Genomic DNA, 72,089 nt, shown 5'->3' with positions numbered 1-72,089 from the left:
TGCTAAGATTTTGATCCTGAGGGTGAACCAGAGTCTTTGATGCTGCTTCCGGTTCAACCAACGGTGCTGCTGCTTCCGGTTCAACCAACGGTGCCCCTGCAGGTTCGGGACTAGCTTTAAACGAGGGAGGCTCAACTCGACTGGCCACTTCGACCACCGGTTGAGGATTAAGAGTGGTTTTCTCGGTCGGTTAAGACCTCATCAACAATTGGGGACCTTCACTCTCATCATCCTAGACAATAAGGGTTAATCATTAGACATGGAGTTTCAGATAAAAGAACACTATAAATTTTATACCTCTTCTTCCAGGATGATCGTTGCAGTTTTCTTTAGGATAGGAAAGGAGTTCTTCTCGGCCAAGGGAGTTGCTTCCTCCGGGGTGGCAGCCACCGAGTCAGCTTTGGCATAAGCAGCTACCGAGGCTAAAGTTGTAAGTCGCTCCACAACTGGATTAATGGCCGGCTCAATCGACGAGTCTACCTATACTGCGTTCGAAGCCTCGACGATAGGTGGAGGAAGAGAAACGCTAGGAGCAGTTGCCCCCGTGGTTTGACTAGAGATAACGTGAATCTCCTGTTCCCCTTTCTTAACCAATTTCTTGACGCGTTTTTTGGGTTGATGAGCGTCTCCTACCATTTCAGCTTCTAGTGAGGGCGTTTGCCCGATGAAGCTAGAGCGGCAGCCGCCACCTTTTTTATAGAAGGGGCAAGTTTCCTTTTATCCGCAACCATTGCAATCACCTCAGCCCTCTTTATGGTTCGGCCACCTAAAAACACAGGTTAAATAAAAAAGAAGTTGGAAGTAAACAAGCAAGAAAAGTAACAAAGAAAGTTGTATACCTTGGGCCGTTTCTTTGAATTTTGGGGCAAGAGTCTTTTTGGGGCGGTCACCAAAAAGCTTATCGGAGACTTCCTCAACCTAACGCTGAAGAAGTCTTTAGTATAAGTAGCCCACCAATTGGCGAAAATGCTAGCACACCGGGATTCTTGAGCTTTCGACCGAAGACGAAATTTAGCGCACCGCTCCTTGAAACCCTTCTCGGCTACACCACACTCCCTCTCTGAGGAGCCGGAGAGGTGTTCTCAGTTCAAGAGGGATAGAAAGGCAAGGAATGGCATATAGCATCCCTGAAGATAGCCTAGTTGACGAGCCAAGAAGTTGGGATGATAGACTTCCCAACTTCCTCGATGAGCCTCGCAACCATAGGGTAGGTCGCAAGTGATGATAAAATGACCCCTAGGAATTTCGAAGATCAGCTTCCTCGACGTCTTCCCATGCCGATGTCGGAATGATGATGGAGGAGAGCTACGTTTGATGAAGGCAAATCTGGAATTCGTCATCCAACAAGTTTTTTAGGCCAAAGAAATATTTAAAGATCTCTTCGGCCGAGTGGGTAGAAATGGGTCATGAGGCCAGCTCAAGGCCCATAGCTTCAGAAGAAGGGAAAGTTGCAAGGTCTGGTCGCAGTGTCAAGAAATAGACCTGCAACCAGAGCGGGCTGTTTTGGTGGGGGTCGATTTTACCCACTCTAGTCTCGGCCAAGCACCTGGTGAGATTGGCAAGGATAGCCGGACTAAAGGCCAGGACATGACCGCTGGCAAAGGCTTTAGCGACAAACTTATTCTTGGCCAAGCATTTATTCGACTTGGAACAAAATATATATTTGTTGTACCAGTAAAATAAGAAGGCCCCGTGTTCACCCTTTTTAAGATCTTCCTCTTTTGAGCCGGCAAAGTGAGTCATTAAGGTATTGTAGTTGAAGAAGTTCTTGTGTAATTTCTATGATTCTTCCCTCGACAATTTTTGGTTTTTCTTTGTTAGGGCTTCGACGACACAATCCTCGAAAATGGTCTTCAGGTCCAGGTCAAATTGATACCTAGAGAGAGAATTATCGACTAGGAGGCCGGTTGGAGACGTGCCAAGTATGACTGTGATGTCCATCACTGTTGGGCTAAAGGGGCCGAGGGGAAGGACCATCGTACTAGTGGCCGAGCACCAAAAGCTCAGATCAACCATCACGAGCTCTCGAACCAAGCTTATCTCGATGGTCAAGAGTTTAATGGCCTCAAAAATGGTGAGACCTTTCCATTCGTCGCCGAAATGTGGCTCCAGCCGAGTGACCCAAGTAACCCAGGGCGCAATGGTTGAGGGCCAAACGCTTTGGGGTCTGGCCGATTCCCATTTTGACCAATCATACCCTTAGAATAAAGGTTTCAGGCAATGGTACTTAAGCATTTCAGTGATCACTTCTAGACCATCGTCTTTGAACAATGGGTTAAGGGTCTGGTGGGAACTAGTTGGCTCATCCTCAAATCGGACGGTTTTGATAGTGTTTCGATCAGTGATGCTTTGACATTTTGTGCATTCCTCAACCAACTTGGCGATAAAGGTATTGGCGGCCATTGTAAAAGATGAAGGTTTTCTGGGTTTTAAAAGAAGATGAAGGTTTGCCATGAAGGTTGGTTTTTTTGGGTTTGAGAGTAGTTGGCAATGAGATTTGAGAATTTTGAGAGTGTAAAAGTTTGAGTGAAAGGGAGCAGAGTATTTATAGGTGTTTTAGGTGGAAGATCAACAACTTTTGGGGGGTAAAATCGACCGGAGGATTTTGTAATCATGATGGATATTTAAAAAATCCAAGCGAAGAGACCGAAGAACTCGCGAATTAAGGATGCATGTGACGGTGAATTTAATGGCGAAGAGACGTTTCAATGGTCGCACGTTTCAAGGATCATTATTAATGGCAGACGAGTAGGCTGAGGAGTCGCCACGTGCCAGAGCATCTGACAAAATAAGATCGTGCAATTGTGCTTCATAAAGGCACCTGAGTGGATGGAATATTCGGGACTTTTCGTTGTCTTCCAAAGGTATGTTAAGGGTTTGATTTCACTTCTCCAAGGTCAAAACTCGACCAAAGAATTTTAGGCCGAAGACCTCAAAGCAAGGGGGCAATGTTTGGGCCCAAAATAACATTATCAGGCCGAGCTTAGGTTTGTGTTTAGCCCAATGCTCTTTCAAAAATACCATGGGTCATCCAGCTGTCATAAGCCGCCCAATTAGGTCGGTCAAGTCCTATTGCAAGAATGATTGATTTGGATAAGAGCGAAGAAGTCGAGTCTTGGTACAACAAAGGGGTTTCAAAATTGAAGACGCTGAGAAGTCGGGAGTAAATCTAATTCAGTATAGAAGCTTGGTTCAAAAACCTATTGGTTTTAATCCGGATACATCTCTGGTTCGGCCAGGAGTAGATTCGCTACTATATATATATATATATATATAGGGGAGTGCATCATTCAAGCTCCTTCAATTCAACACACAAACTGCCCTGCGCAAATTCTCGCTCTACGCAAAACCTCTTAACAACCTTGAGATTTTTATTTTCTTTTTCTGCAACACATCTTCAGTTTGGATAAACAACAATGTGAAGGCAACCGGTGACATCTTCAATTTGGATAAACAGCACTGTTGTCGTAGAATCAGCCGACCGCAGAGCACCTTCAGTTTGGATAAACAGCATTATGTCAAAGCCAACTGGCTATCTATCCAAGTCTCGGTTGAGAAGGATTTTCGAATTCTTATTGGCAGAGGTCATCTCATTAGCCTTCTCGGCGAAGTGTGGTGTTACAGGTTACTCCATTTAGCACGTTGAAAGCCGAATTTGATATTGAATTTCGTAGAACTAGCAGCCTTGTCTTCAAGCTCTAGAACCTAAAGGTCAAGACGTGTTCCTTCCTCGACCGCAGTCGTAAGATCAAGAAGTTAGTAGCGCGCCCAATGCGACATCAACACATTTTACTCCTCGGCCGAGCTCGACTGACGAGTTGGCACGCCCCGCGCACACAACCGAATGCCGTAGTTAACTTATTAATTACTTGGTTTGCACGCCACGTAGGCTTGGTAGTTTTTAGGGTCAACACAATCAGAAACACATATATTACAAACTAAAGAACAAACCTTTTTTTTTCAAAACTACTAATCACACTCTTCTAACTTTTGATGAAACCAATCAACGCAAAATGAAAAATGAAAACAAATCCAAGAGCAAAACACATTGTCATTAAGTTTTAAAAGCAAGGCCACACAAATTCTGTAAAATACTCAAAAACTAACTTCATATCAACCAACAAAAGACCTATACTTTGAAAAAAAAATTAAATTAAATCTTTCTTTAACAACTTAGTAATACAAAACAAATGTCTAATCCTAAAATAAGTAAAGCTCGAAATATCACTAATCCCACTCTTCTAAACTGCAATCAAACCGACAAACTCAAAATGAAAAACGAAAACAATTTCAAAGATCAAAACACATTGTCATTGTAGCTTTAAAAGCAAGGTGAAACAAAAGGTGTAAAATAATCAAAAGCTAGCTTAACAAACCAAAAGCTAAGTTAACAAACCCAAATAGAACAGCCCAATCACTTGAAACCTCGAAAAATCCAACACCCCGCCAATCATCATTGCATATGGAAGAGACGCATTTTTATTTTTATTTTTATTTTTAGAACCGCTAATCTCATTCTTCTAAATTGTGATCTAATCAATAAACTCAAAATGAAAAACGAAAAGCCACTAATCCCACTCTTCTAAACTGCGATCAAACCGACAAACTCAAAATGAAAAACGAAAACAAATTCAAAGAGAAAAACACATTGTCATTATAGTTTTAAAAGCAAGGTGAAACAAATGGTGTAAAATAATCAAAAGCTAACTTAACAGACCAAAAGCTAAGTTAACAAACCCAAATAGAACAACTAAATCACTTGATAAACCCTGACCACTCAAAAGATCTAATACCTGAAAAAGAAGCTTACCGCTGCGATTGCAAATCCTCAGCACAGAGGCCTTCAAACGCTGCAAACAAAAGCACAAAAAAGAAAAGTCACAGCCTACCAAAAGAGAAAGAAAAAAAGAAAAACCAAAATTAAACATCCTTGTGCACAATCGAAGATTGCAAACAAAATAGCTAAAAAACCAAAGGTAAAACTTGAACACAAAACCTATTATACAAAGCACAGTTTAACAATGGCGTAAACCTATATTTCAAAGCAACAAAAACCGAAGGTTGAAACGGAAAACAACAACAAAGAAGCACAACGAAAGAGGAGGAAAAACTCACAAACCCAGATTTGGTAGCAAGAAAACCCGAAGTTTGAAGGGGAAGTTAGCAGCCACAGAGAAGCATAACTAAAGAAGAGAACAAACCGAACAAAAGAAAGAAGTATAACAGAGGAAAGGTGAAAAAATGAAGATTGTTCGATCGTCGACACGTAGGCAGCATGCGTAAAAGAGCAAACCAAGAAAATCAGAGAGCACCTTTCAAGGGTGAGCAATACGTCGCACCACAAAAATGGAAGGGGCAAAACCGGCAACTCACTGCACAATCCAAAAAAAGCAAAAATTGCGCAGCAAGTGAGGGTCAAACCCGGCAGCCCATTGTTAATGAACAGTAGTTTTTCACTAAATTCTGGCAGAAAATAATGTCAAACCTTTGGCATTCTTATCAGTTTATCTTCGCTACATTTCTTAACGTTTAAATGAAATTTGACCGTTTTTATTAAAATAAATAAAAATTCACAACCCACATAAATGAATAAACCTCACATTTATAAAATACAGAGCCTAGAGTTTTATGGAGGTATAATTCTTGTAGAATAAGGAGAAAACATTCCTAATCTATTTACAATGGAATGTTTCACCGCTGACGCCTACCACATGTACCAAGGCGTGGCAACGCGTGACGACACATAAGCCTAGTTTTAAGCACTTTCAATTCCTCTTGATAACCCAACTTCACGTATATGTTCACATCGCACCGCTATGGTCACATTGAATTCATTGTAAGTTTCAGCATGTACTACTTGCTTTTGCATCTAAGGCTCGTATATACCGCGCTTAGTGCCAACTTCATGTGTGTGTAATACTCGAGCGTAGATTATTACAACCAAAAGGTTCATGTAACTACTTTTTGCATGGACTCATGTGTCTGCATTTTTTTATGAGCATGTTGTTTTACATTTATTGAGATACTTGTGCTTTATAGCATATCTCCTTTCATACTATTTACCTTGACTTTTCAAAATTTTACATAATATGATTTTGGAAAGTATATTGGTTTTACAGCAAAGGATTACTATGCTACAAAAAGCAAAGATTTCATTCAATACTAAATTTTTTGCCACTCACACTTTCTGTTTTGGGCCCTTCCAAGACTTAGTAGCTGGATTTTGTAGTGAGCGAGGGTTCATTGGTGGATTCTAACATCCACTTATGATAATGTAGGAAAATTATTTCATGTTAGTTGGTATAATATCGATCTATTATACCATCCTACCGAGGATGAGAATATTATCTTTTCCTTTACACTTTTATCTATGCTATGACTTTGCATGCGTTGTAATAAGGTTTCTTACTGCACTACGCACTCTCACTCGTAGACTCTTAGTTTAATTTAGTTCTAGACTGTGTTTTAATTTACACAAACTTCTTACACATCATTTGTATGTTATGGCTTCGTCACTTTCCATGTGTCAATCATCATGTCTTTATTTCAGTATCCATTTGGGTATTTGGGTTGGGGTATGTCAAACCTGACGAACGAGAAGTTTAAGGGGGTCGGGTTCACCAAAGTTTCAACCTGACCTACCTATAACTTCCATTTCCGTCCATATGAGACGGAGAAAGAAGTGTTGTTCAACTACTCTCCTCAAGCCCAATCAAAACCCCATGGTAATTTTACCATTGTATCTATGTACATGGAGAATCAGTGCTATTGTTTTTTTTTTTTACCATATGTTGTTGTCTAGACCTCGCCCCACACTATGTCAGACTCGTCCTCATCAAAATAGCGTGCCTTGAGCTCGCCTCATTGGCAAACTTGCCTAGGGTGGCTAAGGCAAGGCATTTTGCCACCCACCCCCAAATCTAGGGGGAATATAGGTTAATTACACATACATCCCTTGAGGTTTGTGATATGTTGAAAATCTGAAGGGGGTTTTGTTAAAATACAAAAAACCTCAGGTGGTGTAATTAACCCGTAAATATAAAAGGGAAAGTTTTATTTACTTAAGAATTTTGGTTTATGTTATTTTGTTAAGATGTAGGTTTCTTTGTTCTCAAGAAATTAGGTATATTTATTCAATTATGTTTGTATCTTATTCTCTATACACACCGATATAAGATAGACAAGAATAAAGCATTTGTTGCAGTCCTATTGGATTAGGAATATGATTGTGTAAATCCTAGTGTATCTAGGAGTATCTTGTGTATTCCCTTTAGTAGTTTAATTCTTATTAGCGATGTGATCCTATTAAGGTAAGGATTCTACCTATCTTACTACTATAAATAAAGGCATAAGGGGGTGATACAACACACACCTTAGAATTACATATCTCTTTGTTGTCCCAGGCCCCTCTCCTTCTCTGTCATTTATACAGTTCAGTCAGATAAGCCTACAACACATTATCAGCACACTCTTACCAGAAGCCAAGGAACTGAAGGATCATAGAAGGAGGCTTTCTTCTACAAAATCAAAGGTTTTCAATTGTTTTCTGCCAATCAGGTTCTTCTAAAATAAATTAAGATATTTGAAAAACCTTGAAGCATAAAAACATTCCTCATGATGCCTGAACCTTTATATTTATATTTTCCTTTCAATTCTATATATTGTACATATGTTCATATATTTTGTCAATATATATACTTGTTCATGCAATACATAATTATGTTATATGGCACCATTGCCGGACCATCGTGCTGGCCTACAGCTCAGCCACGTGGGGAACGATGTCGTTTTTGACACCGTAGACCAAACACAGCAGCTCTTTGGGCTTGCTACCATTAACCCGCAACCAGGCTTCAACTTGGGTTGAATTGCAAACAGGCATAAAACCCCGGCCCATGCCAGCATGCCAGAAGCCAGCCTATGCGTTTTGGCTTGTCACTGAGGTCCAAAAACCAAAACCCAACTTCAGTTGGGGTTTTCCTCACACTACCCGCAAGCCAACCTTGGGCTAGGCTTGCCCCATGCATTGGTATAGGCCCATAACGCCAGCAGCTTTGCTGCTGGGCTTCCCAATTACTCGGCATATGGCCTGCAACCATGTTTGGGCTGCTCCGCAGCCATTTGAAGCTCATATGCCCCTTTAAGGCTTTGCCCTACTCACAACACCCAAGCCCAATGCTATTAGGTTATGATTTTTCGAATCCAATGCTAATTTTTGACATTTTAAATAATTTTAACCCGAATGTTATTATTATTTTTTGCTTCTATAATCGACCATGCATGGTCCAATCTATTAAATTAATTAAAGTGACCAGCAGTGCATTAATCTGACAATTAATCCAAAATTATTAGCCTGAAGTACATTTTTTGGCATTAACGATTCAATAAATTATTTCGTTTCTTTGAATCATTACTATCTTTTGTAGTCCTGACGCACTCACACTTAGGTTCCTGAAGTAATCCACAAATTCACTACACTTTATTGTATATTGTATTCTGTGTTCTTGCAGGTACCTCTATATGAACTAAACGTTTGTAACTACATCAAACCTGTAGTTTCGAATTTAGTGCCTTTGAAACCTGAAGTTTTCATTCAAAACTTACCACATGAAATCTATAGCTTTCATGCTTAAATTAAACCAATACATGTCTATAGAACCTGAATGTTCTACAATGTATGTATATGGATTTCCATATGACTAACCACATTTTGTTGTACCCTCTATTTAGGGACATGTTGAACTTGAACAAGCTCTATTTCACTGCTCTAGAAGTCTCTGGAAGAAACTACCTGAATTGAGTTCAAGATGTGAAGTTCAATCTTACTACAAAGAGTCTTAGAGCTACCATTGATGAACCAATCGATGATGAACTCGTAGACGAAGCTCAAAAAGCTACTACTATGATCTTCATCAGAAGACACATTCATGATGCACTACAGACCGAGTACCTCGTAGAGGAGGATCCACGTACCCTCTGGCTCGCTCTGGCAGATCGTTTTGATTCTTAGAAAGACATTTACTTGCCTGAAGCAAGACACGACTGACAACATTTACTCTTCTAAGACTTTAAGTCTGTGAATGAATACAACTCTGAACTTTGTCGAATCCGATCACTATTTAAGTTCTGTAAAAGATGACTTAACCGAACAGAATCTCCTGGAGAAAACCTATTCGACCTTCAATGACACCAATATTGTCCTGCATCAACAATATAGGGCACAAAAGTTCACCAAATTTTCGGATTTGATATCTGTTCTACTTCTTGCTGAAAAGCAGAACCAACTTTTGATGAAGAATCATCAAGCTTGACCTACTAGCTCAAACGCCGCGCTTTATGCGTTCAATTATAGCAGCCACAACTGACATGTTGTGGTAATGGGCGGCAAGGCCCATCATAGGTTCAAGGTCCACTGAACAGAGGCCCGCCCAAGGGAGGAAATTTTCCCCAAAAACACCAACCCCTTGCCCCTAAGGCCCCAAACTTCAAGAACAAGGGAAAAGCTACCGTTCAATCGGATTCCACTAAAATAGACATGTGATATCGCTATAGATCAAAGGATCATTGGTCATGCGTATGCCGAGCTAACCCCGAGGCTATTGCCAAGTATCATTCCCATCATGAGACTAACTTTGTGCATGTGGAACATCCCGAAGACACTACTACAACTCTGGAGGTTTCTGATTTTAAGAAGGCATCCGCTCCTATGGAATAATAAAGTTTTATTTTTCTAAGACATGTAAGGGTATTTTTACACCCCTAGTGGCTGAACCCACTAGGAGTGGCCGAACCCATTAAGAGTGGCCGAACCCATTAAGAGTGGTCGAACCCCTGCTAAATTTTAGGTTTATGGTTTAATTTTTGGACAATTTTTCAAAGTATTTGGAATTATTTGTTTGGTTTTGGTTTGTTTTGAATTATGGATAATTATTTTATGGATATTATTTATCGAATTGATTAATTGAATGAATGGAATTATATTTATGCATGTGACCTATTCAATTAATTTATTTCTAGGTATGACTAGTGGATAAGTTAGTTGTCTGGCTGATAGTACAACCATGCACACCATATTGCGTGAGAAACATTATTTTACTAACTTCGTACCTAAGAATGCACCTTTGACAACCCTCTCAGGCTCATCGAACCTAATAGACGGATACGGAAGGGCCCGTATTATGTTGTTCAATGGTACTGAATTAACCATTAAAGAGGCACTCTATTCTCCACGTTCCGGAAGAACGTCGCTGACCTTTAGAGATAGTTGAGATAATCAATATCATGTTGAAACCACTGAAGAGAATGGTTTTGAATTTCTTTGTATCACTTCTTACAAATATGGTCAGAAGCGTATTCACGAGAAGCTGGAACGTCTCTTGAGTGGGTTGTACATAACAACCATTCGAGCCTTCGAGACACACCATGTGGCCGGCCCTATGGCTAGGTTCCAGGACACTCTCCTGCTTTGGCATGATCGAATGGAACACCGCGGACGAGACATGATGCGCCGAATCCTTAAAGTATCATATGGGCATCTCTTGAAATCTTATCATGACCATCCGCTTTGCAAAGCATACTCCCTGGGGAAGTTGAACATTCAACCCTCAATTATAAAGATTATTCACGACCCCCTTAAGTTTCTTTAGAGGATTCAATGGGATATTTGTGGACATATTCAACCAACATGCAGACCATTTAGATACTTTATGGTGTTGGTTGATGCATCAACGCGATTATCACATGTCTGCTTATTGTCCACACGCAATGCTGCGTTTGCGAAACTCTTGGCACAAATTATTAAGCTTAGGGTTCACCACCCTAATTATCCGATCAAATCGATTCGACTAGATAATACTGGAGAGTTTACGTCATAAACTTTTGATGATTATTGCATGTCTGTTGGGATTGATGTTGAACATCATGTACCCTATGTTCACACCGAAAACGGCCTGGCAGAAGCTTTCATAGAGCATCTTTAAACGATAGCTTGGACTTTGGTTATGCGAACCAATTTGCCGGTATCTGCCTGGGGTCATGCAATCTTGCACACAACTATGTTGGTCCACCTAAGGCCCAGCACTACCCAACCTCATTCATCGTTACAGTTGGTTCTCGCTTTTACATGTGTTTGGGTGTGTAGTTTATGTGCCAATAGCGCAGCCACTACGTACCAAAATGGGTCCTCAGAGAAAAATAGGAATCTATGTCGGTTATGATTCGCCATCAATTATTCATTACTTAGAGCCCTGGACAAGAGATCTCTTTACCGTACGTTTTGCGGATTGTCACTTTGATGAGACAGTCTTCCTGTCGTTAGGGATTTCATGTAGAACACCGCTAATTATCGTGGATTACTCCCACTATGTCTCATTTAGATCCCCGCAACCCTCAGTCTGAAATTGAAGTGCGACATATTTTAGATCTTCAGAGCATTGCTCAAAACATGCTAGATGCTTTTATTGATCTAGCAAAGGTGACGAGATGATATATACCCACTGCAAACACACCTACAAGGATCGACGTACTTAACGTACGTTGTTACACTACCTTGGAAGGCCAGACCGTCCGCGAGGGTGGGGTGGCTGCACCTCCTACACGGCAAAGTACACTAGTGGCTAGCCAATTATCTACTCCTACCCTGAAGCATGGCAAGCCTCCTGGTCCAAAGGATTCACAACTCCGGAAGAGGAAAATGGCATAAAGTAGTCACCCTAGTCAGAATATGACCATTGCTTACTCATATGTTCCAACGCATGAGGTTATTCTAGATTATGGTGATGTCTTAGACAAGACAACCTGGCCTCTTGAGAATCGTGAGATTTCAGTCCATTACACAATATTGGATGAGGTTTGGAATCGGAACGAGATGATTGTCGATAATGAATTCGTGTATACAATTGCTTCTAACATCATACTTAGCGATTTGAACCACGTTTTGTTGATGAATGTCTTAGTCAAACTGGAAACAAGAAATCCAGGTCGAACTCGATTCGTTTACGAACCGCAAGGTGTTTAGGCCCATAGCTCCTACTCCACCACAATGTGAAGCCCGTGGGCTATAAGTGGGTTTTCATGAAGAAACGTAATGAAAATAATGAAATAGTGCGATACAAGCATGCTTCGTCGCTCAAGGTTTCTCTCAACGCCCTGGGATAGATTACGAGAAGACGTATTCCCCCGTAATAGATGCCATAACGTTCCGTTACCTTATAAATTTGGTAGTTTTCGAAAAACTGAATAGGCAGCTTATGGATGTGGTAATCGTGTATCTTTATGGGGATCTAGATACACAAATTTACATGAAAGTTCCAGAAGGACTTCCATCAACTGGTTCAAATAATTATAGACCACTGAACACCCTCTCAATTAGATCGAGGAGATCACTCTGCAGATTGAAACAATCTGGGCGGATGTGGTATAACCGTCTGAGTGAATATTTGACAAGTCAGGGTTATGTGAACAACAAACTATGTCCATGTGTGTTCCTTAAGAAGTCACATTCCGGATTTACGATCGTTGCAATTTATGTCGACGACATGAACCTCAACGGAACTCCTGCAGAGCTTGAGGAAATTACCGTTCACTTGAAATTGGAATTTGAGATAAAAGATCTTAGGAAAACTCGATATTGTCTCAGACTGAAGATCAAGCATTGTTCAGATAGAATCCTAGTACATCAACGAACTACACCCAGAAGGTGCTGCTACGTTTCAATGAGGATAAAGCGAAGCCTTCGAGTACTTCTATGGTCGTTCGGACTCTAGATGCTAAACGAGATCCCTTCTGTCCTAAGGAGGATGATGAAGAGATTTTGGAGCCTGAAGTTCTATACCTAAGTGCAATTGGTGCTTTATTGTACTTGGCTCAATGCACTAGGCCCGACATCTCATTTGCTGTTAATCTTTTGGCTAGATACAACAACGAGCCTACACGTGGACACTAAAATGGTGTTAAAGACACACGCAGACACTGGAATGATGTTAAAGACATTTTTCGCTACCTCAAGGGTACGACGGATTTGGGCTTGTTCTACACTCATGAATCCTAGAGAGGAGGCACCGCCCCCTGGGTCCTAGGGTTGATTCTCACCTCATTGGTTACGCAGATGTTGGTTATCTGTCTGACCCATATAAGTCACGTTCTCAAACGGGTTATGTCTTTACCGTTGGAGACACCGTTATATCTTGGAGGTCTACCAAGTAAACGCTAATTGCAACTTCTTCAAACCATGTTGAGATTCTCGTCCTACATGAAGCATCGCATGAGTACTTTTGGTTGAGAAGTCATGGAACATATTTGAAGCTTTAAAGACAATGCAACATGTATCAAGCAGTTAAAGAAGGGATACATCAAGGGAGACAACACCAAGCACATAGCGCATAAGTTCTTTTATTCTCACCATCAACAACAACATCAAAACATTTCCTACGATTAAGAGCATTTTTCCCACTATGTTTTTGCTATCTAACGAGGTTTTGATGAGGCACCCATCCTAGGATGATCATACTCCGTTGAGTTCACTACTTTTGTCCTGTTTGACATTTGTTTTAGACATTTTGCATACTTCTCACTTTTCTCATTAGTCTATGGGTTTTTGCCTACCTTAGGTTTTACCATAGTGAGGTTTGTGAGTTTTACTACCCATGCATACTTACTTTCTTATATTTGAGACTCGCATTCACCTATTATGCCTACGACTTCATCAATTGTTCTACCTTATCTGCTGAAGATCTGATGCGATGTTTTGTTTGAGTATTTACACACTCAAGGGGGAGTGTTGCAGTCCTATTGGATTAAGAATGTGATTGTATAAATCCTAGTGTTTCTAGGAGTATCTTGTATATTCCCTTTAGTAGTTTAATTCCCTTAGTAGTTTAATTCCTATTAGATGTAACTGTATTAGGATAAGGATTCTATCTATCCTACTACTATAAATAAAGGCATAAAAGGGTGGTACAACACACACCTCAGAATTACATCTCTCTTCTCTCTATGTTGACACGGGCCCCTTTCCCTCTCTATCCTTTTATAGTTCAATCAAGTAGGCCTACAACATTCAAGTTGTGTGAAATTTTGAATTACTTTGTTTAACCATACGATCTCTTTGAAAACAGGATACCATTGTGACACAGTCGGTAAAACTACACACACACACACACACACAGGGTCTTTGTTCTTCCTCTTTTTTGTCAAATGATAAGAAATTTTATTAAATAGGAATGCAACACACTGTATGAATGAAAATGCAACTCAACGTGCTAAAGAAAAAGGTTTAAGTTCTCGGTCCGAGACTTGATGTAATAAGGAAGAAATGCAACTCAACGTCGAACTTGCATTGATGAAATTTGTGTATACATGTTGAACTTCTGATACGCACCCGTAAACACTGAACAACAAGCAAATGTTTGATCCAAATAGCAGGTCGTTTGATATGCATTCCGCTGTTGTCAATGGCCCACCGAAACAATATACAGATTAAAAAAAGAATGAGCTCATCAAAGTCACACTATTACTCCAAAGAAAGAAAAAAATAGTTGGAATAAAATCATGAAATAAGTGGTCTTCTATATTAGGTTTTGGTTTCCCTGATGCGACGTTGTACTCGGAGGCAAGCTGAAGGGATCTCCGAACGGGTTTGAAGAGCCCGCGGGCTGCATTGGTTGGGAATATTGAGAATAATACGGGTGAGGTACCACCATCATGTTTTGCTGTTGTTGGTATTGTTGTTGTTGCTGCTGCATGATTTGTTGGTGCTGGTGCTGTTGCTGCGCCATGAGCGCCATTTGCACATTTGTCGGGGGTGCTACGCTGTTGGACATTGCAAATGGGTCATGTACGGGCTGTTGTGTTTGTTGTTCAAATGGATTTTGCAAGCTCGTCGCACCATAACCATACCCTGCATTCTGGAGTTGTAACTGTCTCCTGGCACCTTCATCTTCATACAAGCTATCAAGTAATAGCTTGTCAAAGCCACCAGCCTGAACCAAAACCCAAACCATGCTCATCAATACACAGAAATAATAATATGAATACTAATCTGTACATGTTAGTGAATCGCAATGGCATGTAGCTCCAGTGGTTATTGTGCATTTACCACCACACTGAAATAAGAGTTAGAACCTCCCTTCCCATTCTGGCCTCCTTTTTACCACAGAAAAAGTGATTGAGGCCCGAAAACTCATTCGAGCTGGAATTCAGCGACGCAAACAACTGCAATTTAAAATTTTGATGCATATACTTAACTACACAACCCTAGATCAAGCTAGATTTCAGATTCTTCAGTTCCGTGATTCAGAGGAAAGTGCGAAAGTGATTATACATGCATTCCGAATCATGCAGTCGCCAAACTTAACACTGAAAGAAATCAAATCCCAAACTGTATAGGAGTAACCAGAGCTAGTAGTATACATACCATTGCACTGGAAACGAAAGGGCAGAAAAATAAAATCTTTTTTGGAAAGCAAAGAAGACTAACCAACTTTCTGTCGACAGGCGTTTGGCTCGTATGGTTGCTTGGTGTGGTCACCAGTGCTAGCTCCCAACCGGAAGTCCCAGCAAAATCATTGAAACACGCTCCAGGTTTTTGTTCACTGCCTGCAAATGTATACATGGTTTGACTTATAAAACAGAATTCATAATGTATCAGCGAACAATCTTCAAATTCGACAATGCATACATGTGTAAAGATATCATACAACAAAACTTACCCTGTGGAACTATGGCAAGAGCTAAGGCATTGCTTTCTTCGATTTCTGCAGCTTTTGGATTAATTTCCCTTAAACCCTAGACAATGAAAAGGAAAAGTACAACATAAATGGCAGATATCCACAAATTGACATCAGAGAAAACAGGTACATGCCCATGTATACAATATCGTACCAGCAGATCAGTGTCATCAGTTGATATCAAAGGAGGAGGTTCGACTTCCTCTTCCTTGGGTTGGGGTTCTTCCTCTGTTTTCGGCAGTGGCTCCTCAACTTTTTCGTCTTGTTTTTCAGGCTCTGGAGGAGGAGGTTCTTCAGGTCTCTGAGGCTGCTCGTCTGTCGCCTGGTATTCCTATTGTCGGACAAAATTATCAGAAATTTGAATAAAAAACCGATAGTTCAAATGTTTAAATAATCATGAACCTTGTATATACAGCTTGTAAACAGAAATTAGCATGCAACGAACATGTGAACACACTTATCTAGTACTCAAATGTTCGTACTCATATGGATGCTATCTCACCAGTCTCCTGTTAACGGAACCTGACTGAGGCGCCTCCTTTATATACTCCTCCATTGTTGCAAGAAATGACGGTGGGGGCTGTTTAGTGTAGAGAAGAAAAGGTGTGAGAGACTATGCAATGGAATCAACTTAATTATTCTAGTAGAAAGCGAAGTGGAACCTGTCTCAATGTTGGAAACTGAAAAGTTCTAGCAAGATCCAAACCCTTGCAGTATTCATAAAAATCAGCAAGCCCTTCAGCCTGCAGCTCGGTAAAGAAAAAACAGCTTCTGAGGGGATCCTTATTAATTTAACTCCAGAGAGAGAAAAACAAAGTACCATTGTATACCTGTTGGCCAGCTCTTTTGTAAATATTGAGGGCTTTAACTGCATCGTATCTTGACATATCGAAGAACTGCATGAACATGTACTCCAGTTCTTATAATTGAAAATTGTAAAAATGGAAAGTATCATATAAACCCGATTCATTTCAGAGAAACGTAAGGGTCCAGTAGAGCCTTACCATGTCAACGAGATTTATAATTCCGTCATTGATGGCACAGTATATTTTAAAGCTCTCTTTCAATATCTACGTGGAAAAGAAACAATGTTGAAACTCAGAAGCAACTTGTAGAAATGCATATATTATATTTTCTCAAGGAACGTAGGTTATCTATCATGCATACCAGAGCCAAGGCATATTGTATGAGGTAATTGTTATAAGCTGTCCCCTCGGGCTGCAAAATGAGAGCAAATCAGAAGTTCCGACCTAAAGATAAATGGCTCTTTCAGACTGTTTCGTCAAGGCCACCCTTATTAATGTCATCATGGACCAACTAAAGCATTTGTCTATAAAGAACGAAGCCAGATCAGTACCTGGCAACCCATAAGGCGGAAAAGAAGTTGCTGCAGTGCAGGTAGCTGCTCCAACAGCTCATCAGCACCCAGTGTTCGTGTTCTACTATGGACCTGGTGGAGTTAATGGTATCTTTGTTATACTAAAGTTGATCATGAAGAACAATGTGAGGCAACAAAATTTTAAATCATGAAAATGGCAAACACAAACCACACCTTGGTTGATCCTGGCGACGTTTTTGTCAAACGCTCTGCCTCAATGTCATATTTCAAAACTCGAAAACACTCCAGCCGTTCTTCTAAAAAGAGTGCATATGTCCTCACCCAGGCGGAACAATCCCAAGCTGCAAGATACAAGTTGGTGTAAGAAGGGACTGTTACAACATCGGCCACATGTTACATAAAAGACAATCATGGAAGGCGGAATCATTTTACCAAGGGGACTTGAGTCATCTTTAAAATTGGAAATTTGGAGAATGTGCCCTCTCTGCGAATAGTTCAAAAGCTCCTCTCTGAAGGTAGGATCACCTTCTCTCAATGTTCTATGAATAACTATCAACGTCTTTATGGCTACCTGTAGATTGTAAGTTCACTTATTAAGTGATCTGTTAGATTTTTACAAATATTTTGCTACTGCTACTGATCATACTTTTCCTATATGCATGTCGTACCAATTATGAACGACAATAAAAACAACGATAACAAGAACAAGAACAAGAAGAGAAGGAATAAAGAAGGACATTACAATCCAACTCCGTGTCTTGGACAATCTCTTGGCCAGCGCATGAATGCAGTATGCTACATCTGCACGTGGACGTGTCACTGATGTCGCGGAGAAAATCTCTAGGCAGCAGAACAATAAAAACAAAAGTACACCAAAAAATTATCCAGGAATTAGAATAAGACTGAATTGAGATAGCTCATTAATGTAGTAATGCAAGAACAGAATCATAAATAGCAAGTGCAAGGCCATGAGCACAATTGCAAATCTGATGACCATCATTTTTACAGGGTGGTGTCATCGACACACTTCTTTTTACCATTCACATGCAATCCGAAAGCCGGAAAAAGCACCACCCTTTTTATAATGCAGATTCAGATCCTCATCATACAATCAAATAATAAATCCACAAATGTAGGAAATCAAATGCAAGAGACAAATCAACTCACTTCGAACGTGACGTTCCTTTGGAGGGTACTCTACGTGACTGGTGGCCTTCACAGTGGCAATATCCAAATCCTTCAAACAACAACAAAAAGTTCAGACATCCCCACATTTCACCAAATATTGCATTTCATCAAAAAAAAAACCAAAATGCAAGGCATCACAAAGCTCATCAAAACAAAACCCAGAAATCAAAATCGGTTCTTTTTCGCACCTTGAATTCGCTGTTGACCTTGATGAGGCCAACCTTGGTAGAGTCCTTCAGAGCTCCATAGGCCTTCCTAAAGCTCTGAAAAGTACCCATAAAAAATAAAACTCGTTATATTTATTTATTGGGTTTTTTCAAAAACACCAACACTTCTAATGTGCTGGGGTTAGAGAGATCCAATCATTGATACGATGTCAGAGGAGGAAGAGGAAGAGGAAGAGGAGGAGGAGGAGGAGGAGATGGTGGTGATGAAGGTGGTGGTTGTGAAAGATGATCTTCTTCTTCTTCTTCTTCCGAAACCGAGTGGTTCCAACAACAAAAACAACCAACGACTCTCTCCTCCCCTCCAAAATGTGCGCAACTGGAAGGACTATTATTATATCGGTATTTTTGTAGTTCTGTTCTCTATTTGTTATTCCTGTTTTTTTTCATGTTTGTCGTTGGAATGGATATATTGTTACCGTAGCGTTTATATTATTTTTCTTCACATTTTGTGTTGTATCATTAATCCAAATTTTGTGACTGTTATATAAGTTGTCTTCTCGTTGAGCAAGACTATCATATTTGAGATTTTAATAATATAATTTAAATACCTTTTATTTTTCAAGTTATATAAAGAGGTGGGATATCCACGTACTTCATTTTACTTCTTACACACTTTTTTAATTTTCGACCGTCAGATCGGATGAATTAAAGAAGATAAATGGACAAAAATTATCAAGAGATGTGTGAGAAGTAAAATAAGGTGTGTGGATACCACATCCCTGTATAAATGTAATTTTCTTAAGAGAAGCCATGGAAGCATAGGGATGTTAGAAAGTGGCGGTTGGATTGATTTCGAGAACAGAAAATGGCGGGTATCTTTCTTGCTTCGGAAAATACTGAAATACCCATGATGGTTTATGGCTTGGTGGGGAGAGGATGGTGTTTTTGGTCATTTGGATTAATTTAGTACACAACATGCAGATTTTCCTCCGTTTGGAATCAGGTTCTGATTGATTACCGAATGCCAAGTACAGGCTGGTTTTGAGTGTGGAATGGGAGGACAGGCTGGAAGCATAAGGTGAACCACCACCTACACCACACCACTTTAAAATCTGAGCAGAACATGAAACAAGTTGATCGCTACATGGTGTTTCAATTTAATTTTACAATGTCATATGTTTATAGGGTCGAAAAAAATATGATTTTGTATTCACAATTAAGTAGGCCTCCCTAATCTAAGTTATCCATCAAACGGTTAAGTAAATTGCATTCACAATTTATGAAATCACAACTGGAATTAATCAATTCATATCAAAAACATAATCATGGTTTCAAAGCCTCCCCTAGCTAAAACGGGTTTAGCCTCTCATGTTCACAACAAAACAAAGAAAACTTAAATTAAACATTGAAAACAAAAGATAGATTACACCTAAAAACGTTCCAACACTTCAACTTGAATGCACAAACGTCCAAGGCTTCTTCTTCTCTTCTTCTTCCTTGCTTTGCTGTGGAACAAGAGTTTAGGGGTGATTTTGGATGGATTTCTGGGTTAAGAATGGATTTAGGTTGGTAGGGGGGTGCAGCAAAGGTTTAGGAATGGTGTATGAGTTTTGGTTGAAGGTATGGAAGTATGGGAATGATGGAAGAATGGAGGAAAGTTGTGGCAAAGGTTGGTTTCTGTGTGTATGAATGGCAGATTGTGTGAATGGGTGAATATGAATGAATAATCATCTATATGGGTGCGGCAAGGGCTTATGGAAGGCCAATTAAACTTAGCTATTTTGTCCAAGAGCCATAAAGGTCAGAATCCCCTCAAAATAAGTAAGTAAAATCAGAAATTAAAGGTAATATGAATGTGACTTGCGGCAAGAAAAGAATAGGAAAGGGAATGTGAGTTAAGGCTGAAATTAAGCAAGGATTTAGGATAGAATAGGAAGCTAAGGTGCGGCATTGACTATGGTTAAAAAGGAATGTAATCTTGTGACACAAAATAGGGAATAGGCATTCCCCTTGCACGACAAGGAAAGGCAGTTTTATGGAAGGCACGACAAGGACAATTAGGATGCAAGGAAGGTTTAGTTTGTGTCCTAAAATGCATAAGAGTACTTCAATGTTGCTGGAACTTCGGGCTTTTAGGATTAGGAAAGGTCAAACCAAAATAGGAAACCTTGGCTTAACTTTCCTACTTCAAGTAGGAAACCTTCTTTGACTAGGAATCCTCCTTTGATTAGGAATCCTTCTTTGATTAGGAATCCTAACATCTTTAAGTCTTCAATTTCATCCATTCCCTTTGCTCCAAGCATATGCTATCCATTCCAAGTCCAATTTTGCTCCAAAAGGCTCCAAAATGCACATTCTTGCTACCTTAGCCATATGAACCTATAAACACACGAAAATAACTTAAAATACTAAAATAACTATGAACTAACAACATAAATGTAAGAAAACAAGCTAACTAAGTTGCCTAAATATGCTCCTATCAAATTCCCTCACACTTAGCTTTTGCTAGTCCTCGAGCAAAACAAAACAAACAAAACAAACTCTAGACCTTCCAACATGTACCTCATGGATTTCCAATGAACATGACACATTAAAGAACATCACTCCCACGGTTTTTAGCTTCCTTTACACTTGAGCAAACATTACCACTTACTAGTTCACATTTAATCAATTAAAACAACGTTTTGGAAGTAGTAACATGCCTTAGAGAATTCCCTCAACTCCTTACTAGAATGCTCTCTATTTTCAGACAGATTTTCTGACTACACACCCTATACTAGGTATATGTGAGAAGATTGATGTAAACATGTATACTAACACTCACATATGTTATAACAAAGAAAGCGTTTTCTGGAATCATGACAATGACATGGATATGATCTCATGAATGGAATGCTACTACTTAGAATGAGAACCAGTGATTCCATATGCTCATACCAATTTCAAACTCCACATATTGAACACATAACATCAAGATCGAAGTTGAGGGTTGTAATGAGGTTAAGGTATTGGCTAACAAAGAAGGGTAAAGGATAGACAAAGGTTCTTAAAACAATAGGAAGCAAAGTAATGAAATTGACATTTAAACTCACTTTTGATGGCAGAAATTAACTTTTAAACACAAGGGAAGATTCATGCAACATTTAAGGTCAAATTCAAACTTTTGGACCCTTTCTTCAACAAGCAATACTTGTGAGGTCATTCTCACTTATTTTTCAACTCTTTTTCTTTCTTCTTACCACTTTTCTCTTTTCTTTTTCTTTTTCCATGAATTTTTTCTTTATTTTCTTTCTTTGCCGTGCCCTATTACCTTCCCCCACACTTGTTTTCTGCAATATGTTAATCAAAAGGAATTCATTCTAAGTCATGCTTCACTATCCTTTAAGAACAAGGGTATGGAAAGTCCTAATCTAGGCTAGGTGAGGATAATGGGGCTAACAAAGAAAATAGGCTTGAAAAGGCTCAAAAGGGGTAATCCTACAATACATATGCAAAAGGGTTAGGCTTTTTGGATTTGGTTTAACTAACAACTTCATCTTATTGTATGTTATGCAATCAATATCATGCTTTGAATGAAATGGGCATGAGTTCTAGTATTTGGAACTATAATGATGAAATGCATTCTAAGTAGCAACCAAGCAAAGAATGATGAGATCATGCAACGACTTTAGAAAACAAGAAATCACAGATTTATACTCTCCAAAGAACGTTTTAGGCTCGAGTCTCTCAGGGATGTAGCTTTAGTTTGAGTTCCTTCCTTCAAGCATGTTACAAAAACTGATTTTCTCTTTGTGATTACATGTAAATTCGTAAACTATAACTATAACCAAGCATAAACCAAAGAGTAAATCAACTTCCATCCATGTTTGTAACTTTCTTTAATAGTCATGCAATTAAAAACCAAATCCTCATCATTGTGTTGGAAGATACCCTAAGACACAAACAAACACACAAAAACAACTTAAAACCAACTCTTTTTGGGTTTTCAAAACTGTTTTGCAAATTTTTTGTAAAATTTTCGTATTTTCTGATCCAAACACATAAAAACACTTCAAAACACACTAAAACCCTTAAAAATAATGAGAAACAACATTAGAAGTGATAGGTGATTAAATCCCATGAAAATCATGCAAAAATAGCTTGTTTACACCCCATCCCCTAACAATCGAACATTGTCCTCAATGTTTCAAACAAAGACTCACATTCAAACAAACAATATAAACTAACTAGCATGACGAAATAAAAGCAATAAAGAGAGACAGAGTTAGGAACGCAAATCTGATTGTTTGGAATGAATTTTTGGATTGCCTAAGTCCTCTCTAGTTGAATGCGTGGGTTGCTTCCCAAGAAGCGCTTGCTTTAACGTCTTGTAGCCGGACGAACTCTCTTCTTAGCATCAATTGGAACCCACGGCATGGAGGTTTACCTCCTCCATAATCTGCCCTTCAACACTTTCATAATATGGCTTCAAACGATGCCCATTCACCTTGAATTCTTGGCCATTCCTCAAGCTTTGGATTTGAACTGCACCATATGGAAAAACATTAGTAATAACAAATGGGCCAATCCACTTAGAACGTAGCTTACCGGGAAACAAACGAAGGCGAGAATTAAAAAGTAAAACTTTTTGCCCTATGCAGAATGTTTTGCTACGAATCATCTTGTCATGGAAAGCCTTGGCCTTCTCCTGGTAAATGCAAGCATTCTGATAAGTTGCAAGCCGAATCTCTTCAAGTTCATTCAATTGAAGCTTCCTATGAATTCCAGCCGCATCAATGTTCATGTTGAATGTTTTGATAGCCCAATGTGCCTTGTGTTCTAACTCCACGAGAAGATGGCAAGGTTTGCCATAGACAAGCCGAAATGGTGACATCCCAATGGGTGTTTTGTAGGCCGTACGATAAGCCCACAATGCATCCTCCAAAAGCAAGCTCCAATCTTTTCTTGTAGGCCCAACGGTCTTTTCCAAAATTTGCTTAATTTCTCTATTGGACACCTCGGCTTGGGCATTGGTTTGAGGATAATAAGGTGTTGAAACCTTATGTGTGACTTGATATTTCTTGAGCAATGCCTCAATGGTGCGATTACAAAAATGAGACCCTCCATCACTAATGAGCACTTTTGGCATCCCAAATCTAGCAAAGATGTTAGTTTTGATAAAATCTACAACCACTCTAGAATCATTAGTACGGGTGGCTTTTGCTTCCACCCATTTTGAAACATAATGAACTGCAAGCAAAATATAAGTGAAACCATATGAAGAAGGAAAAAGACCCATGAAACAATGCCCTTAACATAAAAAATTTCAACATTAAATATGGGTGTTTGCGGCATTTGATCCCTTGCACCTATATTGCCCATTCTTTGACAACGATCACACGTTAAACAAAAAGTTCTAGCATCTTTAAAGATTGTAGGTCAATAAAAACCACATTCTAACACCTTAAAGGTTGTGCGTTGTGTGCCAAAATGTCCTCTACATGCATAAGTGTGACAAAAAGTTAAAATTGAATTAAACTCACAATCATGCACACATCTATGAAGAATTTGATCCGCACAATATTTCCACAAATATGGGTCATCCCACACATAAAACCATGCCTCTTTCTTGATTTTATCACGTTGGTGCTTGGAACACGTTTTGACACCAAAAAGTTCACCAAATCGACATACCAAGGTTCACTTACCTTAATGGACAACAATTGCTCATCAGGGAATGTCTGTTGGATGGGTAAAGACTCATCATGCACACCAAACGACTCAAATGGTCAGCCACCACGTTTTCACTCCCTTTCTTGTCTCGAATTTCAATGTCAAACTTTTGGAGGAGAAGCATCCAACGAATTAGACTTAGTTTGGCCTCCTTTTTGGTGAACAAGTACTTCAAAGCTGCATGGTCAGAATATACAACAACTTTAGTGCCAAGTAAATATGAACAAAACTTATCTAAAGCAAACACAACGGCAAGAAGTTCTTTTTCAGTGGTAGAGTAGTTCAATTGAGCATCATTCAAGATCCGGGATGCATAATAGATGACATGTGGTTGATCGTTCTTCCTTTGGCCCAAAACAGCCCCTATTACATAATCTGATGCATCACACATTAGCTCAAAAGGCATGCTCCAATCTGGTGGGACTATGATTGGTGTCGTGGTAAGCATCTCCTTGAGGTGCTTGAATGCCTTCTCACACTCCTCGTTGAATTCAAAAGTCACTTCCTTTTGTAGGAGACGGCAAAGGGGTTGTGCAATCTTGGAAAAATCCTTGATAAATCGCCTATAGAATCCTGCATGTCCAAGAAAAAAACGAACCTCTCTCACCGAAGTAGGAGAGGGTATGTAACATACAAGATCTATTTTTGACTTATCAACTTCAATTCCTTTTTCAGAGATGATATGACCCAAAACTATGCCTTGTTTTACCATAAAATGATATTTCTCCCAATTTAAAACAAGGTTAGTTTCCATGCATTTTTTCAAGATTAAAGTGAGATTATGCAAAAAATCATCAAATGAGTCACCAAACACACTAAAATCATCCATGAATACCTCAATAATCTTCTCAACATAATCAGAAAATATACTTACCATGCATCGTTGGAAAGTGGCTGGTGCATTGCATAAACCAAATGGCATACGACGATAAGCAAGAGTACCAAATGGACAAGTAAAAGTGGTCTTTTCTTGATCATCCAGAGCTATGACAATTTGATTATATCCCGAATACCCATCAAGAAAACAATAAAAAGAATAACCGGCTAACCTTTCAAGCATTTGATCAATGAATGGCAAAGGGAAGTGATATTTCCTTGTGGCGGCATTTAGCTTCCTATAATCAATGCAAACTCTCCAACTGGTTTGGATGTGTGTGGGCACAAGCTCATTCTCTTCATTCTTCACCACCGTCACTCCGGACTTATTTGGAACTACTTAGACTGATGAAACCCAACAAATATCCGAAATAAGATAGATGACACCACAAACAAGGAGTTTGATAATCTTCTTCTTCACGACTTCCATCATTGGAGGGTTGAGTCGGCGTTGTGCTTCTCTTGACGGTTTAGCTCCCTCTTCCATGAGTATTCGGTGCATGCATGTAGTAGGGCTTATGCCCTTGATATCAGCCAAAGTCCACCCTATGGTTGTTTTATGCTCCTTTAGAACCCTCACCAACTTATCCTCTTCTTGTGCCGTGAGTGAGGAGGCCACTATGATGGGCAATGTCTCTTGTTCGCCCAAGAAAACATACTTCAAATGGTTTGGTAACGGTTTAAGCTCAAGGGTAGGTGGTTGCACTATGGAAGGAAGCAACTTGTTAGTTGAAATTGGAATTGAAGACTTACCATTGAGTCGTGGCAATGACTCAAGGGCAGCCACCACCTCAATTACATCCTCACATAAGGGCACGACATGGAAGTCCAGATTTGTGCCGTGGGTTGATATGGGTGATGCCCTTTGATTTGTCGATTCTATTCCACTTGTAAGGACCGTTTCAAGTGCATCATCATGCAATTGATCAAGATGTTCCTATGCCAATGAATCAAAGATATCAATAGAGAAACATGAATGATCATCATTAGGAAATCTCATGGTTTCAGAAATATTAAAATCAATCACTTCCCCATCAAATTCCATTGTTAAAGTTCCTTTAAACACATTGATCTTGTGCGGGCTGTCTTCATGAATGGCTTCCCAAGAAGAAGCGGTAATGATGTGGAATGGGTGGTTTCTTCCATTTCAAGAACATAGAAATCTGCCGGGAAGATCAAGTTATTCACCTGCACTAAAACATTTTCCAAAACTCCCTTTGGATAGGCATTAGATCGATCGGCCAATTGAATAATCACACCATCATTTTTCAATTCACCAAGGTTCATGGATGCATAAATAGCGTATGGAAAGACATTAATTGAAGCTCCTAAGTCTAACATAGCATGTTCAAACTTAGTTTGACCAATAATGCAAGGGATTGTAAAGCTACCTGGATCTTTACACTTTAGAGGTAACTTTCTTTGTAAAACAGCGCGAAACGTTTTCACTTACCCTAACCACCTCTTTATTCGTAACTCTCTTCCTTGTGGTGCAAAGTTCCTTCAAGAATTTGGCATATTTAGGCACTTGCTTGATGGTATCTAGGAGCGGAATATTGACTTGTACTTTCCTAAACGTCTCAAGAATGTCTTTGTCATTCTCCTCTTTCTTTGCTTGCATAAATCTGCGAGGGAAAGGAACATTGGGTGGAATAGGGTTAGAATTAATCGAATTTGAACCCAACTTATCTATATTGGCCGAATTAAATGAAGTGGATGTAGTAAGGGTGTTTCTACCCTTGCTGTGGCTTTGCTTGGCTCATCTTCTTCCAATTGCAGCTTTTCATCTTCATTCGGGCTTGATTTGGGTGGTTTTGGATTAGTGCCAACTTCTTTTCCACTTCTCAATGATAGGAGCATATTCATGCTACTTAAATGGCTTGTTCTCGTACATTTACGTTGTTATTTCTTAGTTCTTTAAGTCTTTTAAGTTAGTTTTGTGTGTTTTCAGGATCATAAGACGTGTTTGACGAAAGGATGCATTGTGGAGCAATTTAGGGCCTTTTGGAGCACTATTGGGCTAAGGATGGATAGCTTATGCTTGGAGCCCAAGTGTTGGATGAAATTGAAGGCCTTGTATGCACCTTAGGACATAAAACAAAGGGCCTAACCCATGCATAACCCACCAATTTCAGCCACATGAACACAAACCCATTCCTTGCCGTGCCTTCCTTTGCAAATCCATCCCATTTTCAGCCATCACACTTCATCATTGCAGCCACCATTCACCCTAGTTGTCAATCACATACTTTCCCATTGTATAATTCATCCACATGCATCTTTAACCAACAAAAAAATCAGCCACAACACACAAACACACCCATGCCGTGGCCACCCTTGCATTTCCAGCTTTCCCATTTGCATTTTCAGATTTCCACCAACCAATCTAGTTGTCATTACACATGCATTCCCTTCTTTAATCATTCCTAGCTGCCATTCACATGTTCTCCCATCCATTCTCTCCCTATAAAACCATGCATTGCATTCATACAATTCATTCCATTCACCACAACACAACACAAAACACAAACACTCTATGTCGTGCATCCCCTTCCAGTTTCCAGCATTCTTTCCTCCATTGCAGCCACTCCAACCACTCCCCATCCCTCCAAAACACTTCACACCATCACACAACCTATCCTTAGACCTTGTGCCGCAACGAAGAGGAAGAGAAGAGGGCCTAAACGTTCATACAATTCAAGTTTGAGTTGTTGGAATGTTTAGGTGTTTCTTTGATTTCAATGTTTCATTTTAATTCTCTTTGTCTTGTACGTATGAGGAACTAAACCCCCTTTAGCTAGGGGGTGATTCGAAATACATGTTTATGCTTGCAATATGAATTGATTACCTTTGGTTGGAATTTCATAAGTTGTGGATTCAATTTGTTTAACCGTTTGATTGATAACTTATTTATGTATGTTTATTGAAAATGTGCGCTTAATTTTCATGCATGAATATGACGCTAGAATATAAGTGAGTTTCACCTAATCGTTATGAACTTATATTCACAAGTAGTGGAGGTTGCTTATAAACAATCGCGTTAAATGAATTCTTGGCACGAGTTTCATGCTCATCATAGTAACGAATGCCTCGTCAAAACTTATAGTTTTCATAATGCTTAATGATCTTTGATTGTATCTTTATTGTGCTTTTCACGTAAAGGACTTTTGGAGAATGTTGTGAATTGCGTTGCGCAAACCCATCCAATTCATTAACTTAAAGGAGAACTTGACGGTTAATTTAAGCGGACCTAATTAACCCGGGGTGTTGAGTTTCATAATTTATCGAAAGACCAACTGAGAATCAATCTTGTATGCAAGTGTAACATGTGTGGAGAAGAACCCCTTAGCTAGCCTTCATTCCATTCATTAAATCCAAATTCGTTTTACAATCTGCTTAGTTTATTAACTTGTTTTGTTATTTCAATTTTCGTCAAATCAAACTCCCCCTCCCCCCATATTTTGTTAAGTCTTAGTCATTTGATTTGTTTTAGTATTTTACGTTTGTTTAGTATTGCATTCTTTGAGTTTAGTTTAGTGTTTTAAACTTTATTTTACGTTTTTGAGTCAGTTTCCAAGTGATTTGCAATCCCTCCTAATCCCCGGTCCAGAACGATCCCTACTTACATCATTACTACAATTGTCAAAAAGAGGGTTTAATTTGTGTGCGTATAATTCTCGCATCAAATTTTGGCGCCGTTGCCGGGGAATAGCAACTTTGCTAATCCTTTGGATTGTTATTTTCGTTTTCTTATTAGTTTTAGTTTTAGTTTCTGTTATGTATTTTAGTTTTAGTTTTTTATTTGTGTTTTGTTTGTTGAATTCAAGTACTAGAGAAGCACAACATGGCACTTGATAATGCTTCTCTTTTGTCACAGCTCATAGAAAGGTCCCAAATGCAAAGCGTTGGTACATTTGATCTTCAATCAAGGAATAACGTGTTTTCCAATACTTACAATTCAGATTGGAGTGATCATTCAAACTCTATGTGGTGGGAACCTCAACATGTTCAAGAAGAAGGATATTGGCCGCCATATGAGGAATTCTATTCAACGCCTATGCAGCCACCACAACCTGCCCAAAGCAATGTAGGTAATTCAAGTGATAATGATAAGATTTTTTAATTACTTACTACTTTGACGCAGGGAATCCAAACTCAAAACGAAGAGAGGCAAAATCAAGACAACAGGTTGGACCACTTGGAAAAGCAAATTGGGCAGATAGCGGAGTTCGTAGGACAATTTTGCGACCAAGGCAAACTCCCTAGTTCAACCATTGTAAATCCGAAGGGAGTATTTGAAACCACCAATGCTATCATGTTAAGAAGTGGCAAGGAGGTTGGAACGGACCCTCAACCATCAAATTCAAATCACAAGGAAGATGAAAGATTGCAATTTGAGGAAGAGGAGTTGGACAAAGCCACGGAAAGGGTGGAAACACCTTTACCGGAGGCACCTATTGCTCCTACGCCATCTAATTCAAGTAAGGTTGTTCCAAATTTAATTAGTTCTAACCCCATTCCACCTAATATCCCTATTCCTTGCAGGTTCATGATTTCCAAGGAAGAATAAAGTGAAACAGACACCTTGGAAGCCCTTCCAAAGGTGAACAGTAGGGAATATCATGAATTCATCAAAGAGGATGTGTTTATTCTTGAGTTCATGTCGGAGCACACAGGTAAGCCGCCTCCCCGAATTTCAATTTTCTTTTATACTAATATGTTGTTAATGATTCAGGCATCCACTCTTGAATTTAAACTATTACCGGATCATTTCAAGTATCACCTTCCATTCAAAGATCAATTCCATGCCGTTTGATTTAAAAAAAAATAAAAAATAAAAAATAAAAAAAAAATAAAAAATAAAAAAATGGCAGAATGTAACTTTCACAAAGGTTGTTTGCTTAAAGCCCCACTACTGGGCAAAACTCTAGGAGTGGGAGGCATCAAAGAAGAGGCCTCAATACTTGATGGAACGCTGGATGAGCCAGGAAAAAGGTGCCTCTGGAAGTAAGCCGCAAACATTTGACGGTCACTTTGAATTCGACCATTGGATTCTTGCAACTCATCAAGCTTCCTCTTCATGCTGGTCGAATAGTTATTTGCAAGCACATGCAAGCTTCTATTCTCGTGCTTAAGCTGTTTGATCTCTTGCTTAAGAGTTTCCACCTCCGCCATCAATGATTCCACTTGGCGGGATCGAGCAAGTAGGCGTTGGCCTATGTTGGACACAGAGCCTGCGCACTGAACACTGAGAGCTAGGGACTCTTGAACAGCCAACTCATCGGACCGTTCTGAAAGCAGCCTACTATCTTTTGGAGTGAGGAGGTTCCTAGCTACTATCGTAGTTGTTGTTGTGTCCTTCATCACAGAGTCTTCACCTGTCAAAGGGCCATTAGAAGATAAGAAAGAAGGGCACCATACATTTACCTGACGCGGCGCACTCGGATCACTGCTGAGACTCAAGTCTAAGCAAATGTTAGACGGATTAGCCATTGTCAAAGGGTTAAAAGAGAAAGGTGGATGGAGTAAAATCTGAAAGGGCCGAAGACGATTTTCACAAATGGGCAATCTTCAAAGTGTGCATGTTGGAGGTGATCATTACCTCTATAAAAAGGAAAGGCGACACGACCAATTCAAACAGCCGGATTTTCCTGCGTAAAGTTCGGCGACGCTTTCGCGGCTTTTCAGATAACGCGTTCAACTTTGTCAAAAGATCTCTGACAAAGTTGAAAACACGTGAAGGTTATCATCCCAACTACGCACTTTTGCCAACAAGCGTGGTGACAGAGCCACACCCGTGACTACTACTTTTCATTCAGAAATCGAAGAGGCGTTTGCTCAGAAATCGAAGAGGCGTTTGCTCAGAAATTGAAGAGACGTTTGTCGACAAAGGGTAAAAGAACAGTACCACCACTTGCTATTGGGAAATCCCTATATATGTCGACTTTCATCTTTTATGGCAAGGCAGACCTGAAGAAAATGCCCAACTCTTCCTCACCTCTGAAGGCGCACTCCCAGCAAAGCCTCTTGAAATACTTAATTTTTTCTCCCCCAAAGAAGATACCAGATACCTGGAGTACAGATGAGGCAGAAGGAAACGGTAGATCGAAGCATGTGGAGACAGCCACAACAAATACATGTGCTGATTCATTCGCCGTTTCTTCAAAAGCAAAGGTATCTCATATCATCAAGGTCAAAAGCAAAAGTATCTCATATCATGCTCTTTCCCTGTCTTTTCCTTTGTCCTTGTTATTACTCGCATGGCAAAGTAAACGAAAGCAATCAGCCGGCACTTGGAGTCAGTCTTTCGATCTGGAACCGACTGCCTGGAATCTATTCCCTGGTTGCTTACCTAGCGTTGCTCTCGAGTAGTCATCTTCAACGGTTGATACACTTCCAGAGAAGGGACCATTTCTGCAAGGGGAGCAAGTAAGGCAAGTGAAAATGATACATTGAAGCATGTGGAGACAAGCGCAACAACTGCATAGGCTGAGTTATCCTCTAACCCTCTTCAATACGAATTGGAAAGATTGAACAAAGAAACAGATAAAAGGGGTAAGCTCAGACCTTCAGGGGAGAGATAAAAGGGGTAAGCTAAGACCTTCGGGGGAGACCAAAAGAATCCTCCAGCCCAGTTCAAGAATGAGCCTGTGGAATCACCAAGATCAAGCCTCAATGCAATCACCAAAGAGAAGATGGAATTTACATTCCACAACCAGATTTGCGTCCCTAAACTCTTCTCTTTGTTATTTACATTCTGCCATGTTTAGTATGTTTAGTTGCTGTTTTTATGTTTACTTTTGTTTGGTGTGATTTTTAAGCTTAAAACATTGAGGACAATGTTTGATTCAAGTGTGGGGGGGGGGGTAACTAATGTTGTTGATACAAATTCGTGAGATTTTATCACCCATAACTTCCAATGTTGTTCCTTGCTGTTTTTAAGTGTTTTTAAGCCATTTCAGAATGTTTGAGAGTGTGTTGACTTATAACTCCGAAAAGCACATAAAAATTTGAAAAACATGTTTTGAAAAACCTAAAAAGAGTGTTTTAAGTCGTTTTTGTGTGTTTGTGTCTTAGGATACCTTCCAACACAATGATGAGGATTTGGTTTGTAATTGCATGACTGTTAAAAAGAGTTATAAACATGGAGAAAAGTTTGATTTACTCTTGGTATATGCTTGGTTATGGTTATAATGTATGACTTCACATGCAATCATAAAAGAAAAATTCGTTTCTGTAACATGCTTGAAGGAAGAAACTCATAATAACGCTACATCCTTGTGAGACTTGAGCCTAAACGTTCTTTGGAGAGTTATAATCTGTGATTCTTTGTTTTCTAAAGTTGTTGAATGATCTCATTATTCTTTGCTTGGTTGCTACTTAGAATGCAATTGTATCATGATAGAACTAAATGCTAGAACTTATATCCGTTTCATTCAAAGCATGACATTGAATTGCATAACATATATCAAGATGAAGTTGTGTAGTTGCCACCATAGCCAAATAGCCTTACTTCCCATATTTCGTATATGTTGTAAGTTTTAACCCCGTTGAGCCTTGTTTAGCCCATGTTCTTTGTTAACCCATATCATCTTCACCTAGCCTAGATTAGGACCATTCGTACCCTTGTTCTTGAAGTATAGTGAGCATGACTTAAATGAATTCCTTTTGAGTTACATTATGCAAGAAAATGAGTGTGGGGGAGTAAAAGTTTGTTTTTAAGTTTATATGTATGTTTTGAGATTCAAAAGAAAAAGAAGAAGAAAAGAAAGAAAAGGAGTGAAAATAAGTGTGAATGAACTCACGAGCGTTGATGGTTGAAGAAAGGGTCCAAAAAGTTGAATATGGCCCTAAGTTTTGTGTGATTCCCCCTTGAGTGATCAAAGTTGACTTCTGCGTTCTAAAGGGAATTCTAAGTGCCTAATTCATTACTTTGCTCACTATTGCTCAAAGAACTTTTGTTTATCCCTATCTTTCTTTGTTATCCAAATACCCCAAGCCCCGTTACAACCCTTGACTTCTATCTTGAGTGTTGTGTATTTCAATTGTGGAGTTTGAATTTGGTATGAGCATATGGTGTCACTGGTTCTCGCATCTAAGTAGTAGCATTCCATTCATGAGATCATATCTAAACATGCTTATTAACTCCAGAAATTGCTCTCTTTATGATACATATATGTGAGTGTTCGTTTTCATGTTTACATCAATCTTCTCACATGTAACTAGATTAGGGTGTGTAGTTAGAAAATCTGAGTGAAAATTGAGTGCATATCTTGTAAGGAATTGAGCAATTCTCTAAGGCATGTTACTACATTCAAAACATAGTTTTAAATGCTTAATTGTGAACTAATATGTGGTGACTATGATTAAGTATGTACTTAAGTGTAAAGATAACCAAAATCTATGGGAATGATAATTTTTAACATGTCATGTGCATTGGAAATCCCTGAGGCAACGTTGGAAGGTTTAAGATTGTCTTTGGTTTGTTTTGTTTCATTTCGTTTTGTTTTGTTTTTCTGTTTTGCTCGAGGACTAGCAAAAGCTAAGTGTGGGGGTATTTGATAGGAGCATATTCATGCTACTTAAATGGCTTGTTCTCGTACATTTACGTTGTTATTTCTTAGTTCTTTAAGTCTTTTAAGTTAGTTTTGTGTGTTTTCAGGATCATAAGACGTGTTTGACGAAAGGATGCATTGTGGAGCATTTTGGGGCCTTTTGGAGCACTATTGGGCTAAGGATGGATAGCTTATGCTTGGAGCCCAAGTGTTGGATGAAATTGAAGGCCTTGTATGCACCTTAGGACATAAAACAAAGGGCCTAACCTATGCATAACCCACCAATTTCAGCCACATGAACACAAACCCATTCCTTGCCGTGCCTTCCTTTGCAAATCCATCCCATTTTCAGCCATCACACTTCATCATTGCAGCCACCATTCACCCTAGTTGTCAATCACATACTTTCCCATTGTATAATTCATCCACATGCATCTTTAACAAACAAACAAATCAGCCACAACACACAAACACACCCATGCCGTGGCCACCCTTGCATTTCCAGCTTTCCCATTTGCATTTTCAGATTTCCACCAACCAATCTAGTTGTCATTACACATGCATTCCCTTCTTTAATCATTCCTAGCTGCCATTCACATGTTCTCCAATCCATTCTCTCCCTATAAAACCATGCATTGCATTCATACAATTCATTCCATTCACCACAACACAACACACAACACAAACACTCTATGCCGTGCATCCCCTTCCAGTTTCCAGCATTCTTTCCTCCATTGCAGCCACTCCAACCACTCCTCATCCCTCCAAAACACTTCACACCATCACACAACCTATCCTTAGACCTTGTGCCGCAACGAAGAGGAAGAGAAGAGGGCCTAAACGTTCATACAATTCAAGTTTAAGTTGTTGGAATGTTTAGGTGTTTCTTTGATTTCAATGTTTCATTTTAATTCTCTTTGTCTTGTACGTATGAGGAACTAAACCCCCTTTAGCTAGGGGGTGATTCGAAATACATGTTTATGCTTGCAATATGAATTGATTACCTTTGGTTGGAATTTCATAAGTTGTGGATTCAATTTGTTTAACCGTTTGATTGATAACTTATTTATGTATGTTTATTGAGAATGCGCGCTTAATTTTCATGCATGAATATGACGCTAGAATATAAGTGAGTTTCAACTAATCGTTATGAACTTATATTCACAAGTAGTGGAGGTTGCTTATAAACAGTCGCGTTAAATGAATTCTTGGCACGAGTTTCATGCTCATCATAGTAACGAATGCCTCGTCAAAACTTATAGTTTTCATAATGCTTAATGATCTTTGATTGTATCTTTATTGTGCTTTTCACGTAAATGACTTTTGGAGAATGTTGTGAATTGCGTTGCGCAAACCCATCCAATTCATTAACTTAAAGGAGAACTTGACGGTTAATTTAAGCGGACCTAATTAACCCGGGGTGTTGAGTTTCATAATTTATCGAAAGACCAACTGAGAATCAATCTTGTATGCAAGTGTAACATGTGTGGAGAAGAACCCCTTAGCTAGCCTTCATTCCATTCATTAAATCCAAATTCGTTTTACAATCTGCTTAGTTTATTAACTTGTTTTGTTATTTCAATTTTCGTCAAATCAAACTCCCCCACCCCCCATATTTTGTTAAGTCTTAGTCATTTGATTTGTTTTAGTATTTTACGTTTGTTTAGTTTTGCATTCTTTGAGTTTAGTTTAGTGTTTTAAACTTTATTTTACGTTTTTGAGTCAGTTTCCAAGTGATTTGCAATCCCTCCTAATCCCCAGTCCAGAACGATCCCTACTTACATCATTACTACAATTGTCAAAAAGAGGGTTTAATTTGTGTGCGTATAATTCTCGCATCACTCAATGTGATTGCTTTGGCAGATTCGAACCCTCCCTTTGGATTGACAATGGTTGAACTAGGGAGCTTGCCTTGGTCTCGAAATTGCCCTACAAACTCCGCTATCTGCCCAATTTGCTTCTCCAAGTGGTCCACCCTTTTGTCTTGGTTTTGCATCGCTTTGTTTTGAGTCTCTTGCCCCTGAGACAAATTGTAACTTAATAAGTGTATCATTGTCCAAAGACGTACCTTGATTGGTTTGGGCAGGTTGTGTTTGGCCTTGATTGGGGGCATATGGCTTGGTGTAAAACCCCGGGGATTGCTGCCTAAATCCTTCTTGTTGTTAAGGTTGTTGAGGCTCTCTCTACTTGAAATTTGGATAATCTCTCCAACCCGGATTGTATGTGTTGGAATATGGATCATTCCGTGGCTGATTTTGGCTTGGAAATCCAATGGCATTTGCACTCTCCCATCCCCCATTCTCAATCAATTGAGGGCACTTTTCCGAAGGGTGTCCTTGGATAGAACACACGCCACATACAATTGGTCCTTGTATCCTCATTCCTTCGGCCATCTAAGACACAATAGAAGTAAGATTAGCTAATTGAGATTGAATGTCGGATTGGGAACTTACCTCATGTACTTGCTGCCGTGGGGGGTCTCTTTGCCCAATTCCTTCATATTGTTGTGCATTTAAAGCACGGTTTGCAATTAGGGTCTTGGCTGCCATAGGAGTTTTGTCCACCAATGCACCTCCCGCCAAAGCATCGAGCATTTGCCTTTCAATTGGAATAAGGCCTTCATAGAAATATTGAAGTAGAAGCTCCTCCTTCATTTGATATTGAGGACATGATGCAACAAAGACTTTAAAACGCTCATAATACACTAGAAAATACTCTCCTTGACTTTGTTGGATTCCGCTAATTTTCTTCCTTAAGAGAATGACTCTTGAAGTAGGAAATAATTTCTCTAGAAACGCCCTCTTCATGCTATCCCAAGAAGTGACCGTTCCGGGTGCTAATCCGTATAACCAATCTTTGGCCTTTTCCAATAGAGAGAATGGAAAGGCCTTCATCTTCAAAATATTGCTATCAACATTAATTGGAGTCATGCTTGAACACACCACCTCGAACTCTTTTAAATGCTTGTTTGGATCCTCCATGGACGGCCCATGGAACTTTGGGATGTGGTGCAACAAACTAGACTTCAATTCAAATTCATCGGTCTTATCTTGAGCCGCCCTAGGGTATTGGATGCATAATGGCGCGGCATTGTCCATTCCCGAGGCAGAAAGCTCATTGATTGTACGATTGTCCGCTGCCATGACTTGTACCTCTTCTTCCTCCCTTGCCGTAGGCTATTCTTTCTCCTCAAAGTGAGGCCAAGCTAAAACTTGATGGGTTAAGTTCTGGCTCCTTCCTCTTCCTTCTCAAAGTGCGCTCCAAATCGTCGTCAAAGTCCAAGATGTTTGCACGAATAGGTTGAGAACTAAGAGTCATAAACTAGTACCTACAAACAAGAAAAGATCATAACATCAGTAGCTAAAACAAAATATATGAAAAAGAAACAAAAAGAAACAACGGGGGATTAGCAAAGTTGCTAATCCCCAGCAATGGCGCCAAAAATTTGATGTGATAAATAATAGCACTCAAATTAAACCCTCTTTTTGACAATTGTAGTAAAGACATAAGTAGGGATCATTCTAGGCCGGGGATTAGGAGGGATTGCTAATCTAATGAAAACTAACTCAAAGATACAAAAATATGCTTAAAAACACTTAAACAAACTCAAAGACTCTTAACTAAACCTATATGACTCAAAATAAACTCAAAAGACTCAAAACAACACAAAACAATCAAGAAGACTCAAACTCGACTCTATGACTCAATTTGGACGAAAATAGAATTGGTTTTGACTCAAAATACTCAAAAACACACTTTAGGACAGATTTGAAACAAGTAAGTAAAGAGGATTGGGTTTTTGACGAAATTAGAATAAAAACAAGTAACTAAAAGACTTAAATAAGATTTGGACGAATTTGAGAAAAACGGTGGACGATTAGATAGCTAGAGGATACTTTTCCACGCATGATACATTCAAACACAAATTGATTTCCAATTGCTTTTTCGATAAACCATGAACCTCAACACCCCAGATTAACTGTGACATCACTAATTAACCCTCATATTTTCCTTTAATTATTGGATTGGATGACGTCATATGACAACCCAAAACATTCTTCAAAAGTTCCCTACATGACATCATAATAGAGATACAATCAAAGATCATTACGTTCTATGAAAATCATAAGTATTGACAAAGCACTTGTAACTATGACATCATGATACTCATGCTAGGAATTTACTTAACATGATTGTGAAGACAACCTTAACTACTTGTGAATATAAGTTTGTAACGATTATGTGAAACTCTGATGCGATACTTATGTGACACACAAATTAAACCCTATTTGTGACAATTGTAGTAATGATGTAAGTAGGGATCGTTCTAACCGGGGATTAACTAGGGGTGCTAATCTAATTTGAATTGACTCAAAAACACAAAAACTAAACTTAAAGACTCTTAACAAGACTACTATGACTCAGAACAGCTTTGAAACACTCAAAACTGCCTAAAACAATCGAATTGACTCAAACAGAAACTAGAACTTAGTTTGGACGAATTTGAAAGTGTTTATGACTCCAAATGCTTAAAAACACAAAATAAAACAAATACGAATGACTACGACTCAACAAAATATGGGGGGATTGAGTTTTTGATGAAATTAAATAAAATGCACAGATTGTAATTAAAGGCAAAATGTAAGTATGAATGTGATGAAAATATGGATGGAATGCTAGCTAGAAGGTTCTTCTCCACACATGTTACACTTGCATACAAGATGATTTTCAGTTGGTCTTTCGATAAATTATGAAACTCAACACCCCAGGTTAATTAGGTCCGCTTAAATTAACCGTCAAGTTCTCCTTAAGTTAATGAATTGGATGGGTTAGCGCAACGCAATTCAAAACATTCTCCAAAAGTTCTTTACGTGAAAAGCACAATAAAGATACAATCAAAGATCATTAAGCATCATGAAAACTATAAGTGTTGACGAGGCCTTCGTTGCTATGATGAGCATGAAACTAGTGCCAAGAATTCATTTAACGCGATTGTTTATAAGCAACCTCCACTACTTGTGAATATAAGTTCATAACTATTAGGTGAAACTCACTTATATTCTAGCGTCATATTCATGCATGAAAATTAAGCGTGCACTCTCAATAAACATACATAAATAAGTTATCAATCAAACAGTTAAACAAATTGAATCCACAACTCATGAAATTCCAACCAAAGGTAATCAATTCATATTGCAAGCATAAACATGGTTTCGAATCACCCCCTAGCTAAAGGGGGTTTAGTTCCTCATACGTACAAGACAAAGATAAGTAAATTTAAGCATTGAAATCAAGGAAAGGAAACACCTAAAAATTCCAACAACTCAAACTTGAATTGTATGAACGTTTAGGCCTCTCTTCTCCTCCTCTTTGTTGCGGCACAAGGTCTAAGGATAGGTTTTGGGGTGGTATTTGTATGGAGGAATGGATGTGTGATGGTAGGGTAGTGTTTTGGAGGGATGGGGAGTGGTTGGAGTGGCTGCAATGGAGGAGAAAAGGTGCAGAAAATGGAATGGATTTGCACGGCAATGGTTGGGATTGTTTTGTGATGCTTGCGGCTGAATGCTTCTCTTGATGAATGTGTGTCTTTATATAGAAATGGAAGAGCATGTGGGTGAATTATAGAATGGGAAAGCATGTGAGTGACAGCTAGGGTGATTGGTGGCTGCAATGATGAAGTGGGAAAGCTGGAAATGCAAAGGGGAATGCACGGCAAGGTTATGGAGTGATGGAGATCATGTGGGTTAGACAGCGAGGGGGGGAAATATATGCATGATGGTGCATGAATTATATAATGAAAAGTGAATGATTAATGTTCTAGTGTTAGGACAAAGGTGCGGCTGAAATGGTGGAAGGTGTGTGGCTACTTCAAGTAGGAATCCTTGTGACATCAACTCTTCAATTTCGTCCATTCCTTTTGCTCCAAGTATAAGCTATCCATCCTTAGCCCAAAAGTGCTCTAAAAGGCTCCAAAATGCACTTCTTTGCTCCTTTAGCCCTTAGAACCTGAAAACATACGAAAATAACTTAAAAGACTTAAAGAACTAAGAAATAACAATGTAAATGCACAAGAACAAGCCAACTAAGTTGCCTAAATATGCTCCTATCAAACTCCCTTATATTCTAGCACCAAATTCAAGCATGCAAATTAAGTAGGCCTCCCTAATCAACATACAAGAATAAGTTATCCATCAAACAGTTAAGTAAATTGCATTCACAATTTATGAAATCACAACTGGAATTAATCAATTCATATCAAAAACATAATCATGGTTTCAAAGCCTCCCCTAGCTAAAATGGGTTTAGCCTCTCATGTTCACAACAAAACAAAGAAAACTTGAATTAAACATTGAAAACGAAAGATAGACTACACCTAAAAACATTCCAACACTTCAACTTGAATGCACAAACGTCCAAGGCTTCTTCTTCTTTTCTTCTTCCTTGCTTTGTTGTGGCACAAGAGTTTAGGGGTGATTTTGGATGGATTTATGGGTTAAGAATGGATTTAGGTTAGTAGGGGGGTGCAGCAAAGGTTTAGGAATGGTGTATGAGTGTTTGGTTGAAGGCATGGAAGTATGGGAATGGTGGAAGAATGGAGGAAAGCTGCGGCAAAGGTTGGTTTCTGTGTGTATGAATGGCAGATTGTGTGAATGGATGAATATGAATGAATAATCATCTATATGGGTGCGGCAAAGGCTTATGGAAGGCCAATTAAACTTAGCTATTTTGTCCAAGAGCCATAAAGGTCAGAATCCCCTCAAAATAAGTAAGTAAAATAAGAAATTAAAGGTAATATGAATGTGACTTGCGGCAAGAAAAGAATAGGAAAGGGAATGTGAGTTAAGGCTGAAATTAAGCAAGGATTTAGGATAGAATAGGAAGCTAAGGTGTGGCATTGACTATGGTTAAAAAGGAATGTAATCTTGCGACACAAAATAGGGAATAGGCATTCCTCTTGCACCGCAAGGAAAGGTAGTTTTATGGAAGGCACGACAATGACAATTAGGATGCAAGGAAAGTTTAGTTTGTGCCCTAAAATGCATAAGAGCACTTCAATGTTGCTGGAACTTAGGGCTTTTAGGATTAGGAAAGGTCAAACCAAAATAGGAAACCTTGGCTTAACTTTCCTACTTCAAGTAGGAAACCTTCTTTGACTAGGAATCCTCCTTTGATTAGGAATCCTTCTTTGATTAGGAATCCTAACATCTTTAAGTCTTCAATTTCGTCCATTCCTTTTGCTCCAAGCATATGCTATCCATTCCAAGTCCAATTTTGCTCCAAAAGGCTCCAAAATGCACCTTCTTGCTACCTTAGCCATATAAACCTACAAACACACGAAAATAGCTTAAAATACTAAAATAACTATTAACTAACAACATAAATGTAAGAAAACAAGCTAACTAAGTCGCCTAAATATGCTCCTATCAATGATCCTAGAGTTTATTTGGTGCACATTGGTGTCATTAACATATTCATAGACGAAAGCGAGCGTACAATAAAGAATCTCTAAAGGGTTTTAAAACAAATAAACTTCTCCATTGTGAAGCACCGCTGCCACCGCCATAGGATTGGGTTTAGTCTCCTCGATCATGATTAGGTGTTCAACGTGATCATATAGGGGTCCAAACAAAACAAGTATAAAAAGAGTATTTTTGGAAGTTTAGTAAATTACTAGCTAGAGTGCTCGTGGTGCTGCAGGTTTTGAAACTGTATAAAACATATGGAAAGTTTTTAATATATATATATATATATATATATATATATAATAAGCTATATTACTTATATACATGTGGAAATCTATTTACAATTCAATTTATAATAAGAAACAATAAGTAGTGTTGAACTTCTTTAATCTAATGGGTTCTTTTCTTCTTCTGATATATTGGTGTTTTCCATTTCTCCGTCACAAATTGGAAAAATAGAAGTTAATGTGAATAAATAATAGTTGGATTTGTTGAAGGATTCTCTTGCTAAAAATCAGAACAATAAAAGGGCTAATAGAAAGTTAGAAAAATGACTTATGCAGTTGAAAATTGTGAACGCGCCAGGTCCTGGAACTCCATGTAAAGTTTATATAAAGGTGTGCTATCTACATGGAGCGGTGCTGGTTTTTGATTGGATCCTTTCTCCAGGCAATCCATAAGCCAGCTCTGGTTGTGAACATGGTGGATGGTAATTTAAAGCCACACACTGCGCTTGCTTTCCTACTGCCTTAAGAGAACGTTACTCAATATTTGAGTACTAACATAACGTGATGAAAAAGAGGCACCCCCTATTTACCTGAACAATAGGCAATTGTTAGGCCATTCTTGGACATAGTCATGAACTTGAAGTGGGAAGCAATGGAGTCTACTGAAGTCCTTCCACTTGGACATTTTTTCCGTCGTAACATTGAAACTGGTGGAAAGCCTAGTGGTCTGTGAATGGTCATCTGAGTATGTCTTCAACGTCTTACTATCTGGTAATGTGAAAAAACTCTCTTGCTAAACTCAAAATGTTTTTTATCACTGTCTCTGGAACTCCATGATTTTTCACTTGTTAATAAAAGGGTTAGTGCATAAATTTGTTTACATACTTATATTAAGTATGCAAATTACCATGGAGTTCCAGAGACCATGATCAAAGTCGGTGCATAAAGTAAGTTCCAATTCTGTGAATTATCATGTAAACTAAGTGTTCAAAGTTACAATTCATGCGGAAGATAACCATAAACTAAGTCAGAGTTCATCGTATCATCAGTTAACATGCAATGAATCTATCTTGTGTTCTTATTAATCTCTCTATTCAGTTCAAAACCATGCTAAATCTGCTCATTTTATTTTCTTCCCTGTTTTAAAATTCGCTTTCTCATAAGTTGAATAATGCCTTTTCCCCCTTAATTTTGTATTCCAAAAGAGATTTTTGATGAGGTGAAAGCAGGCTTGCCAATCTGGAAGCAAAAATTGATGGAATCAAACGTTTCCATGAGCAAAATGTGATGAGTGTGATTGAACATGCCATTACGTACAACCTTGGGAGATTTTGTGATTGAACATGCCATTACGTACAACCTTGGAAGATTTTGTCCCATTTCAAATCATTATATGAGTGCTTTCTTCATGTAATCATATTACAATTGAAACTATCCCACCGTATGCATATACTGCAATCCAAAGAAGGCCAAAAGATTGCATAATTAGAAACAAATAAAAAAGAAAAGGGATCAGAGGCATACTATTTAGAATCCATCCATGATTGTGAGTCATTGAATCTCCAAAGAAATCGACCAGGGAGAACAGAATCTAGATTAGGTAACCCCTAAACATTCACATTTCGCGTACGACGTGTCGTCCTGACATGCAAGATTTACACAAAATTGCAAAGTTGACAAATGTTTAAGTAGAAATTGATTGTAAAACGCAAAACTAATAGCACGAAAGTGGGTTGCAAGCAAAACCTTCGCGTCAGTCTACTACTAGTTTTCCAATCAGGGATGCCCATTGTTCCCTGGTCTAACTCCTCTGAGCTGCAGAACAGTTGCACAAACCCAACAATCAAAGGTCTAATTTTAAGCTAAATAAAACAAACCTATAAATAATTTCAGTACTCCGTGCATTTTCAATTCAATTATTTAGTACTCTATATTTCAAATTAAAATCCCTAAAATCAAATTTAAGAATCCCAAGTAAACAAAAACTGACCTAATTAATTGGATATCCTGGTGAGCACTACTCAGATGTTTCATTACAATCCCCATGTTTTTCTTAATAAACAGTCATTTACACAACACCACTTGGATAGTAGAAGTAAAAAAAAAAATAGCCCTCATATTAGAAAGCGTATATGAAGTAAAAATAGGTGTGTGGATGGCACATCCCTAATTTTTACTGATGTTTTAGTCCATTGATTTTTACTCTCTATTTTATTTTATATTATGAGAAACAAGTCTTTTTAGTGTTCTTTATACCGCAAATGCTCATGCCATGTTAGCAAATAATGGTTGCAAGTTTAGGGAGGGGTGATATTTTCTTTATCAAAATCACAGGAAGTGACGAAGTTTAAATATCGGTTTTTACAAAGACTATTGAAAGGACAGATCAATTTATTTATGCTCGCAGAAAATGATGTATCTAGCTGGTCTGCCTTTAAGGATGTCTCTGGATGAACTCTTCAATAGGTTTTTGAAGATATTTAGTTGATCGGTATTTGGTAGTTTCAAAATTGGTGAGATATAGTATCAGAATTGGGGACTTGAAAAATCAAAATCATTGAGTAATCAGGAAGCTTTCAAGTGTAGTAGCATATAATAGGAGACCCTCCAAGTCTCCGAGCAAGAAGGGTTACCGAAAGAGGTGTCTTAATCTTTCTAAGTCGTCGAGGAATCATTTTTAAAGCTACAAGCCTTTTTTTAAGGCTTGTGGTTGAAGCTTTTTTCTTTACATATATAGCTTGAGTGACAAAATGTGGGAGAAATTACATAAATAGATCTTGCATCCCAGTCTTGAGCATCAGTGCTTCAGGCTTTGTTGAGTTTAATAATTGGTGAAGGTGTGCAAAGCCTTGAGACATTCGTAGTGTTTGAAGCTTTCAACCTTAATGAATGGATGAAACTTCAAGCCTTTATAGGTGTATGAAGCTTCCAACCTTAATAAATGTGTGAATCTTCAAGCCTTTATTAGTGTGTGAAGTGTCCTTAATAAATGTGTGAAGCTTCAAGCCTTTATAGGTGTGTTGTAGGACCATAATTTTCCAAAACCGGGGTAAGGTGGATTGGAATACTAGTACCTCAAAAGTTCGGTCACAAACTCAACAACTTTCGTAGTGAAGCTACACGTATGGAGCAATGATGCCACCATCATCCTGTTCCGGAGCAATGACGAAGTCTGGCAACTTCCTTGAGATTGATCATCCTTGTTCCGCTAATCTAGTAAAGAATCAACCATGTTTCCTATATTCTTGGAATCCTTACAATCTAAGGATTAGGATTAGTTTTCGTCGCAAGTAATAATACTTCTAAGAGAATGTAATATCTACTCCTAGATAGTACGGATTACATATCTTAAATGGTCTTTATCTCGATTGGTATAAATACACCCTTCTAGGGTTCATCTCTGAATACACAATTATTGCACCCTTATTCTTTTGCCTATTGCTTGAGTCTCATATATTTTCTTACTAACTTGACCGTCGAAGAGCCTTTGGCTAGCATCCTACCAATCCTTGGCTACTGATTGTTGTTTGTTATTTTACAGGTTATTCGAGTTTGTGCATCTCCACCCTTTACGGTGGTGAGCAAATTTGGTTCTAACAATTGGTGCTTTCATTGAGAGTGAACTCATATTCCTCCAAACCAAATCACTATACCAAAAGCATGTATGCAAAAGAAAGCTCTATTAACGCTAACGTTAACATGGTGACTGGAGACAATCCAATCCTCGGCGCCTTCATCACTCCCTCCAGAATATCTAGTTCCCAACATCTTCGCTACTCCTGGTACGAGTAACCAAATCCTTAAAGCTACAAGCATCTTGAGAAATGACAAAGGTTCCGCAACTAGTCCTCCATCCACGATGGAACATATTTAGCAGACTTTGATAAAGATGAACACCTCTATTGGTAAGTTACAAAGAACCTTACAACTTTTCAGGTAGAGAACCATGGAAAAAGGGATCCGCGAAAGAGAACGATCAAGGTAAGTTTGACCGACATGAGGAAGACCGGTGTCCAGCGAAGAAGCCTACCTTCAACATCAACTGCATCTATGGGGGACACAAGATGCCTAAAGGAAGGAAAGTTGGCAATCCCAAAACAAGGAAGGGAACTTCGATAACCTTAAGGTGGAACGTCCTCAAGTATCGTTGACCGTGCTAAAAAAATTCATTTCTTCCCAACTACACATGGTTTGATTCTTCAATGACATGAAAAGATATGCAGGCCATCTATTTCCAATTCAACCACAATTAATTTTAACACGGTTATCTACATGTAGACACGTTAATGGATAGCTCATCTCTTTAACGCCCCACAACAGGCTATTCATTAAAGATGATCCTGGATGTAGACTTACGTTGTATCATCTTTTAACTAGAACTACACTAATGATTTGATTCTCCTTTTCGAAAATATTAGGTAGTCCGATCCAGATTCAATCACACCCCCTTATCAAATCATCATTCTTTTATGAATAAGAATTTAAGTTTGACAGTGTTGCAAATTTTGTCTGTTTGTTCGTTCTTTTTTCTTTTTTGTGCGGTAGGAGATACCCTAAAATCTTAAATGACACATAGCTTTGAAACTTTGCATAATTGCAAGTCTAAAAATTTAAAGTGACTATGTCAGGGGAGTCTCATTTAGCCCATTACGTAGTGTTCAGTTAGCAACTTAGGATGCTCAAGCCGTATTAAGCGCAGTTACAGCAGCACGGCTACGAGGACATATCGCCATCATCCGAAAGTTCAACACACCATCTGGCCAACGGAAAGTTAATTACAACCTAAGGGTTGTGGGTTATAATATTCAAACATGGGTTCTACGGTGTTTGAGGGAGTAATTGAAAGGGCAATTTGGAAATCATCAAAAGGGATGGCTCTAAACTCTAACACTAAGTACGATTACTTCCATCCATGACCAGCGTAGTAAGTCAAGTATGTTATGTTGCACCTGTGTCTAATGCAGGTACGAAGTCCTTAAGAAGAATTTTATTCCAATGGAGCTCCGATACAGGAAAATGCCTTAGCCAAGTCAGCTAAGAGTAGTTCAATTGGAAGCGCTAAGGTCCAATGCATAAGTTTTGACAAAAGGATTCCAAAGGTGTTTCCGACCCACATGCAGGTGACAAAAGTAGTTTAATTGGAAGCGCTCAACTAAGAGTAGTTCTATTTTTTACTTACGCATCAGAGGGCCTTTAGCAGACACTCCCTTCCTTTTTCTCAAGGGTGTTTGTCAATTAGGCTAATGATATTATTGTTTTGCAGGTGCAATTTTCCTCATTTTATCTTGGGACGAAATCTGCATCCACATATTGCATGTGAATTGACTCTTTAATAGAGATAGAACCCATCGATATAAGTAGGTCTCACCTTTATTAGAGAGGTCTGATCTCCCTAGCTTTTTCTTCTTCTTGTAAATATTTATTACCATTGCTTGGAAAACACAAAATAATAGAGTTTGGAAAATTGGGTGAAATGTAAAGATAGCAACATGTCAATTTGCCTCATGAGCCATCAAATTGAAATATGACATCTATATTTGGCATCCCTTAAATCATCTCTAATGAAGAGATGTAAATTTGAGATGTAAAAACTATATTTACATCTTCAAGAGATGTAAATATACAATCTAGTCCAATGAGAGAAATGTAAATTTGCAATCTCATTTTTAATGTAAATAATCTTTTGTTGAAGATGAATAATTTACATTCCACTATAAATGAGTTTTCCTCCAAAAAAATGTAAAATGTCTGCTTCAAGGCATTTTGCATTTTCAACATCTCCAATTGGAGATGAGTATATAAGGTAATTTAACTATTGTGCTTTTTTTAGAGCTATTATATTGGCAATCAAAAAAGGTAATTTACCAAAAAAGGGGGAAATAAAGTTGAAGGATGGGGCTCTAATAGGGGTGGACGCAGATCGTTTTGATTCAATTTGACACAAAAAAAAAAAAAAAAAAAATATATATATATATATATATAACAAGACCAACTAGTATTTAATGGTTCGATTTGGTTTGACTTTGTCCAATTCCAACATTAAAAATTAATCAAACCAAATCATTGTTAATCAGTTTGATTCGGTTGGTTTAAGCTTATTCAACACAAATTAAAAAATGTTCAATATTTCAAGAGTTTTAATCTTCCAAACGTCCACACATCTCATGCATTCCAATTCGATTGAAAGTTTTTCGTAACATAAAAAGTTCATCAAGTTAGATAGAACTAAGTTTCAATTAAATAAAATTTCATGCTAGCAAACGATTTATTATAACCTCACATAAACATAAAATACATATAAATATCTTAATTGTTAATAATCATTACAACTTATAATGTGTATGGTAGGGCCGCTAAATAACCTAAAATAAATTTACATGTATAAAATAAATTAATTAATAATTAAAGGATATGAGATCGGTTCAGATTGATTTTGGTCGGTTTTAAAAATATCAAACCCAAACCAAACCAAAAGTAAATAAGTTTGGTTGGATGTTTAGGTTGTTTGATTTTTTTTTCTTGGTCACAAATTGATCAATATGATTTGGGTTGATTGATTTGATCGGGTCATTTTGATGCCCACCCCCAAGCTCTAACATGTAGTATAGCATTGTCTCAATCCAAAGTATATAGAATGCTGCTAGTACTAAGACGTTTCATTTATAAATAAAGAAGAATATTAGTATTACTAAATGGGTGGCTTGTATTAATCACCCGCATATGATTGATTTAATCGAATATCGAGAATTCCAAAACTGGAAGGCTATTTACTATTTAGTCTTTCACAGAGAGAGAAAGAGACCGTCGGGTGGCGCTTCGGGGAGAACAAAACCTGCCGGCGAGTACTAACCAAAAGGCACCATTGAAAAACCCCAAAGAACCCAAATTTTTTTATCAAAATTTGAAATTCTTGGAGCAATTACTCCAAAACCCATCAATGTCTCTACAATTCCAAAGCTCTTGCTTGTATATATGAATGTATATATACAGTATATATATATATATATATATAGGTGTGTGTGTATTGTAGCAGCTTCAAAGGCCAACAGTTGATAGAGATCTCCATTCTTTTTCAGGTGAGGTTCCATTTCTACCTTTATCTCTCTGCTTCTTTATCTGTCAGTTTGAAGCTCAAATGTTTGGTGCTCTGTTCCAATCTTTGAAATTTGTGATCTGAGTTTTCTTCAACCAAATCAAATCCTCCAATCGGCAGGCAGAAGATCACAGTTCTTGTTTCTGATTAATTCATGATATACCACTTCAGAAAAGATGATTGCATTTGACTCCACCTTGTTTCATTGATTAATTTGCTATATTTTTCTTTCTTTCTTGAAAATGTTGTTCTCTTTGTTCAGGAATTAATTAATTAATCTACTTTGTAAAGAGGCACTCTGTTCACTTCGCTGTCGCAAATTCGGAATTTCTTTCCACAATTTTGATCATTAACTTTGTCGAATATGTTTAAAATCCAGGGTGCTAGAAAACTTGCTTTGTCAATGCTATTCTGATTTGTGTTTGGATTTTCAGTATGGATACATTGGTTAAAAATATGCGTGGTTCTGGAAAGAAATCAAACCTCAAAGAGTCCGGGAAATCTGGTTATTCCAGTTCCGTGGCGAAGCTGATTTCATCACCAAGTTTTAAAAAAGGCGGAAAGGTTCCCCGTGTTAAGAAACTAAAACCAAAGTCGTCCAAGACTATTATCGCATCAGCCTTGTCAAAGAAGAGAGGTGCCGACTCTTCAAGCAAAGCGTCAACGTCAAGGAATAATGATACTAACAAAAAATTGATGAGTAGAAAAGAATTTCATAAAGTGCATGATACAGATTCTTCCAAAAAGCCGTCTTCAGTGAAACTTCAGGACCACAAGTTATCAGACAATGGCTCTGATGAGAAGGGGGAGAAAAGGAGGAGAAAGAAGAAACCGAAAAAGGATAAGGTGGAGTTGGATGAAACTTCTCGCCTGCAGAGGAGGACAAGGTACCTGTTGATTAAAATAAAGCTGGAGCAGAACCTTATTGATGCTTATGCCGGTGAAGGTTGGAAGGGTCAGAGGTATGTAAGATTATCTTAAAATCTATTCAGTTCCCAATTTCTGCTTTATATATCACACATTTCTGTTTAATGATTTAGTATGTAAGCTAGACATAGGTAAAGAGTAATGAAATTTCGTAGACTTGGTTTGAAAGCAATGGTATTTATGTTAAAATAGAATCTTAATAAAGAGGAGAGGAGACTGGATGGTCGTAGAAGCTAATGTTTTGATATTATTCATTGAATTTACGTTTTCAATCGTTTTAATAGCAGGAAGCTCAATTGGTAGATTTGATGTACTCAAATTAACTGAAAACATTGCAGTGTCTGATTTGAATAAAATTTCAATTGTTTTTATTAATATCAAGTGATGATTATCAATTAAGCTTAGAATGTGCATTGTTTTCTTGACCTCCTTTCTATAGCAAATGGCTCTGCGGTTTAATTATTTTAATTTCTTACTTATATCACAGTCGAGAAAAGATTAGGCCAGAATTGGAACTGCAGAGAGCCAATAAGCAGATTTTAAATTGCAAGCTTGGAATCCGCGATGCCATTCAACAACTGGATTCTCTGAGCTCAGTAGGAAGCATCGCAGATTCTTTTATTGCTCCAGATGGATCTGTTTCTCATGAACATGTAAGTACATGAGATTACTATTTTTTTGTATGCCGAAAGGGGCTGTTTGGAATCCCCAGTTGTGATCTTGGCTAAGGTCTGGATTCTCTTGACAGCTCCCAAGCGTAGGCCCACTAATACCTCTTTATCTTGGCTGTATGCTTATTGATGTTCCATTTTTTTTGTTACTATTAGATATTCTGTGCGAAGTGCAAGTTGAACGAAGCTTTCCCTGATAATGATATTATACTGTGTGATGGGACATGCAATTGTGCATTCCACCAAAAATGTCTTGATCCTCCCTTGGATACTGAAAATAGTAAGTTTCTCACCTCTTTGGAATTTTCTTTGGACCCTTTGGTGACTTACCAACCATATTTTCTTCGGAAAAGCTACCTCTAAGTTCAATTGTTAATCTACAGTTCCTCGAGGAGAGCAGGGTTGGTTTTGCAAATTTTGCGATTGTAAAATGGAAATACTAGAATTAGTCAATGCTCACCTTGGGACTTGCTTTCCGATGAACAGTGGTTGGCAGGTTAGAAACTGCCTAACTCATTGAGAAATGTCAAATTTTCACCCCCAATTACTTTTGGTTTTGCTGCTTTAATAATTCTTGTAACTAATGGCTCTCTATGTAATACAGGATGTCTTCAAGGAAGAAGCCACTTTCCCAGATGGTGAGAATTCCTTATTAAATCCAGATGAAGAATGGCCTTCGGATGATTCTGAAGATGATGATTATAAACCAGAGAGGAATGTGAACAGCTGCAGCATCAGCAGGGGAGGCAGCAATGACAATGTATCAGAAGAGGAATTGTCAACTGATGTCAGTGTAGGTTCTGATGAATCTACTGATGGGGAAGTTGTTTCTGGCCGCAGACAGAGAAGAAGTGTTGATTATAAGAAGTTATATGATGTGAGTATACCAGCCCAAATTTTTCCTTTTTTTTTTTTTTTTTTTTTTTTTTTAACTTGTTTTTGGTAAATTTTGAATAGTAGTATGACCTTTAATTCCTTAATTCCTTTAAATCTTTACTTTTATTCCACTTTTGGGTCTGGCACAAGGATATTTATTAATTTTGAGATAATGATATTACATGGAAATTGCTTGTTGCCAGTCTTTATATGTTTGATTGTGGATGTTTTGGCAATAAAATGTGGCTAGATATAATCAACTTATGAAATGCTCGTATCGTACTTAAATCAATATATATATATATATATATATATATATATATATATATATTAATTCCTACGGGTTTTATTGTAAAATTAATATCTTGTGGATAATAATGGGGTTCTTTGAGGTGATGATCCGATATTCACTGTGTTGTGCATATTTGTTTTTTCCTACAAGGAAATGTTTGGAAAAGATGGTCCTTTGCTCGAACAAATCAGTGATGATGAAGACTGGGGTCCTGTTAAACGAAAGCGAAGAGAAAAAGAATCTGATGCAGCCAGCACCCTTATGACTCTCTATGAAAGCGAAAGAAATCCAGATATTGACCATACAGAAGTGAAAAATATATGTTCTTCTGATACGCAAGTTAGAAGATCCTGCTTCCGAATTCCTCGAAAGGCAGTAGAGGTATTAGAACTTGCCCTCTCTCTCTCTCTCTCTGTGTGGTTACATCTGTCTCTCTTCACTTGCACTCATAATGCTTCCGCCAGAGCTATTTTAAATTTGATGGTCGTATCTGTATTTCCTAGACTAAAACCTTCTGCTGTAATTTCTTTTTCCAGAAGCTCCGCCAAGTGTTTTCTGAGAATGAACTTCCTTCTAGAGCTGTCAAGGACAATCTTTCAAAAGAGTTGGGCCTTAATCCCGAGAAGGTAATGGTGATTGATTAACTATAGATTGTTTGGGCCTTCTTGAACCATCAACTAGTTTGTTGCTCAGTATGAGTTTATTTTCTTGCCAAATTGGATAACGGAAAATATATTTTGGAAGTTATTGATATGTTTTTCGTCCAGTCAAAAACATTGTCTTTCTGGACTCTACGTTATTGGGATTTTGGTGTGAGAGTCAAGGAATGTTAAAATGCGTAGGCATGGTTTTGTAGTATTTGCGGATATTAGATGGCTACAAGCGTATTACCTTATCCATCGTTTTAATAACTTTAACGTTGCAATTTTCAGGTTAGTAAATGGTTCAAGAACGCACGTTACTTAGCTCTGAAAACCAGAAAGGTGAGCTATTAGTCCATGTATTTTCTTATACGCCTAACTTCTTCAATTCTACCATTGTTTATTTCTTCTTTTCATCTGTTTTAGCCTCTTTGTTAATTCACTACTAAATCAAATGTTTGATGTGGAGTTGGAAATCTTTTCAACAAAGAGTATATTGGTCCGAATTAGTCATGGAGCGTTAGGATCTTAAATCTCAACTCCTGAGATTTTATGTCTCTCAATAAATTATGTTGATGGATCTTTTGTGCAACAGGAAGTGAGTGGTAAAGACCATCAGACTTTTACTCCTGGAATCTCCAAGGAACCAGGATATGAAAATGATACTGGAAAAGCTGCGGATCTCATGGCTTCAGATTCAGATGACGATACCTTAGCTGAAACTGTGGTCCATTCCCCAAAGAATGTTAATGCAGCTTTCCGGAGAAAGCATCTAAAATCACTAAGTAGCCCTTTGAGGAAAAGTCAACAGAAAGCCCCTTCGTGTGGGTCACCTTCAAAGAGCAACAAGGTCTTGGCCTGTCATAATAGATAAATAAATTTCTGAATATTTCTGCGCCTTTTTTATTCACAAATCCCAGGGCCATTAGTGTTTCGGTTATTTTAAGGGTTATTATGTTTTGGCTGTCATTGCAGCCATGATTTTATCAGTAAAATAGTTAAGTAGTTAATTTGCGTCATGATCTTTGCTTGGTTTCTTAATGTATTGGATATACCTGAAGTTATGTAGTCCTTGTCCTTCAGAATAAGGTTTGTGAGTTTCCGGAAATTTGCCATCTCGTGTTTTCTATCCAAAAACCATAATAGAAACCAACTGCACTTACCTGACTTTCCAATTTCACAATCCTCAAATCATATACCCTTTTGCATACATGCAAGCAACCTTCTCATCCAATTATCTCTCAAAACTCTGGTTTTGTGGGAAGAAGAATTCTGGATATCAGATAATTCTTCGGGACCTCGTCTTTGCCTCCTCAAGTAGTTCACATGGTTATATCTTCTTTTAACCTTCTCACAGTTATGACTTGCCTTTGTTTTCACTGTATTGGATTAAAGATTATATACCTGTCTCTGCTTATTTTTCATTGAATTTAAAGTGGCAGGTTAGAGACGTTTACAGTTTTCATATCCTATAATTACTACTAATTACCTCTGCTGAAAATATTAATTGACAACAAAGTTGACTCATGTGTTGGTTTGCTTTCATACAGGATGGAAAAGAGTCGAGTGATGATGTGAGCTTGAAGAAGCTTATGAACACAAGAACAAAGGAGAAGCGGGCGAACCTTATCGCTGGAGGCGGTGGAGATGGATGTCGAGCTGCAGAGCTGGAAATGGAGAGACTATGCAAAGCCAAAGGTAGGCTAGAACATATGAGACAGAAATTACTGAAATTGCAAAATGTGAAAGCAAAGCAGAAATCGAATAAATCTCTCTTGCATGAACACACTGTGATTTATGTTCCAGTAGCACAACTGCAGGAAAAGGTTTGATAATTTGTCATTTTTCTGAATGAAATATAGCATTTTTTTTTACCTTAGTCATCCCGTCTTTTCAGAATTTATTTGTTTATCATTTTGCTTGTTGTGCAAGAATACTCTCTCTCTCTCTCTCTCTCTCTCTCTCTCTCTCTCTCTCATGAATCCTGAAGCATGGAGAAGGGTACGCAATAGTGATTGCATGTTTTGATTCACACTGCTATACAACTGGAAATTGAAGTTAAGACGATGAACTAGGAGTAGAATGACGCCGCAACTGTGTGCATTCATCATTCATTCTGTGTGAAATTGTCGCAGTCTAGAGGTCGCATTCATCGTTCAGTTGTCCCTCTTTTTAAAAAAAGCCAAAAAAAAGACTGGGAACAAGTTAAACATGTAATCATATAATTAGAGATCAAATGTGAATGGTCAGTCGGCTAAGGTTATGTCATCACCCCTTGTTTTTAAGTTCGAATTGTTGTTTTTATAGATTAGAATAGTTTGGAATATCATTTTCTTAATAAAAAAAAAAAACATATACATTTCTTTTTACTTTCTTGTTGGGGGCAATTAGTTAAACAGTAAAAAAAAAATTCCAGTTTTTCATTACTAAATCAAATGACTTGCCTCAGCCTCAGCCTCTTACACACTCATGTTTAATCCTGACCGTTGATTCTGTTTGATTTATTAAATTTGATAACCATAAATAAAGAGGATGTGATAAGCTAAAAATGACATGTGAAAATGACTTGGCGATTCTAACTGGAACAACTCTTATATGAAGTAGTGGTCTGACAAGTTTTTCTCCCTACCAACGTCAATCCACGTGTTTTGATCCACCCGATCCCACACTAGTCCCGTCGAATGTGAGAGCTACCTTACTCAAACAGTTTCTCTCCACTGGAAGAATCGTTTGCTTTCTTTTCATAACCGTTGGAGCTCCACCCTGAATTTTGGACTACACAAAAGCACCTTCAGTTTCAGAGTTTCTTTTGCAACCTCAAAAAGAACCACTTTAATTTATATCTTGATGCAGCAATGACTTGTCACATTGTGCAAACAACAAACACTGGTAACTTAAAAAGGAAGTTAGGCTTAACACAGAGAGAGAGAGAGAGAGAGAGAGAGAGAGAGAGAGAGAGAGGCTCGTGCGCTTGCCTACAAAAACCATAATCCAGTTAACTGTGGTCAAAATTTCTAACTCGATTTGATATATAAGATGTTCAATGACTGACGAGCCAGGTTCTATACACGCTTTTACACCACTTCTCACCATATCATAGAGTTTGTATACTTTTTGTACCTACTATGGGCTTTTTCAATTCACCGGCACTCTTGGTTCCATCCAAAGCATGCTGTTTAGCAGATAACCGCGGCCTCAGCTACACATCATAAGAAATAATAAGAACCCAAAGATAAACCATAAGGATCATACAAGGTAAACCAATATATTATGCTCCTACGAGCCATTATGCATATATAAGAATTCAAAATAGTATTTCAAGTAATTGTTTCAACAAAAGCATGCTAATGTGAGACAATGCAACAGCGTATAAGTATTAGATATGCCAGAAACTCACTACAACATAGTTGTTCTGGAAACTCTAGTGTAAACCTATTTTCTTTATCCTTTTTGTTCATTGGGTCCTTTAAAAGTCAGCAATTTCTTTAGTTTAGTAAAGTTATTGTCTGTTAGACTCTTGTCTCGTATCTTCGAGAGGTACTCTTGGTTCCACATACCACTACTTGCTTATCATACTATACAACTAAAATGAACTCTAACATATCCAAAAACTTATTTATTGGAACAACTGCCTGGAAAATACCGTCTCAATGTACTTCAGTTGCTTTAGAACTTGATCCGTTTCCAGTTCCTGAGCCAGACACAAAAGAAGAGAGATAACGTTAGATTTAAAGATGGACACCAGACAGACCAGCATATAATGAAGTGAAGAAAGCATATAACAAAGACAAAACCTAAGTGAAGGAAGCAAAATACATTATCTGACATAATAAAACAATAGTGAAGTGCTTGATACCCTATTGACTACATCTCAGTCATGTTTAATCAAAATCCAATGACTGAATGAAATCCCAATAACCCTCAGCAGGTTCGATATGGATAGTTGAGATGCACAATCATTGTGATGCAATCCCAACCATCTATATCTCTAGCAGTGTAAATTGTGATCCATTTTTTTTGCTACTACTCTAGTTCTAAGAGTTTCATATGATACGATCTAAAAATCTAAACGTTGTCTATAAACAGAGACATGAAGAGTGTCAGTGATAGGTCCACCTGAGGCACATTACAATCAGCACGGCTTGGATCCCAAAGGTTAGAGCAGAAGCACTCCCAGTCATTAGTTTGGACTTCAAAAAGAGGAGCCCTGATATACAAGAATCTTCCAAATTGTTAAAATGTCAAGCATAATCAAGAACAAAAGTAGAAAAGCAATTAAGCGATCAAAAAAAGCGATAAAAACAACTTTAGATCATAAGTATTAGGTAATATATCAAGATACCAAAAAACTCATCATGAACTAATTTGTGTACTTGCATATTTCAAGACAATTGCCATAAAAAAAGAATCCAGCCAGCAGATTTGTGGTGTAACTTTAAACAATTTAGAGCTACCTATATGAATTAAGTTTGGAATTTGTGAGAAAACAAGTTTGGAGTTTGGAATTTGTGATCCAGTGCCATTGTGTCAAGTCTTAGTTAATCTTCAATCACTAAGACCGAAGAAAACCCGACAAAAACCCCCTGAGAGAGAACCCCTCGACAGACAGGAAAGGACAGAAGGGCATCTTCGATGCGTTCTTCCAGTATCTAAATTCTAAAGAACCATCAGTCTTGGACTGGAGTTCTCTCTCAGATAATTGTACAACTTCAGAGTTCAGACTGACAAGTCAAACAGCAAGCATCCATTCATATTGGTGTTTCATGTTCTCCGTTAAAGTAATTTCACTCAAATATAGTACTATACATATTGTCAGAAAAATTTCCAACAAAATAATCAGATCACGACCTTCACAGGTTCCAATTAAGCATTAACACAAGCCATAAATTAATTACCTGCGCCATTTTCCACATATAGTTCCATTTGTGCGATCTACAACTTCTCGACATTGAAGCCAATTACCTATAGAGCTATGTCTAGAAGGTTTATTGCAGTTCAGCCCCTACAACGGAAAGATGTGTCATTACTCCATAGAATTTCCAAACTTCCCATGCCAAATGAAAAAGCCGATTACATATACAAATACAGATCAAGGACTTACATGCAATCTAGCATACTCCGACGAATCTAGTTCCAAAGGTTCACCAATGCCACTGATATCACTGTATCAAATCAAAATAACAGAAGTTGTAACTTGTAAGTTGTAAGTAACATGCAAAATGAAGGAAAATAAGGTTCAAACCAGAGTTAGGAAAGGCAGATTATGAAAATTTTCTTTACGAGAACACACGATAAAAAAAGATCCCACACAGGTGCCTATGCAGGACAGCCAGCCAATTGTTTAGGAATACAAGCAGCACAAGCAATGAGATCTGTCCTACCTGGCGTGCTAAGTCCTCTGAAAACAAGGATTCATAGCACAAAAACCAAAATGAAACTACTTACCCTACCCTCCTATATAAACCACATAGTGGCTACCTTCATAGTACATCATTTGAAAAGTGACTAATCAAAAGGAAGAGAGACAAGGAAAGCAAGCGGTTTTCACAAGGATATCCATCCAACTAGTGAAGGCAACATATAAACTTCAACTGCATCAAAAGAGTTAAGAGAGCAAATGACAGAACAAACATACCCATTTGTTGGGCCAGACCAGTCAGGAACTTCCGCTTGAAACCCTTTACCAACCCGAACACTAGTTGTATACGGCTCAATGTCTCTCAACATTAACATTATGGGATTCATTTGGCCCTTGGATGATGCTTCCCTACTCATGACACTCGTGATATTGGGCAATGTCACTTTCTCCTGTAAAATCTTATGTTTCTTTTTCAAACAAGAATGACAGAACCATTCATCAATAGGTGGTTTCTTCATACGGGAGTGGCAGCATGACATGTGAAATGCCTCTTCACAATGATCACAAATTAGCATTTTCAAAGTGGTTCCAGAACGACTACAAATTTTGCATGACCGGTGATGGATTTCACCGCTAATGGTGTCAATGTCTTCAGCAGAACCACCGATCGTGGTAACCTGAGAATCCCCAAGCAGTCCAAGGCTTCTAAGAATAGAGATGCATAGATCCTTTTCAGACAGGTCTCCCACAGCCTCCATAACTATTGCACTAGAAAAGGAGCACTCAGCTGTTTCATCTACTTCAGTCTTTGCGGAAGTTGAAACATGCTCCATATTTGACTTTGATGATGAGCAACTATCATTCACGCTGCTTACCTCTAAAAGTTTTTGCACGTTATTTTTAGGTGCTTCATTGAAAATTAATTCCTCACCAGCAGAACATCCATTAAAAGATTCTGAATTTAAAACATGACCAACTCTCTTGCATGAACGAGGAGCTACAAAATGAGCTCGAGTAGCTTCAGTTTCATGGTGTAATTGAGATACAAGTTCTTCCTTAGCAGCAACTGTAGAAGCTTCAGAATTTAGAAAAGAAAAAAAATCACCACTTATAGTGTTTTCTCGCTCTCCTGGAAACACAGTGACACGGTTTCCTTGTAACTTCCTCCTTTTATAAACGAAATTAGGTGCAGAACTTTCTGACATGGTGACTGCTGAAAGCTGGGAAGAGCTTCTTGGAAAAATCAAGGGGCGGGAATCATCAAAATTCTTGTTTCCCTCAGAGATTGGTTGAGCTCTTCTGCAGCTGCAATGATCATCGCATTTTGTACACATCTGCCAAGTTTCAGCACCAGGCATCCAATCACATAAGACATCGTGAAACCCATGGTTAGATACACAAAATATAGCAGCTTCAATTGAACTAGGAAAGGAACTCAGAATCAACATTTCACCTGAAACCACCTCACTAATATCTGGTGTAGTACCACAGTAACACGCTGATTCACTCTCTAATATGTTTGAAATATGAGTTTCATATGACAGAAGAGGCATCCCCCAAAGTTTTCTTCATTCTATCGTATCAACCTCTCTGATTCCAACAAGGAAAAAAATGGATCAAGTTTCAAAAATGGGGATCGTATGTACATTTCCATGCACTTCTCCAAACGAATTCACTTTCATAAATAAGATAAGTTTTTCAACGCGGACAGGGAAAAATAAAAAGCAGAAAATGAAAGTGAGACTCTTCATCGTCCAAGCAAACAGGTAACACAAACTTTCTTGAGACACACAGCGTGATGAAACCCTCAATGGTACTCCACAAACACATCACCAACAATAGCTACTATCACCAAGCAATTCTAATAAGGTAGGGGGCAACCAAACAGAGAAAAAGTAACTTACAGATTCCACCGTTTGCTTACAAATCTACTGTCAAACCTACTTAAGAAGCTGCCTTAGGTGGGCCAGCATTATAAAATTTCTCTCCAAGGAAAGAAAAAGGATTAAACCCTAATTGATTTCCTTATAGTAAGAAATATCCTCAAACACCCGTTTTTTCGTAAACCCCACTTTCATACTGCATCTCCAAGAGAAGTTTGAACAAAACAAAATAAAATACAACCACCCCATAAATAAGTAAACAAACTTTTTTAAAGGTTCCAAAATAACAAATGTAGAGAATAATCCTTTTAATAACTTTAACTCCATGACAGAATGCGATGACACCAGTAGGAATTCTAGAAATCACACAAACCTAGAGAGAAGCAAAGTTCCATCAATTTTATTCAATCACTAAATCTGTGGAAAGGGTACATAACGTGTGATTGATCAAGACGTAAACCTAATAAAACAGGAAATAACCTAATCCTTAAAGAAATAGGAAATTGAGGACTAATGGGCCTGCTGGAACCATACACCAGCAGAATTTACCCTAGACCCATATGACTAGCATACTTCAGAGTGCTACAATTCTTCTAATGCCATGTGAATCACAAACACAAGAACAAACACATTGGCACTGCTTACAAAACCTCTCTACTTCTGATAGATCCCAGCATCAATATGAGACCCCAAAGAAACAACAGATGCAGAACTAGCAGCTTCCCCTTTTGATTAACTAACCATCACAATCCTCTAATGAGCATAATCCAAACTATTGCAATACTTGGAAACCTAACTAAATGAAAATTAAGATTCCTTATACTTAAGGAAGGCCGCTTACGAGGAAACTATTTTCACGATACCAATAAACAAAACGTTCTTCCACATATAGCATCTATTAAATAGTACCCGCCCGTTTAGATCAAATTTTCAATCACCAAAAATTATAACGAATCATGTTCCCTGCCCCAAAAGACCACTAACAAAGTTTCCAGACCAAGGGCTTCCCCATATTAAAACTCCACCTCACTCAACTGTCCCCAAGACCGCAAGTCCACCAACCTTCACTCAATTAAAGTATGAGAAGAAATCCTCCACCAAAACGAGTTCCTAGTCATTCAAGTTCATAAAAGTTAAATCATAGAGTTTCAAGAGGCACACCTCCATCGTAGACTAAATCATCTGCTACCTGCCGAATCAAACATGGGGCATTTCCACACCACATATCATGCACAAAATGTACATGCTTACAATCTGCTACAGTCCCACTATGTGATATGCCAATCCTTGTGCTCCAACCACCGAACTCATCATCAGAATTCTATTCCCAATCAAATCTCCACAAGATCTTCACGTCCGCAGCACAAAGGAATTGAACATCCAGTTTTCAAAGCTCCTGTTCTGCCTCAGGAGGAAAAACCTCAAACACCTAGAAAAAGAGAAGTGATGCAGTGCAATAACTTCCCCATAACGTACATTATCCAAGCACAAGGCACTATACTTTCCATACCACATTGGTGAATAAAAATAATTGCTTTGTAGCATGCCATATCCAAGAAGATATATCAAACTTTGTTGAAATTGACACCAATTATATTTTAACAGCATTATCTTAGATCATCCTTTTTTCAGGTCAAGATTCAAAAGCATTAATAAACTCGTAACTGGAAAATAACTAAAACATCGTCAGGTTGTGGGTATAAGCCATCAAATCACAAAGCATATTCTCTAATGTCTTGAAGAAATCTGTGCATTCTATTTGAGGTGTGAAATTAAAAAACATATCAATTAGATAACCACATTTTATTTACCTGGCAATGTACGGACTAAAATTTAGTATGTCTATTTTGCAAATTAGCACGGAAGCATGCTACAAAGACCAAATTCATGGTGGGTGGGGTAGTGTGTGTAGTGCCACACATAAATTAAAAGTTCAACCCATCTGTTATGCAGTATCATATAACACCACGCGTATTCCACATTTATTTCCTACACACATTTAGATACACATCCTTCCTTGATCGCAACACTAAAGTACTTTAATAGCATAAAAAGTACAGATTCCTTGCATTTACAGAATATTACTTGAAATGAAACTATTCATACAATACCAATACAGAACCTAGATAGATACATACAATTGAACTTCGACCACATTTTCGACTTTCATTAATTACAATAAATCACTCGCCGAATAGCCCATGAAAGCAAATATAGAATGCAAACAGCATTATATTGACTCTTAACAAAACCTTAACCCTACGATCGGAGGCAATAAATTTGCGAAATTCTCTACTTTTGCCGTCTTTCTTCATAGATTAAGATGGATGGGAAATAAATACAAAGACCTAATAAGATCAACCACTCAAAACTGTTCCACATAGACGAACTAAAATCTGGTTCTAACAATAAGTGGTGACATTCAACGCCAATTACAGGCGTCAGATATTAAACCAACCCGAATTTCGCTTTCGTTTCTCTTACATCAAAACTAAACCAAATCAGTGTTAACTAAATCTAATAAATGGGGAGCAAGGGCATGTAAATGGACCCAATTTGGTCAACCCAACAGGGAAAAGCAACCTAGATCCTTGCACAATTGGGGTTTATACAAATTTCAATAATAATGGCATCAATGTTTGCAATCAATCGCACAAAATTCTATAGAACAGTTATGATATGCAGATAAGAGTAAAGCATATAAAACTAAACAAATTAAACGAAAATCAAGAACATACATATATATACATACATATATATATATATAAGAAATTGGGACACCAATAGCATAGACGTGCAAAGTATCAAAGGCCCAACACATGCAAGAGGAAGAACATTACCGTTTGTTGGGCGCTTTCAACTAAAGGCAAGAATGCTGCAGAGGTGCCATTGTCTGTTGTTTGTGTGCAGACAAGGACGAGGAACAGGGGTTTACGGAAACCAAACCGAAGAGTCGAAGACAGAGTGGGATATGGGTTTTATGCCTTTTAACACTTTTATTCTTTGGGTTGTCCTTGCACAATCCATTAACCAGTTTAATTCAATAATTATAGAACGATTATTTTTTTGTTGCTGCTCAATTAGTATTGGGAATTATAAACACGCACCATTTTACTCCTCGTATGTTTGGTTAGTGTTTAGTATATTCAATTTTATATCCTTCATGCCTATCTCGTGTCTCTACATGCTTAGTTCGAGACAAAAAAAATTAAATACGACATAAACAGACATTTCAGATGCGATCATCATATGACTAGAAAATTTCTTTAGGACTTTAGAATTGTATAGCACATGTCTTGAAATTGTAACTTCCTCACTTTTCGTCCCTATGTCTTAAGGTACTGCTTGGTCATTTCAACTTTCTCACTTCCCTTCAGCTGACATGTACTCCATTATTACTCAAAAACTAACATTTTAATTATTTTCTTTAGTTAATTAAAAAATAATTAAATTTTTAGTTTTGCATGCTAGTGGAATACACGTAACATGAGTAGACGTGCAAAGATTGAAACGAGAAGGTAAATGAGAAGGTTGCTAGCATTGTCCCTTGCATATTTTTCCAAGTGAAGGTAGAAAAAAGAGAAATCAGGAAGAAAACTTATCCCTCCTAATAATCACAAAAATGGTAGGATTGAGTGGAACTTCACGATGCATCTATCTTCTACCTTCATGTCACAAAATATGTAGGTTAACATTCATATTTATATTCAACGTTCATCGGATCTAGTGGACTATTCAAATCAAGTCAATCCTAGACATCAAGTGAGCTTTTAAGTTGAATCCTCATCACGACATTCATTTTGAAACTATCATGTGAATTCAATAGCTTGATACCAACAATTTGCATCACTCAAGCTCCCACTTCTCCAACACTTCCATTACATCACATTAACTAAATCAAACCACAATTATTTGTGAATAATGAATTAATTCATTTTATTCAATCCAATTGAATTAATTTCATTTATTTATTCAAAACAATTCAGAATAATTGAACTGTAAACTATATTTTTAAAGAAAACCTTTGATAATGTCTTAATTCAGGTTAAATCTGGTTCTTGATAAATTTCTAAAACATGAAATAAATAAATAAATAAATAAAGAGTTAGTTTCTTCTTACCACAATCTTACACTGGATGAAAACGTTACGTAGTTGAACATCTAAATGTAAAATGTAAAGTCATAGTCCGACAACATAGCATGTCAGATTTCTGAAGAGCAATCGTTCTTCTAGAAAGCCTACACCATAAGTTAGAATGATGTGGAAGGAAAAACACAAACCACAAAACCCAATTCTCAAATTCTACATTTCTACTAAGCTTATTCCAAAATTTTACTAATTCAAGTAAAAAATATAATTGTAGTGATAGTAGAAAATATAGAAGAGAGATATGTATTTTGTATAGTTTTCCAAAGTTTTCAACCGTTCCCCTTCCGAAGTCCTGAAACATCCAATTTCAAGCTGTTGCAAACCTTAGGAACGTCTTGCTTTGGTCTTACACTTGATTTTTAACCCCTGAAATCAAATTAACAATTGTTACATTAAACAGTGAAAAAAGAGGAGAAAGGTGAGAAGCAGAAAGTAAAAAGAAGTAAAATTGCAAAGCAATCAAGCAAGCAAACAATCAGATTATAACAGAAATGAACTCAAAAGGATTCCGCTGTACCATTTAATAAACGAGGTGAGAAACTACTGAATCTCTACGTACTCATTGTGTTGCTTGTTGGGCAAGAGGCCTATGAGGCTTTGGAGCTGAGAGAAACCAAAGAATACAATCAGTTAAAGAAATGAAGAAAAAGCTCAAATACTTCAACCAAATGATGAATGTTACAAGCAACAAATATTAACAAAGGCTGTGATTATGACATCAAACTTATACTACATACTGGTATCCTCCAATGAGTAAAGCATTTGACAAACTATAAAATGTATAAGTAACGATTAGCCTCCAGAAAATATAAATTATACCATTAGGGTTTCCCTGCTCATAAAAATTGCAAAAAAGAGAGACTGCTTCTATTGCCATTATCCCTTCAGTGCATTTGAAACCTTTCCCCTCTGGAGTTGCACCACTATTCAACATACATAATGTGCAACTGAGAGACAATCATGTTGGCTACAAGACCAGAGACAGAAGCCAAGAACATTATAGTGCATTGATTATAATTTATAAAATTTGCACCGCATGGCAATAATAGACTTAACATGTAAAAATATTTGAAATAATAGACTCACATGTAACATATTTGCAATAATAGACATAACATGTAAACATATGTGAAATAATAGAATACAGTCTCCAGAAAGATATAGCTTCCCTTGCGTTTTTTCATCATCGCTAAAGAAAAAGATACATAAAATTTTGCACACCCTCTTCAGCATTATCTACAACTTGTTGAAAAACCCGCCCACTAGACCTTGTTCTTTAAGGTAACCAACGGCAATAGACTAAACTAACAAATCTAGAAAAACTTAGAAACACAAAAGAATTATACTGGTTCGGCAGAACTTTTGCCTACATCCAGTTGTGATTTCTCTAGGTAGAGAAATCACCGCTCCTTTAATTAATAATAGAGATTACATAACTTTTGCAAACCCTAGAACTAATCTCACTCTCGGCTGTCTCTGGTTGTTTTCTCTCTAAAAATTAAGCCTTACCGCACCCTATTTATAGGCATAAGGCAGGCTTACATGTCCTAAGGTTGATTGAATTCCTATTTCTAAGTGGATTAGGAAATTACACTTATCCAAATCCAAATAGACTTCTAGAAATCCAAACCTAAATTGAATAAGGAAAACTGAAATTCTTTCCTAATCCCTCTAGGACAAGAATCGGCATTCATCTAATTTTCCTAAAACAAACCCAAACCGACTAGGACATATTTGACGAGCCAAAAATCCTAACACAACTAAGGAATCAAAAAAAAAAAAAAAAAAAACACTTCCAGTTCACCTCTTACAGCCAAGTCCATGATAGGCAACATCCTCTTTCTATACGTTAGGATTGTTTATGCTGTCTAACAAGGTGAACGTATTGATTAACTCATCAAGAATCCACTAATTAGGTGCAGACATCCTACCACTAAATATGGAGGAAACAATCAACCATAAGAAAAATTTTAAGGCCTAAGCTCGAACTCCTCTCATCGGCACATTCCTCCAATAAAACTCGGCATAATATTGATAACGAAAAGATATCATCAGACATTCTCAACACACCATCATTAGTGAAGAGATTTCATGTTTTGTCATATTAAATTGAAGATGGAAATTATGTGCATATATGCATAAAATGCATTTCATATATGAATCTTGTGGTGCGTGTATCTGTCCATTCACAGTAGGTAAAGATACTTATGTAGTTCCCTACAATTTTTGGACCAAGAACTGTTTCTTAGAAAGGTACATCAAAACAAGGTAACAGTTGGTAAAAGATTTCCAAGGGAAAAGAATGACTAGGGAGAACACTACAGAAACTGACTCAAATCTTGCTTATGATGTGGGTTCAGAAATAAACCTCGTTTGTGGCTCAGAGCTACTTAAGTGCAACGACAATACTAATCGACACCCACCAAATTTGTCATTGGCACAACCATAAAATACTTCCTTTATTCCTAAACATGGGAGGAAGGGTCACCTATACATTGATCCAAGTGACAAAGGGAAAGATAAAAAAGTGTCAACATTTATATGCAGATTATAAGAAAAGGAGCATACCAATAAATGATAAAGCCACTGCACACATTATGCATGGCTCGCATGCAACATAGAGTTTACATTTTGAAAACTTTTCGGCAACTTCTAACTTTGAAAGCCTATGTTCTCTCCACTGCTCAAGAAGAGTATCAAAGGCTTCCATCTCTGCATGCCTTGTAGGCTGCAAATTTATGACGAGCATAGTAAATAAGAAACTCATATTCCAATTTCATAAGGCTTACATATGAAACACAGTTCTCATGAACATTAAACAAAGCAAACAAGTGCCAAACACAAATCTTATAAATTATAATAACGATATACATGTAAGAAAGACTCCCAAAGAATGTTTTATACAGTCAGTATATTTTGAAACATTTGATCCAAGAAGTTAACCATAGAGCAGTACTTTTGGGTCAAAGTAGAAGGCAGGAAAAATATAAGAACAGTAAACTAGCATGATCGAACTGAAGATCCACCCAACCACATTGAAACGGGGAACACATTGAAGATGCAAGAATAAGTACACAAACAATGAACAATCATCAAGATATTTGAGTAAATGCATTAACTGGGTTCCATCATTTCCATGTGGTTCCAAGGAAAACAGTCTTTAAGGTATGTTTGGGTGAGGAACTTTCAAATTTCAGGGATCCAATGATGAAGAGATGGATCACAAAAAGCTAAATGAGAGGGATTACAAATGCACCACATGAGCATTACAAAAGGCATGTAAAAGGGATTTGCAAATGACTACCTGAAAGAAATCATTTAGAAATTCCTCTCACATTGCAATGCATATGTGGTGCATTTTCTACTTCTTCCTATCTAACTTTTTTGTGATCCATTTCTTCTTTATCTTGCTTAAATGCCTTAGAATTTTGAGGTCCCTCACCCAAACATACCCTATGAGATACACAATTGAAATGTGAAAAATATTTTTATGAGAAAACTAGAAACATGACAAGGTGTTGGGATTTTCACTAAATGAAAAGAATTCTCAGAAACAAATATCCAGATAAACAGGAACAATTGCTTCTTCATCTTCAGAACCAATGGTAAACTTACATTTCGTGTCTCATTAGTTCGATTTCTTCCCGAGGCTATGACCTTCCCATCTTCAACAATCACACAGTTGTTCAATCAAATTTATAGATTAGAAAAATGCATTAATACAAAATAAGCCTTGATTTTTAACAAAAGAAGCAATTGAGCGCATGTTGTATCCAACTTCAAGAAGGTGATGAGAAGAATAAAAAGATGAGATGGGCGTATGATACTTTACATTTTTTAATTCGGCTTGGGAAACTTAATAAAGTGAAAAGTTGTGTTACCCTTACATTCTTGCCCTAAATAAGCTTAAAGCCTGCTTTCAAAATTCAAAATGAGAATAATTTTTAAGTTAAGCATATATAACAAGCTAAAGGAAAATAAACCACAGCTAAATCATCTCTCTAATAGAGGTGGACCTACTTGTCTGATAGATGGTTTAGATGTGGTCTCCCTAGCATCACCCCAAGGTAAACGAACCGATTTCCAGCAATTATGTGTGTTAGGTTTTGGTTCCTTTTTTTCTTAGTCCTATTTTGTTTAGGATTGAATTAGGAAAGTTAAGGTGCACAGATTCTTGTCTTACAAGGATTAGGAGAAAACTAGTTTTCTAGTACAATTAGATTAGGAATCCTCAAAGCAGAAACAGAATAGGAATGCAAGTGTGCTTTCCTATCCCAGATAGATTAGGAGACCTAATCAGATTATAAGAATGTAAACCGCACCATGTACTTATAGATAGAGTGCGGCAAGGGTTGAAAAGCTAGCAGAAAACAAAGAGACAACCAAGAGAAGAAAAGCATTAGTTTTAGGGTTTGCAAAAGTATTGTATACTCTATTATTAATCAATGAAGTCGTGGTTTCTTTACCTAGAGAAATCACAAGAGGACGTAGATAAAAGTTCGGTAGAACTAGTATAAATCTTGTGTGTTTCTAGTTATTCTTTATTTGCTAAGTTTAGTCTATTGTCGGAAACATCACAAGATCCAAAGGAGAGTCAAAATAACAACAATTGATATCAAAAGCTTGGTTCAAAGTGTTCCTGCGATGGCCAGTGGAAATGAGACCACAAATCTAAAAAGCTTAAGGCTTAGGTTATAACATTTTGATGGCAAGGATGACTTCACTAATTGGCAAAGAATGATGAAGAGCGTATTGATATAGTAGGAGTTGGATGATGCACTCCTTGGTACGACTATGACAGAAGCAACATGGACGAAGATTCTTAAGAAGGCCAAGAGTTCCATCGAGATTCATCTCACAAAATGAGTCAAGCCAACATCACTGAAATGAAGATTGCTAAGAAAGCATGGGACAAGTTGGAGAAAGTTCTATGGGCAAAAACCGTGTCTAATAAACTGTTTCCCAATGATGAACTATTAGGGCTTCAACTGGAAGAATGAGTTGATGTTGAAGATCAAGTATGCAGGATCCAAAATTGCATAGCCAATCTTTGAAAGATCGAAGAAACTTACAAAGATGATGATATGACTATCATCTTGCAAATGTATCTACCTCGTCTTACAAGCACTTTTGAACAACTTTATTGTTTGGAAAGAAGTCCCTACAACTTGAAGACGTAATTCAAGCCCCTTCAGTCATATGCAAAAGTGAATGACATAATTGAAAGCTCTCAAGGCCCTAATGCCTTAGGAAATGAGAGGGGACGGGACGGGAAAAGACAAAGGAAGAGAAGAATAGCAATAAGGGTTGGTCAAAATCCAAGAAGAAAAAAGAAAAAAAAAAAGGAAGGTTGCTTTGAATGTGGTTCTACCGATCAATGGAAAAGGAACAACAAGATTTGGAAGGAGAAGAAAACCAAGATGGAATGAAGCTCAGGTTCAGCTAATGCAATCACCGAAGAAGAGGGTGATGAGGAGCTTCATTGTATAACATTAGGCTCCAAGGCTTTCACAAGTTAGATTTTGGATACCAGAAGCACATTCCATATGTGTGTAGTAAAAGAATGGTTTGATACCTACAAGATGGTCAACAACGGAAAAGTTTTAATGGGGGGTTGATTCGCCATGTCCTATAGGGGGATCAACATTATCACAATTAGGGTGTTTTATGGAGTGGGTATAGTACTAACGCAGGAAGACTCAAGGTGACCAAGGAGATTTGGGTTGAAAAGGTTTGCATGACAACAACGCCGCAAATTTCCTTAAAAAGAAAGTGCCGGCAAAAACAATCAAGCATTTCTTGACATCTTGTTGATTGATTAAGGTGGAGCCTCCTCACTTGAGGTGCAATGAGGCAAGAAGAAGTTTGCCAAGGTGAAGGTTCTTGAAGATTTCCAGAGCTGCTAAAAGAAGGTTCAAAGATATTTTTATAGTACTATTTTGTTTAGGACTGTATTATGAATGCTAAGGAAAATTGCACCCTAAAAGAGTTTTTGTCCTACAAGGATTACGAGAGAATTAAGTTGTCATGTGCAATTAGATTAGGAATCTTAAAAGCAAAAGCGGAATAAGAATGCAAGTGTGCTTTCCTATCGCAAATAGATTAGGAGACCTAATCAGATTACAGGAGTGTAAACTGCACTCTACACTTATACATGGGATGCGACAAGGGCTGAAAAGCTAGGAGAAAAAAGAGAGGCAGCCAAAAGAAGAGAAGGCTTAGTTCTAGGGTTTCCAAAAGTATTGTAGACTTTATTTGCTAAGTTCAGTCTATTGTCGGATACCTCAAAGGACAAGATCGAAAAGAGAGTCGAGATAACAACAATGTGATCAAAGGGGGAAAACATGTGAGTACAAAGCTCAAGGGTATAAAGACTCTTAAAAGCATGACAAATAGAGTTCATGCAATTATCGGAAATCTTACCCAACAGGAACTTCGAGGTTATCCAAAGCCTCATTTGCCTGCAAATACGAAAGCATAACCAAATATAAAAGTTAAATACCATAAAGCATAGAAAAAATTAATCACCCCAAAAATAACCATAAAAGGAATAAAGTAACGGCATGCACATCAATTGAATTCAAATGATACAAAGCGTTTCCATCAACAGCAACACATATTTTTGTTAAAAGATGGGAACCAGAACAACACTAATAGGCACTGGTAAACAAAAACACCAGGTCAACCCTACTATATTATATTTAGTCCGCCGATTACTATCCAAAACTTAAAATTACAGCCTCAACAGTACCTATTCTATAGCAAGACGCATAAATTCAAGGGTATGGTCAAGGAACTCTTCTCCAAGAGATGCCATCTGTTGTAAAATGAGGAAGATGAGACAAATCTTAAAAGCAATTTAAAAATAAACGAAATACTATAATTACATAATCAACTTAGTTTTGGGGAAAGGAATACTCCAGAATGCATACATGAGTTTGAGAGGTTGGGGTTCTACTACGATCCAACTAAGGAAATTTCGGAAGCAAAAGTACTTCCAATTAAAGTTAAAGATTTTGGTTCCCTTTTGTATGGAATGGATTGAGCTTTTTTTTTTTTTTTTTTTTTTTTTTGAACAATCAATATTATCTACACTAGGGGGTGAGCTTAGCCTCATAATTATGTGGTTCAAATTCGCCTTTTGCGAGAATCGAACCTAAGATCTGTCACTTACAAATCAGATGGATACCACTAGACCGTGGTACTAAGTGAGGGTTGAGTGAGCTTTTGGTTGATCCCTCGTTCACTTGTTTGCATTTTGTCCATTTTATTTTTAATACAATTGTTTCTTTGAAACCCTAGGCGCATTGATTGTATGCAAAACTACCCTCGAAAATTCGAACACAAATATGTAAAGTCTGTCGATTTTATTCCCGATGACGGCGTTGAGCTCAACAACCCCGGAACCCAGCAAAACCCCCAATTTGAATAACAAATTATGTCAATCGAAATTTAAACAATCTAACAATCAATAAAAAATTCAAGGGGAAATCGAAATTTACCAGTCGAATAAGAAATTCAAATTAAAATATAAAACAAATTTGACAAAGCAATTAAAGGAAGAAGAGTACCAGGTGGATATGGAGCTACTGTGAATGGAGTGGACTGTGGAGTTGGTAAGTGTGTTGATTGCTGTTGCAGGGGAAAAAAAAAATAAAGGGACAAAAAAATAAAGTTTAAGATTTAATTAAATGTCCTTGTACTTATGAAAAAATATCTGTAGTCAGGTCCGCTTCTGACTTGAAATTGTTTTGATCAGACCATTAAAAATTGGAATTGTAGAATTTTGTATTAAAAATGGGGGAATTGAAAATTAGGAAAGACACAATTTGAAATTTTTTCCAAAAACCAGTTCATGTTTAAAAAATGAGAAAAAAATATTCTAGCGATAGGAGGGAATGTTATAAAGAAACATAGGGAACATGTTACTTAGTATTACGGTCTAATGGTATTCTTTTTCACTTGAAAGTGAAAAGTCTTAGGTTCAATTCTCGCCAAAAGCGAATTTCAACCACATTATTATGGCTAGCCCTGTCACATCCCGGCCTGGGCCTCCACCACATCTTAGGCTTAACTCCATCGTAGCACGATATTGTCCGTTTCGGGCCCCGACCATGCCATCACGGTTTTGTTTATGGGAACTCACACAAGAACTTCCCAGTAGATCACCCATTCTGGGAATGCTCTCGCCCGAACTCGCTTAACTTCGGAGTTTCGATGGAACCCAAAGCCACTGAGTTCCCAAAAAGCCTCGTGCTAGGTAGAGATGGGAATATATATATATATAAGGCATAGAGGATCCACTCCCCTGGGTGATGTGCGATCTTATAATCCACTCCCTTAGAGGCCTGACGTCCTCGTCGGCACACTTCCGGCCAGCCCGACGTCCTCGTCGACACACTTCCAGCTAGGGATTGTCTCTGATACCAAATTGTCATATCCCCGCCCAGGCGCCCACCACATCCTGGGCTAAACTCCACTGTAGCACAATATTGTCTGCTTTGGGCCCCAACCACGCCATCACGGTTTTATTTTTGGGAACTCACACGAGAACTTCCCAGTAGGTCACCATTCTGGGAATGCTCTCGCCCGAACTTGCTTAACTTCGGAGTTTCGATGGAACCCAAAGCCACTGAGTTCCCAAAAGACCTTGTGCTAGGTAGAGATGGGAATATATATATATATATATATATATATATATATATATATATATAAGGCATAGAGGATCCACTCCCCTGGGCGATGTGCGATCTTATAATCCACCCCCTTAGAGGCCCGACGTCCTCGTCGGCACACTTCAGCCCAGCCCGACGTCCTCGTCGACACACTTCCAGCTAGGGATTGGCTCTGATACCAAATTGTCATATCCCCGCCCAGGCACCCACCACATCCCGAGCTCGACTCCACTGTAGCACAATATTGTCTGCTTTGGGCCACAACCACAC

General features: G+C 37.9%; 3 protein-coding genes and 1 pseudogene across 3 annotated transcripts; 1 reads left to right on the top strand and 3 right to left on the bottom strand.

Moving 5' to 3' along the window:
* Positions 1–14,385: 14,385 nt before the first annotated feature.
* On the bottom strand, positions 14,386–18,530 carry LOC137732815 (putative clathrin assembly protein At5g57200). Its single transcript, XM_068472081.1, has 15 exons — positions 18,441–18,530; positions 18,232–18,301; positions 17,807–17,904; positions 17,497–17,635; positions 17,278–17,405; positions 17,083–17,175; positions 16,893–16,943; positions 16,730–16,795; positions 16,556–16,621; positions 16,388–16,468; positions 16,228–16,305; positions 15,880–16,056; positions 15,708–15,783; positions 15,476–15,594; positions 14,386–14,978 (listed from the first exon to the last, which is right to left on the bottom strand). Exons 1-15 carry the CDS (start codon positions 18,528–18,530, stop codon positions 14,565–14,567), a joined length of 1,746 nt encoding a protein of 581 aa, XP_068328182.1. The 3' UTR covers positions 14,386–14,564.
* A 29,442-nt stretch (positions 18,531–47,972) lies between these two features.
* LOC137732075 (pathogenesis-related homeodomain protein-like) lies at positions 47,973–53,738 on the top strand. Its single transcript, XM_068471371.1, has 11 exons — positions 47,973–48,328; positions 48,780–49,307; positions 49,760–49,925; positions 50,100–50,223; positions 50,327–50,439; positions 50,548–50,820; positions 51,262–51,492; positions 51,648–51,737; positions 52,044–52,094; positions 52,348–52,602; positions 53,303–53,738. The coding sequence occupies exons 2-11, from the start codon at positions 48,781–48,783 to the stop codon at positions 53,582–53,584; spliced, it is 2,112 nt and encodes a 703-aa protein (XP_068327472.1). The 5' UTR covers positions 47,973–48,328; position 48,780; the 3' UTR covers positions 53,585–53,738.
* Positions 53,739–54,752: 1,014 nt separating this feature from the next.
* Positions 54,753–58,586, bottom strand: LOC137730555 (uncharacterized). The gene is made up of 7 exons (XM_068469537.1): positions 58,565–58,586; positions 57,388–58,445; positions 56,854–56,914; positions 56,648–56,754; positions 55,869–55,959; positions 55,396–55,443; positions 54,753–54,951 (listed from the first exon to the last, which is right to left on the bottom strand). The coding sequence occupies exons 2-7, from the start codon at positions 58,443–58,445 to the stop codon at positions 54,847–54,849; spliced, it is 1,470 nt and encodes a 489-aa protein (XP_068325638.1). The 5' UTR covers positions 58,565–58,586; the 3' UTR covers positions 54,753–54,846.
* A 5,117-nt stretch (positions 58,587–63,703) lies between these two features.
* Positions 63,704–69,961, bottom strand: LOC137730695 (tRNA-specific adenosine deaminase TAD2-like; annotated as a pseudogene).
* Between the last annotated feature and the right edge of the window lie 2,128 nt (positions 69,962–72,089).

Source organism: Pyrus communis, chromosome 4 (genome assembly GCF_963583255.1).
Source record: "Pyrus communis chromosome 4, drPyrComm1.1, whole genome shotgun sequence".
NCBI classification, from domain to species: Eukaryota; Viridiplantae; Streptophyta; class Magnoliopsida; order Rosales; family Rosaceae; genus Pyrus; species Pyrus communis.
Note: the sequence above shows the minus strand (reverse complement) of the source record. Positions and strands in the feature narration are given on the sequence as shown.

Excerpts from the sequence above, each read along its gene's own strand:
- LOC137732815 (XM_068472081.1), bottom strand. The coding sequence starts at position 18,530 with ATGGGTACTTTTCAGAGCTTTAGGAAGGCCTATGGAGCTCTGAAGGAC. Across the intron at positions 18,302-18,440 it reads AGGTCAACAGCGAATTCAAG|GATTTGGATATTGCCACTGT; the intron begins GTGCGAAAAAGA and ends TGTTGTTTGAAG. Across the intron at positions 16,469-16,555 it reads ACAAAAGAGCTGGCCAACAG|GCTGAAGGGCTTGCTGATTT; the intron begins GTATACAATGGT and ends ACCGAGCTGCAG.
- LOC137732075 (XM_068471371.1), top strand. The coding sequence starts at position 48,781 with ATGGATACATTGGTTAAAAATATGCGTGGTTCTGGAAAGAAATCAAAC. Across the intron at positions 49,926-50,099 it reads GATCTGTTTCTCATGAACAT|ATATTCTGTGCGAAGTGCAA; the intron begins GTAAGTACATGA and ends TGTTACTATTAG. Across the intron at positions 51,493-51,647 it reads TTCCTCGAAAGGCAGTAGAG|AAGCTCCGCCAAGTGTTTTC; the intron begins GTATTAGAACTT and ends TTCTTTTTCCAG.
- LOC137730555 (XM_068469537.1), bottom strand. The coding sequence starts at position 58,445 with ATGTGTACAAAATGCGATGATCATTGCAGCTGCAGAAGAGCTCAACCA. Across the intron at positions 56,915-57,387 it reads TGGTCTGGCCCAACAAATGG|TGATATCAGTGGCATTGGTG; the intron begins GTATGTTTGTTC and ends GATTTGATACAG. Across the intron at positions 56,755-56,853 it reads CGGAGTATGCTAGATTGCAT|GGGCTGAACTGCAATAAACC; the intron begins GTAAGTCCTTGA and ends TTTCCGTTGTAG.